Source organism: Coregonus clupeaformis, chromosome 33 (assembly GCF_020615455.1).
Source record: "Coregonus clupeaformis isolate EN_2021a chromosome 33, ASM2061545v1, whole genome shotgun sequence".
Lineage (NCBI taxonomy): Eukaryota > Metazoa > Chordata > Actinopteri > Salmoniformes > Salmonidae > Coregonus > Coregonus clupeaformis.
The window spans coordinates 14,736,354-14,808,442 of NC_059224.1; the positions used below are offsets into that span (position 1 = coordinate 14,736,354).

The 72,089-nt window shown below is 41.2% G+C and overlaps 1 protein-coding gene across 5 annotated transcripts; it reads right to left on the minus strand.

Annotated features, from left to right (window-relative positions):
• Window positions 1-7,219: 7,219 nt before the first annotated feature.
• Window positions 7,220-38,107, minus strand: LOC121548861 (adhesion G protein-coupled receptor F5). Of its 5 annotated transcripts, none has more exons than XM_045210144.1 (25): window positions 37,996-38,107; window positions 37,324-37,427; window positions 36,550-36,598; window positions 36,152-36,232; window positions 34,745-34,897; window positions 34,403-34,570; window positions 34,259-34,294; window positions 34,008-34,166; window positions 33,694-33,849; window positions 33,540-33,575; window positions 17,894-18,046; window positions 17,552-17,719; window positions 17,398-17,433; window positions 16,781-16,846; window positions 16,595-16,648; window positions 16,419-16,513; window positions 11,195-11,256; window positions 10,682-10,794; window positions 10,132-10,313; window positions 9,799-9,969; window positions 8,267-9,622; window positions 8,028-8,069; window positions 7,874-7,924; window positions 7,653-7,713; window positions 7,220-7,536 (listed from the first exon to the last, which is right to left on the minus strand). In XM_045210144.1, the coding sequence occupies exons 2-25, from the start codon at window positions 37,423-37,425 to the stop codon at window positions 7,466-7,468; spliced, it is 3,621 nt and encodes a 1,206-aa protein (XP_045066079.1). In that variant the 5' UTR covers window positions 37,426-37,427; window positions 37,996-38,107; the 3' UTR covers window positions 7,220-7,465. The 5 variants fall into 5 exon arrangements, with proteins under 5 accessions (XP_045066079.1, XP_045066080.1, XP_045066078.1 ...); XM_045210145.1 differs by having other exon boundaries at window positions 16,793-16,846; window positions 17,894-18,052; XM_045210143.1 differs by having other exon boundaries at window positions 17,894-18,052.
• Between the last annotated feature and the right edge of the window lie 33,982 nt (window positions 38,108-72,089).

The window sequence follows — 72,089 nt, forward strand, 5'->3', positions numbered from 1 at the left end:
CTCATCTGCCCCAATGTCATTTCCAGTGCCCTCTGAAGAGGCAGCCCCCTCCCCAGGCTCAGGTTGTGCTAGAGTCTCCTCGTTAGACTGTTCCTGTGAGCTCACATCAGAGTCCTCACTCCCATTCCCTACCGTTTTCCTCCCTCTGTAGGGCGCCAATAGATCCCGGTGGACCACCACCTTCCTGCTCCATGGGGGAACCTCCACACAGTACGTCACCTCCCCCAATCTCTCTATCACGAGGCACGGCCCCACCCAGGCACTGTCCAGCTTTGGGCACCGCCCCTTCTTGTGCGTGGGGTTGTGAAGCCACACGCATTCTCCCGCTCCAAAGTGCCTCCCCCTAGCGCGCAAGTCATAGTGGCGCTTTTGGCGCACACCTGCGTTCTCGAGTTGCTCTCTTGCGAAGGTGTGAGCCGCTTCTAACCGGTTCTGCAGACGACGAACATATTTTGGGCCGGGCAAAACCACGTGGTCATTATCAGGTGGGTGGCCAAATGTCAGTTCGGCTGGTGTGCGCAACTCACGACCTAACATTAGTAGCGCTGGGGAGCACGCAATCGATTCTTGAACAGCCGACCTACATGCCATAAGAATAAACGGTAAGTGGGTGTCCCAATCTCTCTGGTGTTTTGAGGTGATGATGGCCAGCTGCTGCGCTAATGTTCTGTTAAATCTTTCCACCAGCCCATCACTCTGGGAGTAGTGAGCGTCTTCTCCGCGCCTAACCATCTACACAACTCTGAGAACACCCGTGACTCTGAAGTTTCTCCCCTGGTCGCTGTGAATAGACTGTGACACCACAAACCGACTGATTATTCCCCCTATCATGCATCAGCTACTGTCTCTGCCTCCTGGTCTGGGAGAGCGTAAGCCTCTGGCCACTTGGTGAAGTAGTCCATAGCAGTTAGAATCCACCTGTTACCGCTGTCTGTGGTTGGAAACAGCCCCACTATGTCTACCGCCAGTCTCTCCATGGGCTCTTCTACTGGGAATTGTTGTGGGAGGGCGTGTGACTGACACGGAGGTCCTTTTTTAGCAGCACACTCGTCGCACTGCCTACAAAAGTCCTCCACATCCCTCCTGTGCCTGGCACAATAGAAGCCTTTACGCACGTGCTTTGACGTTTTGGAGACTCCAAAATGCCCTGCGCCTACTCCCCTGTGAAGCTGCTGTAACACGCTCCCCCACAGCCTTTTAGGAACCACTTCCTGCCACGTCATTTCTCCAGCAGCTGGCTTTTCCTACCCCCTCTGGAACAGTCCTTTGGTGACTGGTGATAGAGGGGCTACTTCCCCCCACGGCGGTCGTCTTCTCTCTTCCACCCACCGCAGCACAGGACGCAGCTCTGCGTCCTCGTCCTGGCGATGCCTCCACTCCCCGACGTCCACAGCCTCGAGCTCCCGGCACTCTGTCACCCCCAGCTGACTCACTGTGGCGGTGACTCCCTCCTCCGTGCACAGTTCTCTCTCTCGCTCCACGGGACAAGGCATCTGCATTGCTGTGGCGAAGGCCGGCTCTGTGCTCCACCTGGAAGTCGTAGGGTTGCAGCTCCTCCAGCCAGCGGGTGATCTGACCCTCTGGCTCCTTGAAAGAGAGAAGCCACTGCAGGGCAGAGTGAGATACGAGCCACGCTAAAGCCAACCACGGTCTATACTGAAACAGCTAACTCGCCTAATCTCGATCCGTCCCATAGTTCGAAAGCACTTCTGACACCAATGTATTGACCCGGGCTGGGTCATAAAGGAAAAAGAGACGGACACCAGATGTGCAGGGCAGAACAAAGGTTTATTCCTAAAATGGGCTATTGTTCAGGCCACAGCCCACGCCGCTAAATTCCGAACGTACACAAATACACAATGTAAATTTAAGTGGCAGACTCATAGGAGCAGATCAATACACAGAATCAAAAGAGAGAGAGAGATGAGACAGTAGACCCTATTTATGCATTTCAAAACCCAGCGGGATTACCCATCATACCCCCCCAACCTTTTTGTCTGTCCTGGCATATTTAACCCCTGCTAGCACCCATGAGAACAGTAACACAACCACGAACATAGAACAAAATACCGGGTTGTTACATTACATTTACATACGTTTTCAGACCCTTTACTCAGTACTTTGTTGAAGCACCTTTTGGCAGCGATTACAGCCTCGAGTCGTCTTGGGTATGACGCTACAAGCTTGGCACACCTGTATCTGGGGAGTTTCTCCCATTCTTATCTGCAGATCCTCTCAAGCTCTGTCACGTTGGATGGGGAGCGTCGCTGCACAGCTATTTTCAGGTCTCTCCAGAGATGTTCGATCGGGTTCAAGTCCGGGCTCTGTCTGGGTCACTCAAGGACATTGAGACTTGTCCCGAAACCACTCCTGCATTGTCTTAGCTGTGTGCTTAGGGTCATTGTCCTGTTGGAAGGTGAACCTTGGCCCCAGTCTGAGGTCCTGAGCACTCTGGAGCAGGTTTTCATCAAAGATCTCTCTGTACTTTGCTCTGTTCATCTTTCCCTCGATCCTGACTAGTCTCTCAGTCCCTGTCGCTGAAAAACATCCCCACAGCATGATGCTGCCACCCCCGTGCTTCACCGTAGGGATGGTGCCAGGTTTCTTCCAGACTCGGCTTTCAGGCCAAAGAGTTGAATCTGGGTTTCATCAGACCAGAGAATCTTGTTTCTCATGGTCTGAGAGTCTTTAGGTGCCTTTTGGCAAACTCCACGTGGGCTGTCATGTGCCTTTTACTGAGGAGTGGCTTCCGTCTGGCCACTCTACCATAAAGGCCTGATTGGTGGAGTGCTGCAGAGATGGTTGTCCTTCTGGAAGGTTCTCCCATCTCCACAGAGGAACTTTAGAGCTCTGTCAGAGTGACCATCGGGTTCTTGGTCACCTCCCTGACCAAGGCTCTTCTCCCCCGATTGCTCAGTTTGGCCGGGCGGCCAGCTCTAGGAAGAGTATTGGTGGTTCCAAACTTCTTCCATTTAAGAATGATGGAGGTCACTGTGTTCTCGGGGACCTTCAATGCTGCAGAAATTGGTTGGTACCCTTCCCCAGATCTGTACCTCAACACAATCCTGTCTCTGAGCTCTACAGACAATTCCTTTGACCTCATGGCTTGGTTTTTGCTCTGACATGCACTGTCAACTGTGGGACCTTATAAGACAGGTGTGTGCCTTTCCAAATCCTGTCCAATCAATTGAATTTACCACAGGTGGACTCCAATCAAGTTGTAGAAACATCTCAAGGATGATCAATAGAAACAGGATGCACCTGAGCTCAATTTCGATTCTCATAGCAAAGGGTCTTAATACACATGTAAATAAAGTATTTCAGTTTTTTATTTTCAATAAATTAGCGCAAAAAAATGAAAAACTGTTTTTGCTTTGTCATTATGGGGTATTGTGTGTAGATTAATGAGGGAAATGATTTATTCCATTTAAAAATAAGGCTGTAATGTAACAAAATATTTTAACAAGTCCTATTTTTTAAGACAAAAATTAATATAATCCCAAACTCCAGTGGATTACGTGCTATCCACATGTTTTTACAATAGTAAAGTTACGTGATGGCAATTCGATGTATTTACATGGAAATTACTTGTCCACTAGGGGCAATGCGAGTGCCTGTTATAGTAGCCTCAGGGCTCAGGTGTGGTGGATAGGGTTGAGGCCCACCCTACCGTACATCCTTGCCCATCCAAATAAAATATTTATATTTATTTGACCGAGACGTGCGCCGACAGAGAGACTCATCAAAACAGATACATGGGCTACACATACTGAGACAGAGGAGCGAAACAGTGCCCCTCTGTCTCAGTATGTGTAGCCCATGTATCTGATGCTGTCTGGTCAAAAAGAGAATGGCATGTCATGCTCTTTTTGGCCAAACAGCATGAGATACATGGGCTACATATAGTAAGACAGAGGGGCGCCATGGGCTACGGCTTCAAACATCGCGGGTTCAGTCTTAGTGCTAGACACGTGTTTTTTCTTTCATTCAAATGTTTCTGTTTTAACCCTAACCCAAACCCTAACCTTAACCACTCGGAATGAATGCCTAAACTTAGCCATTGAGGTTGGTTTTAGTTTCACAAGTGAACGACAGCACTGTCGTGCAGTTTGACTAACGGCTGACAGGACTTGTTGACATGTCGTGTGGTTTGACATGGGGATTGGTATTTGGCTGTATAAAAGTTTGAAATGAGGTGTTGTAATTCTAGAGAAATTCTGGAGGTTACGTTATGAAACATATATATTTTTACACATGCATAAAAAACATTGTAAGTATGTAAGCCTGGGAAAAGTAAGCCTTGTCCAAGCCAGAATGGCCCATAGGGCAGGAGCCTATCTCCTGTTTCTGTAGCGTGAGGCAGCTTGATGTACTGTATGTACAGTTGAAGTCGGAAGTTTACATACACCTTAGCCAAATACATTTCAACTGTTTTTCACAATTCCTGACATTTAATCCTAGTAAAAATTCCCTGTCTTAGGTCAGTCAGAATGTGAAATGTCAGAACCATAGTAGAGAGAATGATTTATTTAAGCTTTTATTTCTTTCATCACATTCCCAGTGGGTCAGAAGTTTACATACACTCAATTAGTATTTGGTAGATTGCCTTTTTTTTTCTTTTTTTTTACATTTTTTAACTTGGGTCAAATGTTTCGGGTAGACTTCCACAAGCTTCCCACAATAAGTTGGGTGAATTTTGGCCCATTCCTCCTGACAGAGCTGGTGTAACTGAGTCAGGTTTGTAGGCCTCCTTGCTCGCTCATGCTTTTTCAGTTCTGCCCACACATTTTCTATAGGATTGATGTCAGGGCTTTAGGATGGCCACTCCAATACCTTGACTTTGTTGTCCTTAAGCCATTTTGCCACAACTTTGGAAGTATGCTTGGGGTCATTGTCCATTTGGAAGACCCATTTGCGACCAAGCTTTAACTTCCTGACTGTCTTGAGATTTTGCTTCAATATATCCATATAATTTTCCTTCTTCATGATGCCACCTATTTTGTGAAGTGCACCAGTCCCTCCTGCAGCAAAGCACCCCCACAGCATGATGCTGCCACCCCCGTGCTTCACGGTTGGGATGGTGTTCTTCGACTTGTAAGCAACCATCTTTTTCCTCCAAACATAATGATGGTCATTATGGCCAAACAGATCTATTTTTGTTTCATCAGACCAGAGGACATTTCTCCAAAAAGTACGATCTTTATCCCCATGTGCAGTTGCAAACTGTAGTCTGGCTTTTTTTTATGGCGGTTTTGGAGCAGTGGCTTCTTCCTTGCTGAGCGGCCTTTCAGGTTATGACGATATAGGACTTATTTTACTGTGGATATAGATACTTTTGTACCTGTTTCCTCCAGGATCTTCATAAGGTCCTTTGCTGTTGTTCTGGGATTGATTTGCACTTTCCGCACAAAAGTACATTCATCTCTAGGAGACAGAACGCATCTCCTTCCTGAGCGGTATGAAGGCTGCGTGGTCCCATGATGGTTATACTTGCGTACTTTTGTTTGTACAGATGAACGTGGTACCTTCAGGCGTTTGAATATTGCTCCCAAGGATGAACCAGACTTGTGGAGGTCTACAAAAAATTTTCGGAGGTCTTGGCTGATTTCTTTTGATTTTCCCATGATGTCAAGCAAAGAGGCACTGAGTTTGAAGGTAGGCCTTGAAATACATCCACAGGTACACCTCCAATTGACTCAAATTATGTCAATTAGCCTATCAGAAGCTTCTAAAGCCATGACATCATTTTCTGGAATTTTCCAAGCTGTTTAAAGGCACAGTCAACTTGGTGTATGTAAACTTCTGACCCACTGGAATTGTGATACAGTGAATTATAAGTGAAATATCTGTCTGTAAACAATTGTTGGAAAAAGTACTTGTGTCATGCACAAAGTAGATGTCCTAACCGACTTGCCAAAACTATAGTTTGTTAACAAGAAATGTGTGGAGTGGTTGAAAAACGAGTTTTACTGACTCCAACGTAAGTGTAAGTAAAGTTCCGACTTCAACTGTACATCCTCTGGACACCCCCTAGACTAAACACGCTACAGTATCATTGCTTGCCAGAACAACACAACAAAATGATCTAATTAACTAATTAATGTAACTCTTTTAATAATGATCTTTTAACTAATAAATCGTAAATGTGTCATTTCTTGAATGTAAACAAAGTAGCCTAAGTGCTCTGTGTGAAATAAGTATTCTCTTCTCAACTGTAGTGATTTGATAATGAAACGAAACCAAGAAAGACCCATTACTTTGCATGCTCTTTTGTTAACATTGTGTAGTCCTTCAAACAATGACTTATATCATCATTGTGTCAACTGCCTTATCCCTACAGACACTTGGACAATTGGGATGTCAATATATAATTGTATATGATTAAGATAATGCAAGATCATGCAAAAACATATTAAATAATATGCTGAACGACTGCTGTTTTCCCCATTTTATTTAAACAAAAAAGCAAAGCATGCATACAACATGTAAACTGATAATAGACAATACATACAGTATATTCATTACATAAACTCATAACTGCAAGAGATTAGTATGATTGGAGAGGCCAGGCAGTCTGAAAGCCCAAATCAAAATGAAGAGAGAAAATGAGATACATCGTGGATTAAGTGAGGTTATACAGCTGATCTACAATGGATTTGACACAATAATTGTGATAAAACATATATTTTTGTGATACAATGGAGTTTGTCTGCACAAATGTTTTTACTGTTTTGCCCACTTTTTAGTCTCCCTCAGAATATGCATACACACATAATTACTTAAGCCATGATATCAAAAACAATTATTTAGCATCCAAAGTGCAATGTCTTAGACTCCACAGTATATGACCTTTTATATATAGATCAAAGTCAATATAAATAGTGACAAAATGTAAATTATTCAAAGAGACATTGTAATGTGTTATTTCAGAAACAATCTCCATTCTTCATGTTAGCTGATTAATCCATTTACACAGTAATACTCTTATTTAAACACCCCCCACCCCCCAAAAAAAGTATAATGTTATTTAATATAATACTTAACAATCCCGATTAAAAAGTTCAAACACCATATAGTTCAGTATGAATCCCTTTGTGCGGCAGGTAGCTTAGTGGTTAAGAGCGTTGTGCCAGTAACCGAAAGGTCGCTGGTTCTAATCCCCGAGCAGACTAGGTGAAAAATCTGTCGATGTGCCCTTGAGCAAGGCACTTAACCCTAATTGCTCCTGTAAGTCGCTCTGGATAAGAGCGTCTGCTAAATGACTAAAAATGTAAAATGTAAAAATGTTTGTGTTAGACATAACCACTAATGACGTCACTGAGAGCTGGGGTCAGATCTTGGTGCAGTCACTTTCAGGTCACACTCAAGGTGTTAGCTACTGTAACCTAGTGCATCAATTGATGATATGTGACAACGCCTTTTGATTGTCAGATTATTTCATAATAATCACATTTGTGGCATTGAGTTAAGTGTTGATGAAAGTCTCTGATGCACCAGTAGTGCTGTATGTTGGAGCTGCTGAAATGTTGAAAATATCTGGAACAGTAGGAACAATAGTTCAAACAATGGCACTACATACTGCAGTATAAGGGCAACTTAATGTGAAGTTGTGCCCAATTGCCTAAGAGTATTACTTTATACTATATACTTACTTCTCCTCCGTATCCGGAAAAAGCCCAAACCACTTGTCGATGATGTTGTAGCATTTGTGGTCTGAAACGAGAATAAAACATAAAACATTAAATACTATCTTAAAGGTAGTAAACTTCTTAACGTGTTCAACACAGTGATAAATACAATAAAATGATCAAATGAGGAAGCATAGACAATAGTGTAATAAACTTGTTGTGGCCAGCAACACATAAGCCCTTACCCTTGTGCGGTTGGAGGACACTTGTGACATTCCTGTCAGAGCTTCCCGGATCTGAAAACGCAGGCAGGGAATTCATCAAAAATATGAATTGTCAGTACACAGCACATTCCAATACATAATTTGAGGGGTATCAGTAAGTGTGTCAGGAACATACCTTTTTGTCCAAAAGTGTTCCAAATACCAAGATGAACAAACCCTTTGAAGGATAACATGGTGAAGGATGGAATTACTACACCAAAGTACAGTATATTTAATTGTAAACATTAATCCAAATCTTAATTTAGTATAACATGCCATTGGGAATTTGATGCAGTTTTTAAAAGAATCGTTCAAGTCTATTGTATTTCACTGAGGAACAGTTCATTACTAGTGTTATTTAACTGAGGTAAATACCTGTAATGAATTGAAGATTGCAAACACAATATGGATTCCTAGGTTTTCTGGGTTAGTCATGGTTCCTACTCCTAGTCCCCAGGTAGTACCAAAGAAGGGAGTCAGAATGGCCAGACACCTGGCGATGACCACCACAGCATTTCTCTCATCTGGTTGGGTAACATCCCCCACACCTCTCGTCAGCATTTTGTACAGAACCACAATCAGGATCAAAAGGTTGATGACCACTATGGTCAGGGCAGGGATCACAAAAGCCAGGAGGGCCATTGACTCTGTCCAGTTGAGCCAGCAAACCCCATCATTATCTCTGATGTATTCTTTCACTGGCGCTGTAACTGCGATAGTTATGACAGCAATGATGATGGGTGCTCCATATCCCAAAAAAAAACTGAAGGCCAACATTGCTGGTTTAGACATGTGAGAGAAAACCATTACAGTCCGGTAGAGCAGCAAAAGGCCTGAGACCAGCATCCAGAAAAACAGAGCCAGGTAGAAAAAGTGGATGAAAAACGTTGCTGCGGAACACGCAGGTACATTTTTTTGGTCATATTCTGAAATTGCTGCACCAATAATGAACCAGATGTCAGCAATCAGAAGGGACAAGGCGATGTTAACTATAGAGACATGACGCATGTAAGACGTGTTGTTTCCAGTCACAGCATTCCATACCAATATCTCAATGATGAGACACACGACCAAGCAACCCATTGATATGCCAACTCCAATGTAAGTGATAAAATCCAAAGCGGCTCGAAACGCATCCGGAATGAAAGGCGACATCAAAATGGAGTAGGAGGTCAGATGATTACAGTGACAGGTGACAGTGCGATCCTCATCAGACTGCAGTTCACATCCATTATCATCCCATCCTCCAAGTCCGCCAAAAAGGCTGAAGTTCCAGAAAACACACTGAGGATTGCCCAGTGTCTCGTTCAGTACGGCAAAACTGAAAGTCACATTCTTGATTGTGCCATTCACCTTCACCAGAACTACTTTTCCGTTGATGGAGTTGACACTGTCGTTCAGACTGCTACTGTTTCTTGCGGGTAAAACATTATTCAAGGAGTCAAATGTTATTATGGTGATTGAATTGAAGGAAGCTTCAGATGCCGGTATGTCTATCAGAACAGACGAGTTTAAATTGAATGAGTTGTTGACTGAGTTGTTGACTGAGGTTTTGTTTAAAATAATGCTTGGCGTTTCTATGTCAAAAAAGTCATTGGTAAGAAAATTGGAAATTGTTTCAAAGGTGCCCAGAAAGACTGAGTTTTCGTTTTTGGTGAGGTTGGTGTTTAGAACATCCCAGGAGGCTTTAGCTCCATTTGAAGTAAGTACACCTGCCGTTTCCAGAAAATTCTAGAGATCAAGATAGAAATCAGAATTTGTATATGATTATTGAAAACCTAATAAAAAATGATGCTGTATGTGCTCTAATTCAACTTTTAAGGGTGTAATAATAAATTAGTATTAGAATATCTTTAAATGGCACATTTTGAAAATGAGTTAAAGTGATGCTGTTGATGTCAACATACCGTCATCAATGGTTTGTTAATTGGGGTACTTCGGGACACATTTGCAACATTTTTTAGAATATCAACAATAATAGAAATAGTTGCAGGTGATGCAACTATTCTATCTAGGAGGTTAAAAGTGCTGTTGCGGAGTCTTTCCAAAAAGCCTGGAAGATCAGTCCCCACTAAAGTCTGTGTGGATTTAAAGTGATGAAAGAAAGATATAATACAAATGTATTTAAGAATTGTTGCTATACACAGTACTGCAACAAAGCAATAGCATCATTACTAAACAATTTTTATATCCAGTATATTTTATATAGAGTGAAACATGTTTTTATGTTAATATATTACCTGAGATAAAAGAAATAGGTTTTCAATTTCTTTTAAGACACAGTTGTTCTCCCGAACTGAAAAAGTTCCATTTTCTTGACAAATAGCAGTCTTGTAACCCACTTCATCCGATTTGCAGTTAGCTACAACTATTTCATTAACTTGTCCATTGCCAAAGATCGTATTATTCAAGCAGGTAAACCCTGGAGAGAAATGGCATAGGATTTGTGAAATCATGACGTGAAAATACTACTCCACAACTTAAATATATAAATACACAATATATTTTATACAATATTTCTAATTGTAATTTTATAGATAGATACATGTTATGAATAATGTGATTACATGAAGTCGAATATAACTGAAATTATTGTGACAATATTTTTAAAGCACACAAGCAATGCAAGCAAGTGCACATTAATCTAAAATGAATTGACATGTCCTGCTGCCACAGTTTAAACTGATCTAAATTATTTTTTGAATTTATTTCAGGACAAGTAATAACTAACTTGGTATGTTCAGAATGATCCACCAAATCCACCAAATACTAACCTAATCAAGTACTTACGTATTTTATATTTTCCTCCAATTGTTGAGACAATATCATCTTTTGCTTTTGCAATTTCCTCATTATCGACAATTGTTGTCATAACAGTAAAATCTGAAATTACACTTCCACTCCTATTCATGTGGAGAGAAAAAAATCAGAAAACATTGCATATCCACAAATGAATAGCATGCATGTGTACATTAGTAAAAGTAGCCAATATATACACTGTATAACGTCAATCCCAAATCCTTTTCATTTTGAGGGGAAAATCTTGTCTCTGGGGCATATACTGAAAATGTATTTATTATATTGGACATTTTGGGCCACAGTTTAAAGTGTTAGCATTTCAACTCTGCTAAGCAACCTTCAATTCATTACATTTGTGCAACTAAATCACCTGGGATTGAAATTATACATTATACTGAACGTTGAGAAATTGGCTAAATTTAAGGTGACATTTAGTATTCGAATATTCAAATTATCAGCACATGAAATGAAGGCTTGAGGTAATAACACCGGGGCAAAACTTACTTAAACCTATTTAACTTTGCTGATATGAAGCCTCGCATGTTTCTCTTATATACGTCTCTGATCTGTGTGAGACAGTGAAATTATTATTGATCAAGAGTGATTTAAAAAAAGACTTGAAAAGGACATGAACTGAAACCAGAAACATGTGTTGGTGAATGGATTAGACAAATTAAATGATGGCAACACTTCCAGCCTTTCTTCAAGGAATAGACGTAACATACAGATGTAGGATCTTAATTGGAGCCAGTTTGCTACAGCAGGAAAATAATCCGACAAGGAATGTGGATTATAATTCATGGACATTTTTGTAGGGGTTGATACATTTTTTGTGAGGCAAAATCAAGTCTGAAATTTCAAAGTGGGAATTAAAACTTCAGAAGCCTTTTTAAACCTCAAATACACTACAAGTTTTGGAAAGTTGTCCTGCAACGGGGTGATCAAATTAAGATCCTACATCAGTAGTACATGTAAATCTGTGACACTCAAATTAGTATGATATGTTACGTTTGGTATGGTTACATAATGCCGGGCGTACACAACATGACTTTCAAAATCCTAACATCACAGCGCCTCTCACAATAAACGACAGTCTTTCCTGTAGTTTTTTTTGTCTTGTCAAGGTAGTGGTGCGCACACTAAATGATGTGGCACATATAGGGGGTCACACAATACACGATTCTTCACTTGGTTGTGAGGATTCTCCATATCACACTGTCTCGCGAAAACAATGGTGTGATGATGTGATTAGATTGTTAACGTTGCTAGAACGAGCTGTGGCTCAAAGTGGCCTCATAAACGTTTTCAGTCAGAAATTCACGCTTGCCATACAGAGTTGAAATATCTAGCCAATCCATTTTGAATTGAATAACATTGCTTGTGAACTAAAGAGCTGTAATGATTTGACACTTTGGCTTTGGTAAAGGCAATTTACAAACGCATACTAGTAGTAGTCATCGCTCCTGTTCGAGAGTCTACACATTCCAGGTGATGCGATACAACGTCATCATCTTTGACCTCTTCTCTGGTGAGCTCTCATTGGTTACTGCTGATCACCGTTCCTAAAACGTGTCTTTGTACATCTCACACTACAAGAGCGTTGCAGATTTTGTGGCGATAAAATCAAACATGTTTGAAAATATTGGGACGTCTGGGATGGCTCAAAGATGGGATCGGTAGTCCTCAGATTGATTCTCTGACCGGCTCACATTAAACGAGCGTAGGTGACAGCCGAATTTTGTCTCAGATCTCAAAGACTTCCCACTGGGCACAAACGTCAATTCAACCTCTATTCCACGTTTGTTCAACGTAATTTCACTGAAATTACATGGAAACAACGTTGATTCAACCAGTGTGTGCACCATGGGTCTGGGACAGCTAAATCGGGGCCAAAATCGTGTGTAGTGTACACCCAGCTTAAAAGAAAGGTTTACCCATTTTGAATGCTATATTGTTTTTGTGCTGCTCTGAGTGTTGTTCTATCGATTCCCTGGGTTATTTCATGTTTTCATGTGTATCTGAGTTATTGGCATTCAAGCAGGTAGAAATCCGGCCGGTATGATGTAGCAACGTCATAAAATTGCTCTCACTACACTGGCAGTTAATAGGAATAAGACATTTAGATCGCGAAAATGTCTATCATACAGACGAAGTCATAATTCGAGGGGATGTCTTCTCTCGAATGAGCCATTGATCATAATTTTGCGATACTCCTACCTCGAGAAATGTGTAATTTAACAGAGCGTCTAGCACATTTTTCCTATTTGTCTGCCTCTAGTCCAGGGTGTATTGCATGGTGCCGTTGCCAGAGATATTATAGAAAGGAGATAGGAATCGAATGAATGAAGGCACGGAATCGAATGAATGAAGGCACGTACAGTTGAAGTCGGAAGTTTACATACACCTTAGCCAAATACATTTCAACTCAGTTTTTCACCATTCCTGACATTTAATCCTAGTAAATATTGCCTGTCTTAGGTCAGTTAGGATCACCACTTTATTATAAGAATGTGAAATGTCAGAATAATAGTAGAGAGAATGATTTATTTCAGCTTTTATTTCTTTCATCACATTCCCAGTGGGTCAGAAGTTTACATACACTCAATTAGTATTTGGTATCATTGCCTTTAAATTGTTTAACTTGGGTCAAACGTTTCGGGTAGCCTTTCACAAGCTTCCCACAATAAGTTGGGTGAATTTTGGCCCATTCCCCCTGACAGAGCTGGTGTAACTGAGTCAGGATTGTAGGCTTCCTTGCTCGCACACGCTTTTTCAGTTCTGCCAACAAATGTTCTATAGGATTGAGGTCAGGGCTTTGTGATGGCCACTCCAATACCTTGACTTTGTTGTCCTTAAGCCATTTTGCCACAACTTTGGAAGTATGCTTGGGGTCATTGTCCATTTGGAAGACCCATTTGCGACCAAGCTTTAACTTCCTGACTGATGTCTTGAGATGTTGTTTCAATATATCCACATAATTTTCCTTCCTCATGATGCCATCTATTTTGTGAAGTGCACCAGTCCCTCCTGCAGCAAAGCACCCCCACAGCGTGATGCTGCCAATCCCGTGCTTCACAGTTGGGATGGTGTTCTTCGGCTTGCAAGCAACCCCCTTTTTCCTCCAAACATAACGATGGTCATTATGACCAGACAATTCTATTTTTGTTTCATCAGACCAGAGGACCTTTCTCCAAAAAGTACGATCTTTGTCCCCATGTGCAGTTGCAAACCGTAGTCTGGCTTTTTTATGGCGATTTTGGAGCAGTGGCTTCTTCCTTGCTGAGCGGCCTTTTGGGTTATGTCGATATAGGACTTGTTTTACTGTCGATATAGATACTTTTGTACCTGTTTCCTCCAGCATCTTCACAAGGTCCTTTGCTGTTGTTCTGGGATTTATTTGCAGTTTTTGCACCAAAGTACGTTCATCTCTAGGAGACAGAATGTGTCTCCTTCTTGAGCGTTATGATGGCTGCGTGGTCCCATGGTGTTTATACTTGCGTATTATTGTTTGTACAGATGAACGTGGTACCTTCAGGCATTTGAATATTGCTCCCAAGGATGAACCAGACTTGTGGAGGTCTACAATTATTTTTCTGAGGTCTTGGCTGATTTCTTTTGATTTTCCCATGATGTCAAGCAAAGAGGCATTGAGTTTGAAGGTAGGCCTTGAAATACATCCACAGGTACACCTCCAATTGACTCAAATTATGTCAATTAGCCTATCAGAAGCTTCTAAAGCCATGACATCATTTTCTGGAATTTTCCAAGCTGTTTAAAGGCACAGTCAACTTAGTGTATGTAAACTTCTGACCCACTGGAATTGTGATACAGTGAATTATAAGTGAAATAATCTGTCTGTAAACAATTGTTGGAAAAATTACTTGTGTCATGCACAAAGTAGATATCCTAACCGACTTGCCAAAACTATAGTTTGTTAAAAATAAATGTGTGGAGTGGTTGAAAAACAAGTTTTAATGACTCCAACCTAAGTGTATGTAAACTTCCGACTTCAACTGTATAACGCCCCACCCAGCAGACTTTCAACCAATCACGTTCACGTTGTCATGCTGCGTGACGCGGTTGCTAAGCTAATCATCACGCAATTCCTTCTCAAAGTCAGTGTATATGTCGAGAAACAAGCCTATTTTCCTAGAAAGTGCGTAATGTCACGATTCCAAAGCTATACGATATTACAGATAGCAAGTTAATTAACTCATATCTCGAAAAAGATTTGTAATGTAATTTTTGTTAATGAAATTTGTGCTAATGTTTTTTTTTTTTGCTAGCGCCCAATAGACGCCCATTCACTCTTTGGAGAGCGCTCCTTGTCCCAGAATTGCCCAGAATGCACCGCGCCCATTGACGTAGCATGGGAAACGTTTCCCATCTCCTCAAAAGTATATCTGCTGTTGCTAATGTTAGACTCCACTCTGTGAGGCACATCGATCTGCAGGTTAAACATGTTGAGATTGTAGACTCCTAAATTGATAGTGCAGTTTGTTTAGGTGATTTTACAGCTAACTATCTACATTACATGCTGATCTCCTGAGTGGCGCAGTGGTCTAAGGTAATGCATCGCAGTGCTAACTGTGCCACTAGAGATCCTGGTTCGAATCCAGGCTCTGTCGCAGCCGGCCGCGACCGGGAGACTCATGGGCGGCGCACAATTGGCCCGTGCCCAGGGTAGGGGAGGGAATGGCCGGCAGGGATGTAGCTCAGTTGATAGAGCATGGCGTTTGCAACGCCAGGGTTGTGGGTTCGATTCCCATGGGGGGCCAGTATAAAAAAAATAATAATAATAAAGAAAATGTATTCACTAACTGTAAGTCGCTCTGGATAAGAGCGTCTGCTAAATGATGTAAATGTATATTGTCTTTGGTATTATTGTGTGTAGCTACATTTGCTAGCTAGCCAGCCAGCCCATAGCGAGAGCATTGCATTGTGGATTTTGTAGTCGACTTGAGATGCAACAGATTTCCACAATGATTTTCCATGTTGCTACCAACCTTATTATAATGCCAAAATATAACATTTGTTCACAAAAGATATTGTTCTCATATATTAGTGTTATTTAACACTGTAAATTAAAGGAATGAGTGGTTTTGCATGGATTTTTCCTTTAAGACAGAGGAGTTGGGTTAAATGAGGAAGACGCATTTCAGTTGAATGCATTCAGTTGTACAACTGACTAGGTATCCCCCTTTCCCTTTTCCTTTCCCTTTAAAGGAGGGAAGTTGGTTGGGTCGTATTCTAATCACATCATCGACAACTTTAGCATTTTAGCTAATTAGCAAGTGTGCAACTACTTGCTACTTTGCAACTACTTAGCATGTTAGATAACCCTTCCCCTAACCTGAACCCTAACCTTAACCCTAACCTTAACCCCTAACCCCTATCCTCGCTAAAATTAGCCAACTAGCCACCTAGCTAATGTTAGCCACAACAAATTGGAATTCATAACATATCATACATATTGCAAATTTGTAACATACTGCACAAATTGCAATTCGTCGCATATCATACAAATTGTCATTTGTCACATATCATGCGAAATGAATGATGGACATCCATAAATTAATTCATACCATACGAAATGTAACCTATCGTACTAAATGGAGTGAGACCGATTTACGTTTACAATGTTACGTCTACCCCTGAGTCCAGGTTGACACTTTACATTACAGCACATGTACATTTTGATAAGGATGAGGGAATATAGTATACTCACAGTTTGATCAACATCTTTGAACATTGCATTATTTTCATCATTAAAGGTAGAGTTAAAGGTAATATCCATAGTAAATTGTAGGTTCAGTGTGTTTACTAAAACAAAAAGATAACAAAATATAAGAATGCGAAAGTTAAAAATGTAATTACACATTTTGTATAATTGAGGTCTCATACCGGAGGGTGTCGTTGGAGTTGTTGAACTTGCTGTTGACTGTTTTGTTGTTGGTACTAAGGCACAGTGGAACAGAAAAACAATACATTTAACAAATTAGTGTAACTGGAATATTGTTGATGTCCAACTTCTTTCAACAATGTAACAAGGAAATAGGTCAAATTAAATGAAATTATAGATTTGTATACTTGATGTCGTACTGGAGGGAGTTGTTGGAGTTGTTGAACTTGCTGTGGTCTGTTTTGTTGTTGACACTAAGGTGTAAAAGTATTTACTTTACTGACATTGCTGTGTATCATTGAATTATTACATTTTGATTAACAGAGTAGTTATGTACAGTATCTACATGGCATAAGGAACTGACTTGTTATGGCAGGAGATGGAGTGCTCAAGTTATTTGTTATGGACGTTTAAATATCTTTAAAAAACCAACAGAGAATCTCTTTTTGAAGATATAAATTACTTTCCATACACTAGCCATAATTTGTCCCTCCTGTAATAATCTGACAAGATAACCCAAACAAAATCACATCTGAACAGGTCATTGGATCATTGTACACTGTTACATGTATTTGAAATGCATAGATTCTTGTGTAAAACCAGTACTTGTTTCCTCTTCTGCTGGAAAATAGATAATTATGATGGCTGGTTCTCTAACCTGTTTTACAGCTATTTGTCTTAAAGGTGTAGGCCTCAAGTAAATATACAACTATGGATAACACTATGGCAAGTTGCTCTCAGTAAGACTCTAATTAGTACAGTAAAACTGTTGTTAATTAAATAGTAATTAATAATTGTCTCATACCTGGTATTGGAGATTGTGTTGGACAAGCTGTCAGATCTATGTGGTAAAGGAGATAGGGATAAGATTTGAGTTTAAATATTGATGAATTAATACATAAACATTGGTTATCCTATTGATTAAACTAGCAGAGTGGAAGTGGTAAGGAAACACTGACCTGGGATTGGCTGACAAAACGGTCCATTAGAAGGAACAGCATTGACACATCCACATATTTTGCCATCAATGATGTCATCACAGGACCCATAGGAGGAACACTGGTCACATGACCAACCATACTGGTCCTCACACCTGCACTGGAATCCAATGCTGTTTTGGTAGCATGCTGTGAATGGAGGGGAAGTGGATGGAACATTATAATATGGAGATACAACGTTTTCTTCTGATGCCAACAACGTCCATGTTTGTTTTTTACATACACCATATACTAACACATGAGCCCTGTAGGTTTTGAACCTTTTTATAAAATGATAAAAAATTAACAATTAATAACTCTTACCAGTAGTAATGTTAATCTCTGTTATATTTAACACACTGGAGATCAGGATGGGGTAGGTTAGATATTTCACACTGGCCTTTAAGACATCTATGAGTTCAGCTGGAATATTAGTGATGTCCAACTCAACTTCACCAATTTTCTCAGAGAGGATTGCTGTCACTGTGAAAACAATTCAATTCAAGAGATCTTTATGGTCACCGAAGGGCAATTATTGTGCACCATAAATTTAAATGTACATACATAAAAACATGCATACAGCAAATATCCTTCACACAGCAACTATCCAATGGCAAAGAGCTTATTCAAGAAAGATCAAGGGTAATATATTATAAAAAATAAAGCAAATTGGATGGAATATGGGGGAAAATGCACCAAATTCTTTTTTAATCTTCAACATAGGAATGCTGCCAAAAATAATTTATTGAAACTGGTTACAAATGACGGAGTCACCCATGTTTCACCAAATGATATTTTGAAGGAGGAAACAAAGTACTTTAAGCATGTGTTTTCGTTTCAGTCGCCTCCATCTCCTCTAACTGAAGCAAATTGTAGAGAATTTTTTTTATTGATAATGTAAAATTAACATCCATACAGAAAGACTCATGTGAAGGTGAAATTACAGAGGAGGAACTTCTGGATGCAATTAAAGACTTTAAATCCGGGAAAACTCCAGGGTTGGATGGCATACCAGTCGAGGTATACCAAAACTTTTTGGATATACTCAGAGGACCGTTATTAGCATGTTTTAAGTACTGGAAACAATAGAACACTATGAAAAATCTGGGAAACCAGGCCTACTATTCATAGCAGACTTCGAAAGGCATTTGATAAAGTATGACTGTGGTTTATATATAAATGCTTGGAGCATTTCAATTTTGGACAATCTCTTATAAATTGGGTTAAAATCATGTATACTAACCATAGGTGTAAAATAGTGAATAATGGCTATTTCTCAGAAAGTTTTAAACTGTCAAGAGGAGTGAAACAAGGTTGTCCACTATCGGCATATCTATGTATTATTGCCATCGAGATATTAGCTATTAAAATCAGATCCAACAATAATATCAAGGGATTAGAAATCCAGGGTTTAAAAACAAAGGTGTCATTGTACGCTGATGATTCATGTTTTCTTTTAAATCCACAACTTGAATCCCTCCACAGCCTCATAGAGGATCTAGATACATTTTCTAACCTCTCTGGATTACAACCAAATTATGATAAATGTACTATATTATGTATTGGATCACAAAAAAATACAATTTTTACATTACCATGTAGTTTACCAATAAAATGGTCTGATGGTGATGTGGATATACTCGGAATACATATCCCAAATGAAATAAATGATCTCACTCCAAAAAAATGTAATATAAAGTTAGCAAAAATAGATATGATCTTGATACCATGGAAAGGTAAATACCTGTAAATGTGTGGAAAAATCACACTGATTAACTCTTTATTATTATCCCAGTTTACCTACAGTGTGGGAAAAAAGTATTTTATCCCCTGCTGATTTTGTACGTTTGCCCACTGACAAAGAAATGATCAGTCTATAATTTTAATGGTAGGTTTATTTGAACAGTGAGAGACAGAATAACAACAGAATAATCCAGAAAAATGCATGTCAGAAATGTTATAAATTGATTTGCATTTTAATGAGGGAAAGAAGTTATTTGACCTCCTCTCAATCAGAAAGATTTCTGGCTCCCAGGTGTCAATAATACAGATAACGAGCTGAGATTAGGAGCACACTCTTAAACGGAGTGCTCCTAATCTCAGTTTGTTACCTGTATAAAAGACACCTGTCCACAGAAGCAATCAATCAATCAGATTCCAAACTCTCCACCATGGCCAAGACCAAAGAGCTCTCCAAGTATGTCAGGGACAAGATTGTAGACCTAAACAAGGCATGAATGGGCTACAAGACCATCCCTAAGCAGCTTGGTGAGAAGGTGACAACAGTTGGTGTGATTATTTGAAAATGGAAGAAACACAAAATAACTGTCAATCTCCCTCGGCCTGAGGCTCCATGCAAGATCTCACCTCGTGGAGTTGTAATGATCATGAGAATGGTGAGGAATCAGCCCAGAACTACACGGGAGGATCTTGTCAATGATCTCTAGGCAACTGGGACCATAGTCACCAAGAAAACAATTGGTAACACACTACGCCGTGAAGGACTGAAATCCTGCAACGCACGTAAGGTCCCCCTGCTCAAGAAAGCACATGTACAGGCCCGTCTGAAGTTTGCCAATGAACATCTGAATGATTCAGAGGAGAACTGGGTGAAAGTGTTGTGGTAAGATGAGACCAAAATCGAGCTCTTTGGCATCAACTCAACTCGCCGTGTTTGGAGGAGGAGGAATGCTGCCTATGACCCCAAGAACACCATCCCCACCGTCAAACATGGAGGTGGAAACATTATGCTTTGGGGGTGTTTTTCTGCTAAGGAGAAAGGACAACTTCACCGAATCAAAGGGACGATGGACGGGGCCATGTACCGTCAAATCTTGGGTGAGAACCTCCTTCCCTCAGCCAGGGCATTGAAAATGGGTCGTGGATGGGTATTCCAGCATGACAATGACCCAAAACACACGGCCAAGGCAACAAAGGAGTGGCTCAAGAAGAAGCACATTAAGGTCCTGGAGTGGCCTAGCCAGTCTCCAGACCTTAATCCCATAGAAAATCTGTGGAGGGAGCTGAAGGTTCGATTTGCCAAACGTCAGCCTCGAAACCGTAATGACTTGGAGAAGATCTGCAAAGAGGAGTGGAACAAAATCCCTCCTGAGATGTGTGCAAACCTGGTGGCCAACTACAAGAAACGTCTGACCTCTGTGATTGCCAACAAGGGTTTTGCCACCAAGTAATGTTTTGCAGAGGGGTCAAATACTTATTTCCCTCATTAAAATGCAAATCAATTTATAACATTTTTGACATGCGTTTTTTGTTTTGTTTTTTTGTTATTCTGTCTCTCACTGTTCAAATAAACCTATCATTAAAATTATAGACTGATCATGTCTTTGTCGGTGGACAAACGTACAAAATCAGCAGGGAATCAAATACTTTTTTCCCTCACTGTATTTGCTTATGGTCTTGCCTACGCCTAGCGAACAGTTTTTAAAATTAATTTTCCTCCAAACATAACGATGGTCATTATGGCCAAACAGTTCTATTTTTGTTTCATCAGACCAGAGGACATTTCTCCAAAAAGTACGATCTTTGTCCCCATGTACAGTTGCAAACCGTAGTCTGGCTTTTTTATGGCAGTTTTGGAGCAGTAGCTTCTTCCTTGCTGAGCGGCCTTTCAAGTTATGTCGATATAGGACTCGTTTTACTGTAGATATAGATAGTTTTGTACCTGTTTCCTCCAGCATCTTCACAAGGTCCTTTGCTGTTGTTCTGGGATTGATTTGCACTTTTCGCACCCAAGTACATTCATCTCCTTCCTGAGCGGTATGACGGCTGCATGGTCCCATGGTGTTTATACTTGCGTACTATTGTTTGTACAGATGAACGTGGTACCTTCAGGCGTTTGAAAATTGCTCCCAAGGATGTACCAGACTTGTGGAGGTCTACAATTATTTTCTGAGTTCTTGCCTGATTTCTTTTGATTTTCCCATGATGTCAAGCAAAGAGGCATTGAGTTTGAAGGTAGGCCTTGATATACATCCACAGGTACACCTCCAATTGACTCAAATGATGTCAATTAGCCTATCAGAAGCTTCTAAAGCCATGACATCATTTTCTGGAATTTTCCAAGCTGTTTAAAGGCACAGTCAACTTAGTGTATGTAAACCTCTGACACACTGGAATTGTGATACAGTGAATTAGAAGTGAAATAATCTATCTCTAAACAATTGTTTGAAAAATTACTTGTCATGCACGAAGTAGATGTCCTAACCGACTTGCGAAAATTATAGTTTGTTAACAAGAAATGTGTGGAGTGGTTGAAAAACAAGTTTTAATGACTCCGACGTAAGTGTATGTAAACTTCCGACTTCAACTGTATATGTGTATGTGTGTGTATGTGTGTGTATATGTGTATGTGTATGTGTGTGTATATATAACTATCGGTTTGGCAAGTTGGTTAGGATATCTACTTTTTTGTTGTTGTTTTTTTCTCTCGCATATATACATATATATACACATACATACACATATACATAAATACATATCCTTTAAAAAATATATATATCTCCCGTTATTACTTTCCAACCCCACCATCCCCTCCCTAATTGGAGTAAACTAGTGAACAACAATGCTTAGGCCTCTACTTCATGCTTATACATACTATATACATTTTATAGACACAGTCACTAATTATATTTTGATTGTTTTTACTCCTGAACTTCCTCCGATCATTTTCATGATGTCCATCTGGTATGTTTCTATATGCCATATCTTTCTAACTGTGCTCTTTCACAAAAGCATGTCTGACACTAGTTATCTTGTTGTTATTAGTTGTTGTTATTAGTCCCATCCTTCAGCTCCATTTAACACCTCCCATCGATCTCTTAACACCATCCATATTGAATTTATATTTGCCATATATTTTTCAACTGTACTGTGATGTTTTACAAAAGTTCTGAACCTTTCTATTCTCATTGTTTCTACAGTTTGTGAATTGAAAATGAACATCTTTGCTAAAAGTATTTATAATACTATTGATCGATTGACATAACTTTTCAGATCACCCAGTAGTGCTATCTGCAGGGTCAGCTTCATGCAAATATTGCAATCCTTCAGCCATTCCTGGACCTGTGTCCAGAAACAAGCTACAAATGGACAGTACCAAAACAAATGATCTAATGATTCTGTCTCTTCATAGCCAAATCTGCAGAGCTGGGAAGATTGTATACCCCATACAAATAACATTCTATTGGTAGCAAGAATTTTATATAATAATTTAAATTGAAAAATTATAAGTTTTGAATCCGGCGTCGTTTTGCGTGTCAGTTCATAAACACTATGCCATGGAATCGGTACGTCAAAAATCTCTTCCCAACTATTTTGCAATCTATATGGGACGGCTGTCAATCTTTTGGTCCTTAAATGAAACTGGTAAACTTTTTTATTTATCACAATTTTCTTTAACCAATTATGTTCTTTAATGCAAGGCCGACAGACAAGTTCCTTACTTTTTCCTCCTTCCACTTTCCTCTTCCATTTTTGCGGTAATGCTGCAATTATTTGGTTGTAATTTTGGGTAGAGCAAACATTTCCATATGTTTTTGTTAGCTGCATGTGCGACATAACTCCACCATTCCTACCGATAATATCATTTACGAAGATTATACCTTTTTTAAACTTTTTCTAAAAAAAGAACTTTTTTTATCAATTAGTATATTTGAGTTTAACCACAATATTTGTTGCAATATTTGTTCTGTCATTTCTGGAGGATTAAATTGAAATTGCAGAAAACTTTCTATGGCTTGTTTTAGAAATAGTGATATTTGGGCGATGATTTCCTTCTCAAAAACCTGAAAGTGTGGGGTTGTAATCTGAATAAAGGGAAAAAGTCCCTTCTTGAACATTGGGTGAGACAATCTTACTAGTTTGCTAGAGAACCAGGTCGGATTTAAGTATAATTTTTGTATGACTGAAGCTTTTAGTGATACGTCTAATGCTTTAATATTTAATCATTTCTGTCCTCCTAATTCATATTCTTTATGTAAAAAGGCCCATTTAATTTTGTCTGGCTTGCCGTTCCAAATAAAATTGAATATTATTTTCTCATATAATTTCAAAACTGTTCGCTAGGCGTAGGCAAGACCATAAGCAAATAGGTAAATTGGGATAATACTAAAGAGTTAATCAGTGTGATTTTTTCCACAAATTTACAGGTATTTACCTTTCCATGGTAGCAAGATCTTATCTATTTTTGCTAACTTTATATTACATTTTTTTGGAGTGAGATCATTTATTTCATTTGGGATATGTATTCCAGTATATCCACATCACCATCAGACCATTTTATTGGTAAACTACATGGTAATGTAAAAATTGTATTTTTTAGTGATCCAATACGTAATATAGTACATTTATCATAATTTGGTTGTAATCCAGAGAGGTTAGAAAATGTATCTAGATCATCTATGAGGCTGTGGAGGGATTCAAGTTGTGGATTTAAAAGAAAACATGAATCATCAGCGTACAATGACACCTTTGTTTTTAAGCCCTGGATTGCTAATCCCTTGATATCATTGTTGGATCTGATTTTAATAGCTAACATCTCGATGGCAATAATACATAGATATGCCGATAGTGGACAACCTTGTTTCACTCCTCTTGACAGTTTAAAACTTTCTGAGAAATAGACATTATTTACTATTTTACACCTAGGGTTATTATACATGATTTTAACCCAATTTATAAGAGATTGTCCAAAAATTGAAATGCTCCAGGCATTGATATATAAACCCCAGTCGTACTTTATCAAATGCCTTTTCGAAGTCTGCTATGAATAGTAGGCCTGGCTTCCCATATTTTTCATAGTGTTCTATTGTTTCCAGTACTTGCCTTATATTATCTCCAATGTATCGCCCATGTAAAAAACCTGTCTGATTAGAATGAATAAGGTCTGACAATACCTTTTTAATTATATGCGCTATACATTTTGCTAGAATTTTTGCATCACAACACTGATGTGTAATGGGCCAATTTTTTAAATGGACTGGATCTTTATATTTTCCACTTGTATCCTGTTTCAGTAATAATGAAACCAGGCCTCTTTCTTGAGTGTCTGATAATCTACCATTTACATAGGAGTGGTTAAAACATGCTAATAACGGTCCTTATCAATAGAAAAAAATCTCTACAATTTGCTTCAGTTAGAGGAGATGGAGGCGACTGAATGAAAACATATGCTTAAAGTACTTTGTTTCCTCCTTCAAAATATCATTTGGTGAATCATGGGTGACTCCGTCATTTGCAACCAGTTTCAATAAATTATTTTTGGTAGCATTCCTATGTTGAAGATTAAAAAATATTTTGGTGAATTTTTCCCCATATTCCATCCAGTTTGCTTTATTTTTATAATATATTACACTTGATCTTTCTTGAATAAGTTTCTCAATTTCTTTTTGTTTTTCCTCTAATTTATTCTGAGCCTCTGTTACAGTTTTTATTGCTATCTATATGTTCTGTTAGACCTTTTATTTCCTTTGTTAGTGTGGACTCTTTTGACCTAAATTGCTTTTGTTTTCGAGATGAGCACTGAATTGCATGGCCTCTAAAGGCACATTTAAAGGTGTCCCATACAATAAGGGGATTTGCTGTAGCTATGTTATATCGGAAAAAAACTGTTATAAATTCCTCTGTCCTAGTTAAAAACAAGTTATCATCCAATAGGCTTTGATAAAATTTCCAATATCCTCGCCCACGTGGAAATTCAGTAAGAGTAATGTATATGCCAATTATATGATGGTCCGACCGCATTCTGTCCCCTATCAACACTTTTTAAACTTTTGGTGCTAACGAGAATGACATAAGAAAGTAGTCAAGACGACTGGCTTGATTGAGTCTCCGCCATGTATACCTCACTAGATCAGGATATTTAAGCCTCCATATATCTACTAGTTCTAATGTATCCATGACATTCACGATTTCCTTAAGAGCATGAGGGTGATTGTTTGTAGTGTGATTTCCTTTACGGTCCATTGAGCTATTTAAAACGCTATTATAATCTCCCACCATAATAATAGAGTATTGAATTGCTTGCAAGGTCGATAATTTATTTTATATATTTTCAAAGAAGTGTGGATCATCATTATTTGGTCTGTAAAGGTTAATGAGCCATATTTTTTTATGGTCCAATAACATATTTAAAATAATCCATCTACCTTGCGTATCTTTTTTGGACAATTTGCACATTCGGATCGAAATTACTGTTAATTAATATCATCACCCCTTTTGAGTTTCTTAGCCCATGGGAGAAGTATATTCCCCCCCCCCTTCCTATTTCTATGCAACTTCATCTAGAATTGTTGAATGGGTTTATAATAGATATTATATTCCTTCTCTTTGAGCCATGTAAATATTGTTATTCTTTTGTTATTATCTGCTAAGCCATTACAACTATAACTGGCTATACTTATTTCACCACATACCATAATGAAATACAAGTTTCAAATCTATTTTTCATTATATATGTTTGTAAATTAACCAATAGAAAATACCATAGTGATTGAGTGTCCATATAGCTATACCATGATATTTGCAATTTTACTAAATAACCCTCCAATTGTTCTCCACTAATTCCCCCGCTAAAACCCCTCCCCATCCCAAGTTGGGCCGTCATCCCAGCATTTGAGTCAATTGGAGGTGTACCTGTGTATGTATTTTAAGGCCTACCTTCAAACTCAGTGCCTATTTGCTTGACATCATAGGAAAATCAAAAGAAATCAGCCAAGACCTCCGAATTTTTTTTTGAAGACCTCCACAAGTCTGGTTCATCCTTGGGAGCAATTTCCAAACGCCTGAAGGTACCACGTTCATCTGTACAAACAATAGTACGCAAGTATAAACACCATGGGACCACGCAGCCGTCATTCCACTCAGGAAGGAGATACGTTCTGTCTCCTAGAGATGAATGTACTTTGGTGCGAAAAGTGCAAATCAATCCCAGAACAACAGCAAAGGACCTTGTAAAGATGCTGTAGGAAACAGGTACAAAAGTATCTATATCCACAGTAAAACGAGTCCTATATCGACATAACCTCAAAGGCCGCTCAGCAAGGAAGAAGCAATTGCTCCAAAACCGCCATAAAAAAGCCAGACTACGGTTTGCAACTGCACATGCGGACAAAGATCATGCTTTTCGGAGAAATGTCCTCTGGTCTGATGAAACAAAAATAGAACTGTTTGGACATGATGACCATCATTGTGTTTGGAGGAAAAATGGGGTGGCTTGCAAGCCGAAGAACACCATCCCAACAGTGAAGAACGGGGTGGCAGCATCATGCTGTGGGGATGCTTTGCTGCAGGAGGGACTGGTGCACTTCACAAAATAGATGGCAATATGAGGAAAGAAAATTATGTGGATATATTGAAGCAACATCTCAAGACATCAGTCAGGAAGTTAAAGCTTGGTCGCAGATGGATCTTCCAAATGGACAATGACCCCAAGCCTACTTCCAAAGTTGTGGCAAAATGGCTTAAGGACAACAAAGTCAATGTATTGGAGTGGCCATCACAAAGCCCTGACCTCAATCCTATAGAAGATTTGTGGGCAGAACTGAAAAAGCATGTGCGAGCAAGGAGGCCTACAAACCTGACTCAGTTACACGAGCTCTGTCAGCAGGAATGGGCCAAAATTCACCCAACTTATTGTGGGAAGCTTGTGAAAGGCTACCCGAAACGTTTGACCCAAGTTAAACAATTTAAAGGCAATGATACCAAATACTAATTGAGTGTATGTAAACTTCTGACCCACTGGGAATGTGATGAAAGAAAGAAAAGCTGAAATAAATCATTCTCTCTGGTATTATCCTGACATTTCACATTCTTAAATTAAAGTGGTGATCCTAACTGACCTAAAACAGGGAATTTTTACTAGTATTAAATGTCAGGAATTGTGAAAAACTGAGTTTAAATGTATTTGGCTAAGGTGTATGAAAACTTCCAACTTCAACTGTATATATATAATATAATATATATATATTGTGATGTCACGAGAGGCTGTGTCCTGGAGGGACGTTACATCCCCCTGAGGTGGCTGCAAACCCAGACAGCTATGGCTCCATCTGCTGGTATGGTCGGGAACTCCCACCCCCTCTATGGCCAATCTTCCCACGCACCTGAAACAAATCAGGAGCTGATGAGCTGAAGGTTTGGGAAGGGAAGAGACACACTGAGGGAGTGTGTGGGGGGTGAAGAGACACAGTCTCCAACCTGGGCTCTCTGGAGGACAAGAGTGCTGCACGTCCACTTCCATGAGGAATATAAGGATTTGGAGATACTTACCTTTGGGAAATACTCACCTTTGGATATATGCACCTGTGGAAATACGTGAGAGACATTTGGAAGGACTTTTTTGCTGGGTTGGCCACTAGCTGCAACGTGGACTACAGTAAGGCTGGGGAAAAGTTATCTGAGCGAGTGAGAATTATGATTTTGGATGTGGAAGAGACATCCCTGAACTGTTAACCCTTAAAGAGCCACAAGAGAACAGCATTTTGTTATATTTTCGTTAATTTCCCAAGACCTATAATAAAATCCTTGTTTTGTTTGAACCTTGTCTCCTTGCACTACTTGAGCAATCCCGCTGAAAGCTGTGTAGCCTCTCGTGACGTCACAGATGGTGGAGAATACGGGCACGCTCAAGCGTTAATAGTGCATGTCAGAGGAGGATACCGAAGGTTTGATCACCCAGTTTTCCAAGTTGGCCGTAGGCTCCCCGCCCGACTGAAATGGAGGACATATTGAAAGCCCTTGTTGCTGGCCAGCAAGCCCAGATGCAAGCAACGTGGCTCTCTTGGAGGAGCAAAAGAAAGCCAACCTTCTGAAGGCAGAGGAATTGCAGTTGCAGAGACAGAGGGTTGTCCAAAATACCCGCCCAATAAAGGCAAGTGACTTTATATCTAAGATGGGAGCTACCGATGACATTGAGGCATACCTGCATGCATTTGAGGCCACGGCCACTAGGGAAGCCTGGCCCAAGCAACAGTGGGTTGGTCTGTTAGCCCCCCTTTCTAACCGGGGAATCGCTGAATGCTGTCCGGGACCTGGGCCCTGACCAGGTTACTGACTATGATGCCCTGAAGTCTGAGATCCTCAGCAGATATGGACTCACAAGGTTTGGTATGGCCCAGCGCTTTCACAGCTGGACCTTCCAACCAGACCAACCTCCTCGGGCGCAGATGCATGAACTTGTCCGAATCGCAAGGAAATGGCTGGATCCGCAGAGGAATACAGCAGCGGCGGTGGTGGAGGCCGTTGTGGTGGATCGTTACCTACGCGCCCCTGCCTTATGAGGCAAAACGGTTCATCAGTCAACAGGCCTTGACCACGGCTGATCTGACCGTGGAAGCTGTGGAAAAGTACCAGGCCACAGCGGAGATGCTGAATGCTTCCCGAAAAGACCCCAGGAGTGCGGCCCCACCACAAATGGGAAGAACCCGTCCAAAGGACCCCAAGGTCTCGAACCCAGCCACGTCAGGACTTATCCCGGCTCCAGGGGGGAGCCAGAAACCAGGCGGGTCAAGAAGAGTACACCAGGAGGGGGAAACTCGACAGTGTTACCGGTGTGGGGGAGATGGGACATATCTCCTGGCAGTGTGGGAAACCAGCCGATGAACCTATGCCCACTGCGGAGTCCTCCAGCTCAGCACCCACACACCGTTTTGCCTCGCTCTTGGGAGTCGTAGATGGCGGCCCAGATCGACCCCCACCTTCCCGGTAACTGTGAATCACCATGATGTGGAGGCCTTACTGGATTCTGGTAGCCGGGCCACCCTGGTGCGTAAGGATTTGGTGGGCCCAACGTGTCTGACCCCGGGGAAAGTCCTCCCAGTTTCCTGTGTCCATGGGGACACCCGAGAATACCCCATTACTGAACTTACAATGACCAGCACACGGGGAACCATACACACGGCGGCGGGGGTGGTTGATTCCCTCCCCGTCCCTGTCCTAATTGGACGAGACTGCCCAGCCTTTTACCCACTCTGGAGAGAGATCTCAGGAGAGGATAACCCGAGTACCTCGGAAACGGAGAGGCAAGACTCATCCTGGGAAGGCTCCGGTGCAATCCTCCGAATTACTCACTCCCGCCCGGGCTCTGATAGGGATGGCAGGTGCCCAGACCGACACAGAGACGGAGCTACAGAATCTGGACAAAGAACTGTCTGGTCTGAAGGGGACCGCTGAGAGGTATCGTTTGTTAAAGCAACAGTTAGACATGAAGACAGAAGAGTTAGATATCCTCCAGGCTAAACTCCAACAGAGCTCCTTCCCTAAGCAACAGGAGGAGCTGGAGATGCTGCGCAGGACCATCGAGGAGTGTGAGGAGACCCTGCGCAGTAGTAAGGAGGTCCAGAAGAAGGCAGAGGAGAAGTACAAGGTGTTGGAGAACAAGATGAAGAATGCGGAGGCAGAGAGAGAGAAGGAACTGAAAGCTGCTCAACAGAAGCTAAACTCTGCTAAAACCAAGGCTGATGCGTTCAGTAAGAAACTCAAGGAGAGACCCCAGAGACCGGCACTGTACAACACAGCACCAACTCACCGGATGGAGTGGAAACAGCCGAGGGCTGGCAAGCACCACGGCAATGCGGACGCCCTCTCCCGGCGTGATGCCTTCTTCGCTGCCTTTACCCGACGAGGACGTCGGTCCCGAGGAGGGGATGTGTGATGTCACGAGAGGCTGTGTCCTGGAGGGACGTTACATCCCCCTGAGGTGGCTGCAAACCCAGACAGCTATGGCTCCATCTGCTGGTATGGTCGGGAACTCCACCCCCTCTATGGCCAATCTTCCCACGCACCTGAAACAAATCAGGAGCTGATGAGCTGAAGGTTTGGGAAGGGAAGAGACACACTGAGGGAGTGTGTGGGGGGTGAAGAGACACAGTCTCCAACCTGGGCTCTCTGGAGGACAAGAGTGCTGCACGTCCACTTCCATGAGGAATATAAGGATTTGGAGATACTTACCTTTGGGAAATACTCACCTTTGGATATATGCACCTGTGGAAATACGTGAGAGACATTTGGAAGGACTTTTTGCTGGGTTGGCCACTAGCTGCAACGTGGACTACAGTAAGGCTGGGGAAAAGTTATCTGAGCGAGTGAGAATTATGATTTTGGATGTGGAAGAGACATCCCTGAACTGTTAACCCTTAAAGAGCCACAAGAGAACAGAATTTTGTTATATTTTCGTTAATTTCCCAAGACCTATAATAAAATCCTTGTTTTGTTTGAACCTTGTCTCCTTGCACTACTTGAGCAATCCCGCTGAAAGCTGTGTAGCCTCTCGTGACGTCACAATATATATATGCATGTATATATATATAAATATATATATGCATGTATATATGTATGCATATATGTGTGTGTATGTATATGTGTGTATGTATATATATAATGTATATATGTATATATATATGTATATATATACACATACACACATATACATACACAAACATATACATAATTTTAATGGTAGGTTTATTTGAACAGTGAGAGACAGAATAACAACAACAAAATTCAGAAAAACGCATGTCAAAAATGTTATAAATTGATTTGCATTTTAATGAGGGAAATTAGTATTTGACCCCTCTGCAAAACATGACTTGTTGGCAATCACAGAGGTCAGACGTTTCTTGTAGTTGGCCACCAGGTTTGCACACATCTCAGGAGGGATTTTGTTCCACTCCTCTTTACAGATCTTCTCCAAGTCATTAAGGTTTCGAGGCTGACGTTTGGCAACTCCAACCCTCAGCTCCCTCCACAGATTTTCTATGGGATTAAGGTCTGGAGACTGGCTAGGCCACTCCAGGACCTTAATGTCACTCCTTTGTTGCCTTGGTCGTGTGTTTTGGGTCATTGTCATGCTGGAATACCCTTCCACGACCCATTTTCAATGCCCTGGCTGAGGGAAGGAGGTTCTCACCCGAGATTTGACGGTACATGGCCCCGTCCATCGTCCCTTTGATGCGGTGAAGTTGTCCTGTCTCCTTAGCAGAAAACCCCCCCCAAAGCATAATGTTTCCACCTCCATGTTTGACAGTGGGGATGGTGTTCTTGGGGTCATAGGCAGCATTCCTCCTCCTCCAAACACGGCGAGTTGAGTTGATGCCAAAGAGCTCGATTTTGGTCTCATTTGACCACAACACTTTCACCCAGTTCTCCTCTGAATCATTCAGATGTTCATTGGCAAACTTCAGACGGGCCTGTATAGGTGCTTTCTTGAGCAGGGGGACCTTGCGGGCGCTGCAGGATTTCAGTCCTTCACGGCATAGTGTGTTACCAATTGTTTTCTTGGTGACTATGGTCCCAGCTGCCTTGAAATCATTGACAAGATCCTCCCGTGTAGTTCTGGGCTGATTCCTCACCGTTCTCATGATCATTGCAACTCCACAAGGTGAGATCTTGCATGGAGCCCCAGGCCGAGGGAGATTGACAGTTATTTTGGTGTTTCTTCCATTTGCGAATGATCGCACCAACTGTTGTCACCTTCTCACCAAGCTGCTTGGCGATGGTCTTGTAGCCCATTCCAGCCTTTTGTAGGTCTACAATCTTGTCCCTGACATCCCTGGAGAGCTCTTTGGTCTTGGCCATGGTGGAGAGTTTGGAATCTGATTGCTTCTGTGGACAGGTGTCTTTTATACAGGTAACAAGCTGAGATTAGGAGCACTCCCTTTAAGAGTGTGCTCCTAATCTCATCTCAGTTACCTGTATAAAAGACACCTGGGAGCCAGAAATCTTTCTGATTGAGAGGGGTCAAATACTTATTTCCCTCATTAAAATGCAAATCAATTTATAACATTTTTGACATGCGTTTTTCTGGATTTTTGTTTTGTTATTCTGTCTCTCACTGTCCAAAATAAACCTACCATTAAAATTATAGACTGATCATTTCTTTGTCAGTGGGCAAACATACAAAATCAGCAGGGGATCAAATACTTTTTTCCCTCACTATATATATGTATATATACATACACACATATACATACATACACCAAAACATATGGGGGATTGGAAGTGATGCAGAGATTTACATTGATGGAAGTTACATTATATCAGAAATATTAAAGTTGATCTACCCCCTAAAAAAAAGAAAAAAAGAAAAGATAACCCAAACAAAATCACATCTGAACAGGTCATTGGATTTTCGACACTGTTACATGTATTTGAAATACATAGATTATTGTGTAAAACCAGTACTTGTTTCCTCTTCTCCTGGAAAAGGTGTGGTAGCAGAGAAATGTGAGATAATTATGATGGCTGGTTCTCTAACCTGTTTTACAGCTATTTGTAACTTTCCATACACTAGCCATAATTTGTCTCTCTGTCACGCCCTGGCTCTAGGGACTCTTATATGTTGAGCCAGGGTGTGGATTGTCTATGTTGTATTTTCTATGTTTTGTTCTAGTTCGTGTAGATCTATGTTGGCCAGGGTGGTTCCCAATCAGAGAAAGCTGATTCTCGTTGTCTCTGATTGGGAACCATACTTAGGCAGCCTGTTTTGGCACAGTTAATTGTGGGATCTTGATCCGTAAGGTTTGTGTTTAACCCTAGGACTTCACGTATCGTTTATTGTTTTGTTCGTGTGTGTACTCATTAAAAGAATGTACGCTTATCACGCTGCGCCTTGGTCCGGTTCTTACGACGATCGTGACACCCTCCTGTAATAATCTGACAAGATACCCCAAACAAAATCACATCTGAAAAGGTCATTGGATTTCCGACACTGTTACATGTATTTGAAATGCAGAGATTATTGTGTAAAACCAGTACTTGTTTCCTCTTCTGCTGGAAAAGAGATAATTATGATGGCTGGTTCTCTAACCTGTTTTACAGTTATTTGTCTTAAAGGTGTAGGCCTCAAGTAAATATACAACTATGGATAACACTATGGCAAGTTGCTCTCAGTAAGACTGTAATTAGTACAGTAAAACTGTTGTTAATTAAATAGTAATTAATAATAGTCTCATACCTGGTATTGGAGATGGTGTTGGACAAGCTGTCAGATCTATGTGGTAAAGGAGATAGGGATAAGATTTGAGTTTAAATATTGATGAATTAATACATAAACATTGGTTATCCTATTGATTAAACTAGCAGAGTGGAAGTGGTAAGGAAACACTGACCTGGGATTGGCTGACAAAACGGTCCATCAGGAGGAATGGCTTTGATACATCCACAGGAGTCATCAGCAATGCTGTCACAGGACCCATAAGAGAGACACTGGTCACATGACCAACCATACTGGTCCTCACATCTGCATGTGCTGTTTGGGTAGCATGCTGTGAATGAAAGGAGAGTGGATTGAACATCATCATATCAATGGTTTCTGTGAGACCAACTATTTCAAAATAACTGAACCTGCTTCAGTTCTTGAATATCTTTTACAATGCACAATGAATTAAAACTCAAATTGGCAACAGCAACAGTAATCTCTTACCAGTAGTGAAGTTCACATCCGTTACATTTAACACATTGGAGATCAGAATGGGGTAGGTCAGGCCATTCACACTGGCCTTAAGTACATCTACCAATGTAACTGATATATTTGTCATGTCCAACTCAATTTCAATAATTCTCCCAGAAATGTTTGATGGCACTATGGAAAATTAAAATTAAAAGAAATCATGACAAGCATGTCTATTATTTTCAGTACATTTAATCTATTGCTTGAGTCACTTCTTGGAATACCTGCTGGAGTAGTTGGACTTGGACAAGCAGTAAGATCTGTTGGGATTAGATAAAAGGCGTGTCACCAAAAAGAACTATGCAGCTACAACTACAACAACAGGTACAATGTCAAACACCAAGTGGAAGTGAGAATCAAACAGTTACTTGTGATTGGCTGACAGAACTGTCCATTTGAAGGAACAGCATTGACACATCCACATATTTTGCCATCAATGATGTCATCACAGGACCCATAGGAGGAACACTGGTCACATGACCAACCATACTGGTCCTCACATCTGCACTGGAATCCAATGCTGTTTTGGTAGCATGCTGTGAATGGAGGGGAAGTGGATGGAACATTATAATATGGAGATACAACGTTTTCTTCTGATGCCAACAACGTCCATGTTTGTTTTTTACATACACCATTTACTAACATATGAGCCCTGTAGGTTTTGAACCTTTTTATAAAATGATAAAAAATGAACAATTAATAACTCTTACCAGTAGTAATGTTAATCTCTGTTATATTTAACACACTGGAGATCAGGATGGGGTAGGTTAGATATTTCACACTGGCCTTTAAGACATCTATGAGTTCAGCTGGAATATTAGTGATGTCCAACTCAACTTCACCAATTTTCTCAGAGAGGATTGCTGTCACTGTGAAAACAATTCAATTCAAGAGATCTTTATGGTCACCGAAGGGCAATTATTGTGCACCATAAATTTAAATGTACATACATAAAAACATGCACACAGCAAATATCCTTCACACAGCAACTATCCAATGGCAAAAGAGCTTATTCAAGAAAGATCAAGGGTAATATATTATAAAAAATAAATCAAATTGGATGGAACTTGGGGAAAATGCACCAAATTCTTTTTAATCTTCAACATAGGAATGCTACCAAAAATAATTTGTTGAAACTGGTTACAAATGACGGAGTCACCCATGATTCACCAAATTATATTTTGAAGGAGGAAACAAAGTACTTTAAGCATATGTTTTCGTTTTAGTCGCCTCCATCTCCTCTAACTGAAGCAAATTGTAGAGATTTTTTTTCTATTGATAATGTAAAATTAATATCCATACAGAAAGACTCATGTGAAGGTGAAATTACAGAGGAGGAACTTCTGGAAGCAATTAAAGACTTTAAATCCGGGAAAACTCCAGGGTTGGATGGCATACCAGTTGAGGTATACCAAAAAAAATTTGATATACTCAGAGGACCGTTATTAGCATGTTTTAAGTACTGGAAACAATAGAACACTATGAAAAATCTGGGAAAACAGGCCTACTATTCATAGCAGACTTCGAAAGGCATTTGATAAAGTACGACTGTGGTTTATATATAAATGCCTGGAGCATTTCAATTTTGGACAATCTCTTATAAATTGGGTTAAAATCATGTATAGTAACCCTAGTGTCACGATCGTTGAACGGAGTGCACCAAGGTGCAGCGTGATGAGCGAACATACTTTATTATCAATAGTGATAACAAGAACAAAACAACAAACGATAACGAAACGTGAAGTCCTTGGCTACAAAATAAACCAACACGGAACAAACCAAAAGGAACAACATCCCACAACTACTGTGGGAAAACAGCCTGTTTAAATGTGGTTCCCAATCAGAGACAACCAGCAACAGCTGACACTCGTTGCCTCTGATTGAGAACCACACTGGCCAACATAGAAATAGAACAACTAGACTAATTAACATAGAACACAAAATGTTGGAGGGGGGGGAAGTGGATGGAACATTATAATATGGAGATACAACGTTTTCTTCTGATGCCAACAACGTCCATGTTTGTTTTTTACATACACCATTTACTAACATATGAGCCCTGTAGGTTTTGAACCTTTTTATAAAATGATAAAAAATGAACAATTAATAACTCTTACCAGTAGTAATGTTAATCTCTGTTATAGTTAACACACTGGAGATCGGGCTGATCAGGATTTTCTCAGAGAGGTTTGCTGTCACTGTGAAAACAATTCAATTCAAGAGATCTTTATGGTCACAGAAGGGCAATTCTTGTGCACCATAAATTTAAATGTACATACATAAAAACATGCACACAGCAAATATCCTTCACACAGCAACTATCCAATGGCAAAGAGCAGTGAGATAAATAAGGCAGATAGTTGTTAAGCAAATTATTATATTCGTTTCGGATTTGTGTGAACATAAAAAAAAATACAACATTTTTGCCATTTTCTAGGGTGCCTAAAAGCACATTGGGGGCAGAAATGTAGGTGTGAGCAGATTAAGTGAAAACAAAACAAAACAGCTGATTTACCCTCTCGCTTTTCTCTAGAAGGAACTTGTGATCCATCAGTGGGTGATTCCTGGAAAAGATAGATTTAATCAGAAGAACATTGATTTGTGTCATTGATTTGATACACATAAAGTTATGTAGCTCAAACACTATTGCAGTGGTGGAAAAAGTACTCAATTGTCATACTTGAGTAAAAGTAAAGATACCTTAATAGAAAATGACTAAAGTAAAAGTGAAAGTCACCTAGTAATGTACAACTTGAGTAAAAGTCTAAAAGTATTTGTTTTTAAATGTACTTAAGTATCAAAAGTAAATGGAATTGATAAAATGTACTTAAGTACCAATAGTAAAAGTATAAACCATTTCAACTTCCTTATATTAAGCAAACCAGACGGCACAATTTTCTTGTTTTTTATTTACAAAAGAAGCATTTGTGTTTAGTGAGTCCGCCAGATCAGAGGCAGTAGGGATGACCAGGGATGTTCTCTTGATAAGTGTGTGAATTGGACAATTTTCCTGTCAAAATGTAACGAGTACTTTTGGGTGTCAGGGAAAATGTATGGAGTAAAAATTACATTATTTTCTTTAGGAATGTAGTGAAGTAAAACTAAAAGTCGCCATAAATATAAATAGTAAAGTAAAGTACAGATACCCCAAAAAACTACTTAAGTAGTACTTTAAAGTATTTTTACTTAAGTACTTTACACCACTGCACTATTGTAGTTATCTGATATTGCTTAATATCGCCCTGTGAACAGTTTTTGAATTATAAGTCCATATGTACTGGCCTCTTACCTCTGATGTTACATTTGGAGTTTCCAAGCAATCTTGTTTTTCCAGACTACAGCAAAATACCAAGAGGATACTTAAGTACCATACTGTCTTTGGTGAGGCCATATCTGCATGAATATAGCATAAGATAAACAAAATAAAACATCATCCTGTTAATATTACACATTTGAGATTTTTCCCCCCAAAGGAATACCAGACGGTGTGCAGATTTTGAGATAGCATTGTTGCAACAACAAAATAAAAATAAAACACAACTAAATATGCACCAATTATGGTGAAAGCCGAGGTATTTGTGGGCTTTTTTCTTGATTATGTAACTTAATTAATATTCAGTAATATATTAACCTAACCTTTCTGTACTTTTCTGTACATACATATGTAATTTAATCTGAAATTCATGCTCAAAATGATGCAGATAGCAAGCACTCCTGGATCTGTATACTACATATATACATATAAGAGATGAGAAAGAATACTTATTATAATAATCAAGCACCATATGTTGTCTAAAAATTCTTAATTTACTCTTCTGTATTCACATTGTTAAACCTTTAACAAATATTACATTTATATTTATACCTGAACCCTGTGAAAGGTCATACTTAAAAATGAACTCAATCAGATCAATATACATAATTTCAATATAAAATGTGAAAAGTACAGTTATAATCTTACCCCTCCGACTCTCTAAATTGACTTCTCAAGGAAGGGCAAAAAGATTTCTGTGTGTCTCTTGCCAATTTGCCACTGTACTCTGATTCAGAGGGGTTGAGTTAAATGTGGAAGACACATTTCAGTTGAATGCATTCAGTTGTACCACTGACTCGGTATCCCCCTTTCCCTTTCACTATCACCACTTTGAAAAAACATTTGATTAAATATATTAAGAGCACTCACTGCGTAAGACACCTGCTTGACAGGTTTGGGTTTCTCTTCCTTGTTGTTGAGCATTGTTGAGTTGAGTCCAAATCTTGATTAGAATCCAAAAATGTGATCTAATTACTCCAGTGCTAGCCTCTATGCTGGCTTCGTGTTAAGGCTAGGGCTGATTCCTACTTATCTCTCCATACCTACACGTGCGCTATGGTCACAAGACGCAGGCCTTATTCTTCCTAGAATTTCTAAGCAAACAGATGGAGGCAGGGCTTTCTCCTATAGAGCAACATTTTCATTGAATGGTCTGCCGATCCACGTGAGAGATGCAGACTTGGTCTCAACCTTTAAGTCTTTACTGAAGACTAATCTCTTTAGTAGGTCCTATGATTGAGCATAGTCTGGCTCAGGGGTGCCAAAGTGAACAACAAGGCACTGGAGTGACGAACCACCCTTGCTGTTTCTGCCTGGCGGCTCCCCTCTCTTCACTGGGATTCTCTGCCTCTGATCATATTACGGAGGCTGAGTCACTGGCTTGCTAGTGCTCTCTCATACCGTCCTTAGGAGGGGTGCATCACATTGTGCCAGGCTTTTTCGCTATACTCGACTTGAGTGGGTTGAGTCACTGACGTGATCTTCCTGTCCACCCTGTCTCAGTCTCCAGTATCTCTGCTGCAATAGTCAATGTGTCATGGGGCTAGGATCAGTCTATCCTATCTGGTGTAATTATCCTGTCTTACTGGTGTCCTCTGTGATCTTAAGCATGCTCCATATAATTCTCACATCTCTCGCTCGCTCGCTCTCTCTCTCTTCCCTCCTGGAGGATCTGAGCCCTAGGATGCCTCAGGACTATCTGGCCTGACGACTCCTGGCTTTCCCTGTTCCCAGTCCACCTTGTCGTGCTGAGGATCCATTTTCTGCTGTTCTGCCTGCGGCTATGGAACCCTGACTTGTCCCGGACCTGCTGTTTCGACCCTCTCTCTCCCTCTTCCTCTCCCTCTCCACCACAACTGCTGTCTCAACCTCTGAATGCTCGGCTATGAAAATCCCACTGACATTTACTCCTGAGGTGCTGACATGTTGCACCCTCTATAACCACTGTGATTATTATTTGACCATGGTCATCTATGAACCTTTGAACATCTTGAAGAACGATCTGGCCTTAATGGCCATGTACTCTCCACCCGGCACAGCCAGAAGAGGACTGGAAAGTTATTCTATAACTTAAATATGTCATTGGCAAGTATAGTCTATCGTATTCAGATTTAGCATGATTCTTATAAAAGCATGCTTGAATTATTACTTGGTGAGCTGTTAGACCTTGATTTCCATAGTTTCATAGTCTCTGAGCTAGCTAAATGAGCTATCACCAAAATAATGTTAGTTAGCTAGCTAAATTAGAAATGTAATTAAATGAAATTAGCTAGCTATCCTCATCACGTTGTAGCTACAATGTAATTTCACTGTTCCCACTCTAGTTTGTTCCTACTCAATGATGACTTCTCACATCACTCAAGGTATGTTCAACAATTCCATTCAATGTTTGTCTCAAAAGGATAAGTAAAACACTTCAACAGGTGAAATATTTAATTAGATTAGCTAGCTACTTGTCATAACTTATAAATGCCTTATGAGCTTAGTTCAACTGTCATACCCCACCATAACCCCAAATATAAGCTTGTTTTGCTCCAATGTTTGTAAACAAAGTAAATGTGAACAGAAATGGCATCAGACCGAGGCTCTGCATCTGTCCTCGTGCTACTAGACCTTAGTGCTGCCTTTGACACCATCGATCACCACATTCTTTTGGAGAGACTGGAAACCCAAATTGGTCTACACGGACAAGTTCTGGCCTGGTTTAGATCTTACCTGTCGGAAAGATATCAGTTTGTCTCTGTGAATGGTCTGTCCTCCGACAAATCAACTGTACATTTCGGTGTTCCTCAAGGTTCCGTTTTAGGACCACTATTGTTTTCACTATATATTTTACCTCTTGGGGATGTTATTCGAAAACATAATGTTAACTTTCACTGCTATGCGGATGACACACAGCTGTACATTTCAATGAAACATGGTGAAGCCCCAAAATTGCCCTCGCTAGAAGCCTGTGTTTCAGACATAAGGAAGTGGATGGCTGAAAACTTTCTACTTTTAAACTCGGACAAAACAGAGATGCTTGTTCTAGGTCCCAAGAAACAAAGAGATCTTCTGTTAAATCTGACAATTCATCTTGATGGTTGTAAAGTCGTCTCAAATAAAACTGTGAAGGACCTCGAGCGTTACTCTTGACCCTGATCTCTCTTTTGACGAACATATCAAGACTGTTTCAAGGACAGCTTTTTTCCATCTACGTAACATTGCAAAAATCAGAAATTTTCTGTCCAAAAATGATGCAGAAAAATTAATCCATGCATTTGTTACTTCTAGGTTAGACTACTGCAATGCTCTACTTTCCGGCTACCCGGATAAAGCACTAAATAAACTTCAGTTAGTGCTAAATACGGCTGCTAGAATCCTGACTAGAACCAAGAAATTTGATCATATTACTCCAGTGCTAGCTTCCCTACACTGGCTTCCTGTTAAGGCAAGGGCTGATTTCAAGGTTTTACTGTTAACCTATAAAGCGTTACATGGGCTTGCTCCTACCTATCTTTCCGAGTTGGTCCTGCCGTACATACCAATACGTACGCTACGGTCACAAGACGCAGGCCTCCTAATTGTCCCTAGAATTTCTAAGCAAACAGCGGGAGGCAGGGCTTTCTCCTATAGATCTCAATTTTTATGGAACAGTCTGCCTACCCATGTGAGAGACGCAGACTCGGTCTCAACCTTTAAGTCTTTACTGAAGACTTATCTCTTCAGTAGGTCATATGATTGAGTGTAGTCTGGCCCAGGAGTGTGAAGGTGAACGGAAAGGCTCTGGAGCAACGAACAGCCCTTGCTGTCTCTGCCAGGCCGGTTCCCCTCTCTCCACTGGGGTTCTCTGCCTCTAACCCTGTTACAGGGGCTGAGTCACTGGCTTGCTGGTGCTCTTTCATGCCGTCCCTAGGAGGGGTGCGTCACTTGAGTGGGTTGAGTTACTGACGTGATCTTCCTGTCTGGGTTGGCGCCCCCCTTGGTTTGTGCTGTGGTGGAGACCTCTGTGGGCTATACTCGGCCTTGTCTCAGGATTGTAAGTTGGTGGTTGAGGATATCCCTCTAGTGGTGCGGGGGCTGTGCTTTGGCAGAGTGGGTGGGGTTATATCCTTCCTGTTTGGCCCTGTCCGGGGTTTCTTCGGATGGGGCCACAGTGTCTCCCGGGACCGCTCCTGTCTCAGCCTCCAGTATTTATGCTGCAGTAGTTTATGTGTCGGGGGGCTGGGGTTAGTTGGTTATACCTGGAGTACTTCTCCTGTCTTATCCAGTGTCCTGTGTGAATTTAAGTATGCTCTCTCTAATTCTCTCGTTCTCTCTTTCTCTCTGAGAACCTGAGCCCTAGGACCATACGTCAGGACTACCGGGCATGATGACACCTTGCTGTCCCCAGTCCGCCTGGCCTTGCTGCTATTCCAGTTTCAACTGTTCTGCCTGCGGTTACGAAACCCCTACCTGTCCCAGACCTGCTGTTTTCAACTCTTAATGATCGGCTATGAAAAGCCAACTGAGAGACCTGAGCCCTAGGACCATACGTCGGGACTACCGGCCGTGGTGACTCCTTGCTGTCCCCAGTCCGCCTGGCCTTGCTGCTATTCCAGTTTCAACTGTTCTGCCTGCGGTTATGGAACCCCTACCTGTCCCAGACCTGCTGTTTTCAACTCTTAATGATCGGCTATGAAAAGCCAACTGAGATTTATTCCTGATTATTATTTGACCATGCTTGTCACTTATGAACATTTTTGAACATCTTGGCATGGTTCTGTTATAATCTCCACCGGCACAGCCAGAAGAGGACTGGCCACCCCTCATAGCCTGGTTCCTCTCTAGGTTTCTTCCTAGGTTTTGGCCTTTCTAGGGAGTTTTTCCTAGCCACCGTGCTTCTACACCTGCATTACTAGCTGTTTGGGGTTTTAGGCTGGGTTTCTGTACAGCACTTCGAGATATTAGCTGATGTAAGAAGGGCTATATAAAATAAAATTGATTGATTGATTGATTGAACAAACACTGTATAGCCTCCAGCTATATCATGGATGGTCAGTCCTTACATCCATAGCTCTGTCTATAAATTTGAGAGTGTAACATTTCTACAGCCCCGTCCCATAGCTTTTTACCGAAACAGGGACATGGAAGACGCTTTGTTTCTACTGCTGATTGCCACTTTAAGTAATTTTTATTTGCTTCATATTGAAACCTAGTGGTCCTCTGTAGCTCAGCTGGTAGAGCACGGCGCTTGTAACGCCAAGGTAGTGGGTTCGATCCCCGGGACCACCCATACACAAAAAAATGTATGCACGCATGACTGTAAGTCGCTTTGGATAAAAGTGTCTGCTAAATGGCATATTATTATTTATTATTTAACCTGCAGTAGGCTATCTATGTGAGTGCAGTATAATGAAAAGGCTGGCTCCTACTACCCTGACCAAGGGCTTTTGGTCTTGCTGGCAAAAGCTAATCCCCTGTCAGTTAGACCAAAAGGACTGAAGACTCTTGTTCAAAGACTAGGAAACACTTACATACACCCATGTTACAATTTAATATTTCATATATCATTGTTGTTGTAGGAAGACACCTCATAACGGCTAACATCAGGGGCACCCTTGTGTCTTATCATGAACGGGGTATAAAAAGGAGGTCCTCAGCCCTGGTGACGGAGGCTGCTGCAGCTACAGGACTACCTGTGTCTGTAGTTAAGGTATAAAATGGAGGGAAGGGGTGAAATGGAGGGAAGGGGTGGGTGGGGGGTGAGAGGGAGGTGGAATTAGGGACATGTGACTACAGGGTTGGTGGATTTTGAGGGGTTAGTGGCAAGAGGGGATTGGGGGAAGAAATTGATTTAGGGGAGAGTGGGGAAAGAAATAGTCTGCTTTCCGATACCCTACATCCAGAAGTGTTCACACTTTCATTTCACTTCATGCATTTAAAAGCGTTGGATTGGTGCAAGCATAATGGGGAGATATTCCACCACAGCACCAGACCACTGGACAACCCCAGGCCAAGTGTTTGCTTTCCTAACCCACACTATTATTTCAATATTGTGAAAAAAAAGAAACAATTCACCACCTATAACACTGCAGATGAGGCAGAATCAGGCAACAGTGTAAAATCATGTTTATTTAGAGTACTGTAAACGGCATTTAATCAACACAGAAGTTATACAGTGTTATGTTTGAATGTATTTAGTTGAATTGCATCTAATGCCAATGCTTTACTTTCAAATTACAGTACTGGTTTGGTAACTATGGGTGTTCACTTAACGTCTCCTGCAACACCCAGTGCCACAAAGCTGCTGGTTATAAGTGCATGCAGTGTGTCTGCCTATAACTTGTTTTGCGTTGAGGTGCTGAAGGGGAAAGGTATGTAGTCCTACATTCTGATGTGACATTTTGAGAATTGCTCTATAACTTTCACCTCCCATTCCATAATGCGTCTTTCCACAGTAATCATTTTTTAGTCCGAAAAATATGATATATTACTCATTTCAAATAAGACGGTTTCCTGCCGGATTTTTTTTAAAGGGGGTTTTAAAGTAACAGTATTATTTAAAAAATGATATTAACTGGCCAACGACATCCTTTTTTGTCCGATACATTAATAATAATCATAATAATAATTCATTTTAATTTGGCGGATGCCTTTTTAGGACACTCAAGAACATCTTACATTAAAAGTAGGCCTACATAAAATGAACTGCGATACATAGGTCAAAAAATCAAGTGCATCAATCAACAGCAATATAAAATCTAAACAATATAAAATCAAAGGACTAGACAAAACAGGACAGATAAAAAGAGGGAGGGAGGGGTTGGGAAGAGGATACAAACCCAGTTTAGGGTAAGGGTTTGGTTTAAGGTGGTAGGGTTGGTTTAGGGAAAGGGTTTGGTTTAAGGTGGTAGGGTTGGTTTAGGGAAAGGGTTTGGTTTAAGGTGGTGGGGTAAGGGCTTAAGGTGGTAGGGTTGGTTTAGGGGAAGGGGTTGGTTTAAGGTGGTAGGGTTGGTTTAGAGGAAGGGTTTGGTTTAAGGTGGTAGGGTGGGGTAAGGGTTTAAGGTGGTAGGGTTGGTTTAGGGTAAGGGTTTGGTTTAAGGTGGTAGGGTTGGGAATAGGAACTAAAGGCCCGGGCACCCATGGTGGAGAGATGGAATGGGGGGTGATAAGGAGACCAGCAGAGGAGGAGTGGAGGGAGCTGGAGGGTGCATAGGCTGGGAGAAGATCAGAGAGGTAGGTGGGTGCCAGGTTGTGGAGGGCTTTGTAGGTGAGGAGGAGTGTTTTTAAATTAATACAGGATTGCACAGGGAGCCAGTGTATATCGATGAGGATTGGTTTGATGTGTTCAGTTGATCTGGTGCGGGTGAGGATTCTGGCAGCAGAGTTCTGGACCAGTTGGAGTCTGTTGGTGTGTTTGGTGGGGATACCTGTGAGGAGAGTGTTGCAGTAGTCCAGTCTGGAAGTGGCAATGGCATGGATGAGGGTTTTGGTGCTGGAGTGTGACAAGGAGGGGCGGAGCCTGTAGATATTGTAGGTAGAAGAATCCTGTCCGGGTGCTGGTTTTTATGTGGGGTTTGAAAGAGAGGGAACTGTCCAGGGAGACACCGAGGCTTTTGACTTGTGTTTACAGAGGGACCGGGAAACCATCTACGGTGATGCTTGGAGAGAGTGGATTTGGAGCCGATGAGCATGACCTCTGTCTTGTTGCTGTTGAGTTTGAGGAGGTTCATGCTCATTCAGCTCTGGATGCCATGAAGGCAGCTGATGAGGGAGGTGAGAGGGAGTGGAGTGGTGGGTTTGGTGGAGAGGTAGTTTTGTGTTTTTTTGGTGGAGAGGTAGTTTTGTGGTCCTCTGTAGCTCAGCTGGTAGAGCACGGCGCTTGTAACGCCAGGGTAGTGGGTTCGATCCCCGGGACCACCAATACACAAAAATGTATGCACACATGACTGTAAGTCGCTTTGGATAAAAGCGTCTGCTAAATGGCATATTATTTATTATTATTATTATAGGTAGAGTTGGGTGTCATCAGCATAGCAGTGGAAGTGAACTTTGATGTCGCATGATCTTGCCCAGGGGTAGGAGGTACAGTGGGGAGAACAAGTATTTGATACACTGCCGATTTTGCAGGTTTTCCTACTTACAAAGCATGTAGAGGTCTGTAATTTTTTATCATAGGTACACTTCAATTGTGAGAGACGGAATCTAAAACAAAAATCCAGAAAATCACATGTGATTTTTTTGTAATTAATTTGCATTTTATTGCATGACATAAGTATTTGATACATCAGAAAAGCAGAACTTTGGTACAATATTTGGTACAGAAACCTTTGTTTGCAATTACAGAGATCATACGTTTCCTGTAGGTCTTGACCAGGTTTGCACACACTGCAGCAGGGATTTTGGCCCACTCCTCCATACAGACCTTCTCCAGATCCTTCAGGTTTTGGGGCTGTCGCTGGGCAATATGGACTTTCAGCTCCCTCCAACGATTTTCTATTGGGTTCAGGTCTGGAGACTGGCTAGGCCACTCCAGGACCTTGAGATGCTGCTTACGGAGCCACTCCTTAGTTGCCCTGGCTGTGTGTTTTGGGTCGTTGTCATACTGGAAGACCCAGCCACGACCCATCTTCAATGCTCTTACTGAGGGAAGAGGTTGTTGGCCAAGATCTCACGATACATGGCCCCATCCATCCTCCCCTCAATACGGTGCAGTTGTCCTGTCCCCTTTGCAGAAAAGCATCCCCAAAGAATGATATTTCCACCTCCATGCTTCACGGTTGGGATGGTGTTCTTGGGGTTGTACTCATCCTTCTTCTTCCTCCAAACACGGCGAGTGGAGTTTAGACCAAAAAGCTCTATTTTTGTCTCATCAGACCACAAGACCTTCTCCCATTCCTCCTCTGGATCATCCAAAGGGTCATTGGCAAACTTCAGACGAGCCTGGAGATGCGCTGGCTTGAGCAGGGGGACCTTGCGTGCGCTGCAGGATTTTAATCCATGACGGCGTAGTGTGTTACTAATGGTTTTCTTTGAGACTGTGGTCCCAGCTCTCTTCAGGTCATTGACCAGGTCCTGCCGTGTAGTTCTGGGCTGATCCCTCACCTTCCTCATGATCATTGATGCCCCACGAGGTGAGATTTTGCATGGAGCCCCAGACCGAGGGTGATTGACCGTCATCTTGAACTTCTTCCTTTTTCTAATAATTGCGCCAACAGTTGTTGCCTTCTCACCAAGCTGCTTGCCTATTGTCCTGTAGCCCATCCCAGCCTTGTCCAGGTCTACAATTTTATCCCTGATGTCCTTCCACATCTCTCTGGTCTTGGCCATTGTGGAGAGGTTGGAGTCTGTTTGATTGAGTGTGTGGACAGGTGTCTTTTATACAGGTAACGAGTTCAAACAGGTGCAGTTAATACAGGTAATGAGTGGAGAACAGGAGGGCTTCTTAAAGAAAAACTAACAGGTCTGTGAGAGCCGGAATTCTTACTGGTTGGTAGGTGATCAAATACTTATGTCATGCAATAAAATGCAAATGAATTACTTAAAAATCATACAATGTTATTTTCTGGATTTTTGTTTTAGATTCCGTCTCTCACAGTTGAAGTGTACCTATGATACAAATTACAGACCTCTACATGCTTTGTAAGTAGGAAAACCTGCAAAATCGGCAGTGTATCAAATACTTGTTCTCCCCGCTGTATATGGATTCTTCTGACAATAAGCATTCATGGTTGAGGAAGGTTTTTGCACATTAATGAGTGATTTACAGGAATGATGGTTTGAATCCATGAAGTTAAATGTATTCCGAAATCTGTTACTTAAAACTATGTGGTTCACTACAAATCACTTATCAATCCATAATCATTCAGCAACTGTTAGATGGATGCCTATGTAAGTAGTATTTTGTTTTTTTAAAGTTTTATTTAGCAGACGCTCTTATCCAGAGCGACTTACAGTTAGTGAGTGCATACATTATTTTATTTATTTTTCATACTGGCCCCCCGTGGGAATTGAACCCACAACCCTGGCATTGCAAACGCCATGCTCTACCAACTGAGCTACATCCCTGCCGGCCATTCCCTCCCCTACCCTGGGCCAATTGTGCGCTGCCCCATGGGTCTCCCGGTCACGGCCAGCTACAACAGAGCCTGGATTCTAACCAGGATCTCTAGTGGCACAGCTAGCACTGCATCGCCTTAGACCACTGCGCCACTCGGGAGATGTATCTAGTCGCACTACATCAAGCTGCCCTCAAACCTATATAACTAGTACACAGTAATAAATGCAGTATCAACATTGTTCTGAAATGTTGGCTGGAGTTGTACTGTTATCTAACAACCAATACCGCTATACTGTAATTATATAGCAGTTACATAGCATTTCTTATCTAAGTCCAAAGTGATAACATGTTTCCTAATTTGTTTCGAAGTGAACCGTAAGAAAGCATTTTTATCCAGCCCAGTACTATCACACATTAATTAACTGGCCAAAGAATCACAAAGCCTTTCATACAGCCTAATGCTATCCATTGTATCTGATGTGCCTGAGATAGATTTAAAATATACAGAATATTTATTTTCTGAAGCACCAATATCTTTCAGCACCAGTATTAGAGAGTCACATCTCTATAATCACCATTGGAGCACTCTGCAATAATATCACACAATCTTCAGTGCTAACACTCATACAACGATCCTAGCACCAATATATACTGTACTTATTAGCTTTCACTTTAAAATAGAAACAGCAATACATACAAAGTGCATAGGTTTAGTGAGACAAGCCCAGGGAGTGTTGTTCCTGGCTGGAGGTCATACATTTGCCATACTTAGGATTCAACTACCAGGCTGCCATAACTGGAAATTTGGTCTAAGGCACCTTCACTTCTCTTGTCCTCTCAAGGCACGCCAACCTTTACAAATAATGGGACTCTGCTGGCCACTGGGATACACTGGTAATTTATAGGGAAAACCCTACCCATGCGTGACGTGTCACAGTTAGGTGACGCATGTCACACCAATAAAACAGTTGACTTGGGTATTCCGTAATGTTTAATTCGAGAACAATTTGAAAGTGAATTGTTTTATTACGCATGTACTCTTCATTACATAAAGCAATTTGTTTTCCAACACATTTACGTAGAAAGAGGTTAAGCTACTCATGACTAAGTCTCATGACTAAGTCGCTTAAAAGTGTCTGCTTAATGGCGTATATTATCATATATTATTAGATAATATTATATGTGGACTATAATACACTACATTACAAAAAGTATATGGACACTGTAGGTCATGTCGGCCCAGTCCATTGAGTACTTTGTAGGTGAGCCTGGGCAGTTTGAAGGTGATCCTGTAAACCAATAGCTCACGACACTTGTCACCATGACAATATCCTCTGTTATAGTTGACATCATTATACCATATTGTCATATCAGGTGACCTGACAACCCTTTAGGTGAGATGGAGGGGAGGAGATTCCAGAAGATGACTGAGGAGCTCAGGGAGTCAAGGGATAAAGGACAGATGACTGAAGACATTAGGGCAAGAAGAGTTGATGACCACATAAAGTCATTTAAAGCCCAGGTCAGAGTAACAGACGTTAGGATGGCAGTCTAACACTATATTTTAGCCCACAATGTTTAGGGACTCATTTATAAGTGTTTCATATGTAGTTTATTGGACCCTTATTAGGTATTACTTAAATTTGATTTCAGCCACCGTCCAGTGGTTTGAACCAGCGACCTTGCAGCTATTGGCTCTTACTTAAAAGCTGCAAATTTGTGCCTGATAAGTGTGGGCTTAAATAAAGTGTTACTGTTTTAGAACCTCACATAGGGTAAGGTAAGAAGGATGAAAGAAGAGAATAGTGAAATAAAGGTTCAGAGATCAGTTAGACAGAATGATACAGAAATTAGTCATTTGTTTTCAGTATAAAACGTGTACAATTTACTATTTCTTATTAAATAAATGTAATGTTTGGTTCCTCCTTATGTAGTTTAATAGATTTTCTACTAAGTTGTCTGATTTGGAGGGTCTGGGGGTGGAGGCTGTTGTCTTAATCTTGAAGAAACATGGAGAACAAAAGGAGGTGCAGTATCTTGCCACTAGTGGAGCGCAACAGTTTGTCATGTGAACAGGAGTTGTCAGAGAATTTGGTCTTTCCATTGCAGGTAAAATATCTCGTTCAGGTGGTAAAGATGTCTTCAATTCTAAATGTAGTATGTTTATGTTTATGTTTATGTTTAATCTTATTTACAATGACGGCCTACTTGTAAAGCCCCCCCGGCCAAACCCTCCCCTAAAGTGATTTCCTTTCTCACAATAGCAAACAGCAGATACATTTAGTCACATAAATATATTACAGATACATTTAGTTACATCAATAGATTACCTATACATTTAGTCACTTCAATAGATTACAGAGAAATGTAGTCAATTCAATAGATTACAGATACATTATCATATCAACAAATTGCAGATATATTTAGTCACATTACAGACAAAATGATTACAGACAAAATGTAATGTTGTTTAGTGTTACCTGTAATGTAGTATGTAACATTTGATGTTTGATATATACAGTGTGTATGTACAGTGCATTCGGAAAGTATTCAGACCCCTTGACCTTTTCCACATTTTGTTACGTTACAGCCTTATTGTAAAATGGATTACATGTATTTTTTCCCCCTCATCAATCTACACACAATACCCCATAATGACAAAGCGAAAACAGGTTTTTTTCTTCCAGCAGGACAACGACCCTAAGCACACAGCCAAGACAACGCAGGAGTGGCTTCGGGACAAGTCTCTGAATGTCCTTGAGTGGCCCAGCCAGAGCCCGGACTTGAACCTGATAGAACATCTCTGGAGAGACCTGAAATTAGCAGTGCAGCGACGCTCCCCATCCAACCTGACAGAGCTTGAGAGGATCTGCAGAGAAGAATGGGAGAAACTCCCCAAATGCAGGTGGGCCAAGCTTGTAGCGTAGTACTGTAAAGGGTCTGAATACTTACGTAAATGTGATATTTCAACAACAAAAAATCTAAAAACCTGTTTTTGCTTTGTCATTATGGGGTATTGTGTGTAGAGGGGAAAAAAACTATTTAATCAATTTTAGAATAAGGCTGTAACGTAACAAAATGTGGAAAAAGTAAAGGGGTCTGAATACTTTCCGAATGCACTGTATGTTATTCATGCCAAGCTCTCTGTGTCTTCCCTGTTAGATGAATGTGGTGGAAAAGGTTGGTTCCCCTACCGCTCTTTTGAGGAGGGGACCATCGGCATTAGATGTCTGGGGCATGAGTTAAGCATCAAGCAACCGTCATTTTTGGAAACAATCAGCTGGAAGACATACTGGCAAAGGCATGGGACTTATAATGAATGGCAGTAATGTCCTGTAACTTATAGTTTTGCCTTATTATTCAATATTCGCCTTTGATATTCATATTTCAGATATTTCTTGATAGCCTATTAGTGTAACTTAACAATAGTACTTTTGCACATTGCTCCGTACCCCCCAGATGTGGCGAGGGCTAGCCGGGCCCCAGTGGACCTCCAGTCCCCCCAAGAAGTGGCGAGGGCCAGCCGGGCCCCAGTGGACCTCCAGTCCCCTCCAGATATGGTGAGGGCCAGCCAGGCCCCAGTTGACCTCCCGTTCCCCACCGACGTTGCGAGGGCCAGCCGGGCCCCAGTTGACCTCCAGTGGCCACCAGACGTGGCGAGGAACAGTCTGGTCTCAGTGGACCTCCGGGGCCCACCAGACCCCTAGTTCAATCTACAGCTGATCGGCCGGTGGGTCTACATTCTCCCCAATTATTTGATGGCCATTTTGAAAAGGCTGTCCAAAATATGTTTGTGCAACCACATTGCAACTAGTGAAGACCCTGAACCAACAACAAAAACTGGGTTGTTGACACCAAAATGTTCAGTTGAGGCAAATCATATTTCAGCTACATTACTGTAGGTGAGGTGTTGAGGGGGCTGGGCTACAAAGTTGTAGTGCCTACCTGTCTGTGAATGCAGGGGAAGGCTATGGGCAATATAACTGCTATGATGTATAATTAGCAATTTCACATTCATTGTTTCAGACCTTTGTGGTTTCTTCTGAACGCATTCCTAGCTGTAATGTCTCTAACCTAGGAATTGATATGTTCCTTTTTAGCTACTTTGTCCTTTATGACATCTTTCAGCAGTTATATTTCTTTATTGGCCATTCAAGTTGACTGAGAACACAAACTGTATTACAGCAACAAACTGGGGTCCATTTGCACATTTGCCCAGGCCATGCTGGTGTCAGATGTGAGTCCAAAAATTGTGGTTGTTTGCTTTGTTTTTAATGGTGAGGATTGAGTCACAAAAATATGTTGAAATATGTTGAAATGTCTAGTATATTGAAATTAAATGCTTCCATCTCATGAAGTCATCTACCTGCTGTTTACGTGAGATAGAAATATAACATTTACATTTTAGTCATTTAGCAGACGCTCTTATCCAGAGCGACTTACAGTTAGTGAATACCTTTTTTTATTTTATACTGGCCCCCCGTGGGAATCGAACCCACAACCCTGGCATTGCAAACGCCATGCTCTATCAACTGAGCTACATTCCCTCCCCTACCCTGGACGACTTGTGCGCCGCCCATGAGTCTCCCGGTCACGGCCGGCTGCGACAGAGCCTGGATTCGAACCAGGATCTCTAGTGGCACAGTTAGCACTGCGATGCAGTGCCTTAGACCACTGCACCACTCAGGAGTATGTGAATATGAATGAAAGTACAATTAATTGCTTTGTGTATGTGTTATGCATGTGATAGTATTCAACTGCATGACAGTACATGTTAGTATTTTAGTCAATTTCATAACTATACATTAAATATGCAGTTGGTTATAATGAGTTCTAATACATACATTTGTGTTACAGATATCAACAGACACCCTAGTGACATTGGACATCTCCCATCTTTATGAACATTTAAACAAAACAATAAACTTCCTATTAGTATTTTGGTGGTTAATACAGGGCAGACAGACAAGTTCTCTACTTTCTCCCCTTGTCACTTGCCTCCTAACTGTTTTTAGTAATGCTGCAATCAGTTGGTTGCATGTATGTATACATCGTATTCATAATATTGTTAATAAAGATAATAAAAAATTTAAACAATCTGCCCATTCTTTGTTTTTGTTTGCATATAAGTATTCATATTGCTCATACCATCTGAGCCATATGTTTAAAATTGTCAGCCCTGTCTTCCATGGTCCAGATAGAATGACATTTACTGTAAAAGTTTCTTATAGTCATCTTAGCTGAATCAATTCTGGAAGCAGTAGGCATAGCACACATGCATACTACCTTTACTCCGGTCACTGTCCTTATTGTCATTACTTAAAGGGCTGTGAAAACAATGAAATTGTCACAATATATTTAGAGATGCAAAAACCAGATACGAATCATGTGTTCATCTACAGAGATGGATGTAGCATCTTCTGGGCCTTTCCCAATCCATCGCCAAATGCCTTTAAACTGAATGTTTGTCACATGATGATTTAGGATGTTAACTTATGGGCTGTAGATGATGATCTACAATATCTCACATCTAACCAGATGTGCGTCAGGGTTCCAATGCCTCCATGTAGGTAAGTAAGAAGAAGCCTTGCAGGAGCCTTGGCTTGTACGAGCCAGAAACGCTCATTGGAGCAGCAGGTAAAATGCCTCTCACTAAGTAGTAGAAGCAGATCATCAGTCTACTTTCCTTCCTGTCCTAGACTATGGACTACATCATGCACATAAGCAAAAGTGTGTGAATTATTTTGTTGCAATAAAAAGTGTTGGTGCAGCATGTTGTATGTAGAATCCATTTCTGCCAATTGCAACATTGTACAATAACACCTTTCTAAAATGTGACTTGCAAAATCTAACACTAGTAAGGCCTATCCAACAGTTTCACTCCTATTGAGTGGAATGTTACCCAACATATACATTTAAGCAGTGCATTGTAGGTACACTACACCACAATTTCAAACGGGGGCATTGTCATGCTGAAACAGGAAAGGGCCTTCCCCAAACTGTTGCCAAAAAGTTGGAAGCACAGAATTGTCTAGAATGTCATTGTATGCTGTAGCGTTAAGATATCCCTTCACTGGAACTAAGGGGCCTAGCCCGAACCATGAAAAACAGCCCCAGACCATTATTCCTCCTCCACCAAACTTTAGAGTTGGCACTATGCATTGGGGCAGGCAGCATTCTCCTGGCATACGCCAAACCCAGATTCGTCCGTCGGACTGCGAGATGGTGAAATGTGATTCATCACTCCAGAGAACGCGTTTCCACTGCTCCAGAGTCCAATGATGGCGAGCTTTACCCCACTCCAGCTGATGCTTGGCATTGCACATGGTGACCTTAGGCTTGTGTGCGGCTGCTTGGACATGGAAACCCATTTCATGAAGCTCCCGACGAAGAGTCCTTGTGCTGACGTTGCATCCAGGCTGTTTGGAACTCAGTAGTGAGTGTTGCAACTGAGGACAGACAATCTTTACGCGCTTCAGCACTCGGCGCTCTCGTTCTGTGAGCTTATGTGGCCTACCACTTCGCGGCTGAGGCGTTGTTGCTCCTAGACGTTTCCACTTCACAATAACAGCACTTACAGTTGACCAGAGCAGCTCTAGCAGGGCAGAAATTTGACGAACTGACTTGTTGGAAAGGTGGCATCCTATGACGGTGCCACGTTGAAAGTCACTGAGCTGTTCAGTAAGACCATTCTACTGCCATTGTTGCCTATGGAGATTGCATGGCTATGTGCTCTATTTTATACACCTGTCAGCAACGGGTGTTGCTTTAATAGCCAAATTCACTAATTTGAAGGGGTGTCCACATACTTTTGTATATGTAGTGTATTTTCAATGTAAAGTCAATTAAAATTAATAGAAAATAGACAAAGTACAAAAAAAATACAGAAGTAAATGCCGTTTGTTGTATTAATGCAAGTCATATGGGGTGGAAGTTTGACGGATAAAAAAAGTCAAGTCAATTAAAATGAATAGAAAATAGACAACGTTTAAAAATCTACTGTAATGGCCATGGATTGGAGAGACGAGGTCCCTGGCCTGAACCAATAAGAGTTGGTTGAATTAATGCAAGTTATATAGGGTGGAAGCTATTGAAGTTTGAAGAAAGTCAATCAAAATTCATAGAAAATAGACAAAGTAAAAAAGTAAAAACAACATTAATTGCCGTGGATTGGAGAGACAAGGTCTCTGAACCAATAACAGTTGGTTGCATTCGTGCAAGTGATATGGGGTTGAAGCTACATCATAAGCTACATCATATTATTATGGTTATAAATAAAAGGCAGTTGCTCCATGATGAAATGGTACAAGAGTACACTCCACTGGACAAAAAGCTTACAGCACCTGTTTTCCCAGGCGGTCTCCCATCCAAGTACTAACCAGGCCTGACCAGCGGGGGCCGGTCGTGTATAGCCATAGCACGATTTTGGTGACCTTATTTGAACTTTTCTGCTGCTTTTTAAACATGGTTCCATCCCACCCAGGGACACTACATGAGTATTTACAATACTTGTTACACTGTACGCAAAACATGAATCATATGAGTTATGTTTATAAAAATTAACATAAGAGAGTTTATTCCCTCAGAAATTGGTACACTGTACTTAAAACAAAAATTACATTATAACTTGTGATAGAGTTTTTAAAAGTTTAATCAGTTTATTGAATTTTTTTGTGTTCAATTCCTTATTATAATGTTTTTTTCCCTCAGAGCAAATACTTTTACAGGAGAGGAGGGGCCCCACTGTGATACACTGAGTCATTAATATCCTGTGAGATGCAAAGTAAGTAAATAAAAGCAAAATCTGAAGATAAACACGTTAGTCCCCTGTAGCTCAGTTGGTAGACCATGGCGCTTGCAATGCCAGGGTTGTGGGTTTGTTTCCCACGGGGGGCCAGTATGAAAATGTATGCACTCACTAACTGTAAGTCGCTCTGGATAAGAGTGTCTGCTAAATTACTTAAATGTAAATAAAATGGAATGTTCCACTTTCAATATTCCAACTCGGCAGTTGCATACTTCTTGATCAACACCTATTTATTCATTTATTCATGTCACAAACCTGGATAGTTGTTTTAGGTCTGTTTAGTGTAAACAGTTTGATATGTAAATGCCTGCTTTATATTTTCTTAAAATGGCACTCGTCTCTTTTTTATGCCGTTTAACACCGGATTTACTTAACAAAAGGCACATCTCAATAGGTGGTCCAGGTATGTTTTTTTTCTTTCACCCTTTAGTGTGTGCAATGGTGGAAAAGGTTCCCAATTGTCATACTGGAGTAAAATTAAAGATACCTTAATAGAAAATGACTGAAGTAAAAGTGAAAGTCATCCAGTAAAATACTACTTGAGTATAAGTCTAAAAGTATTTGGTTTTGAATATACTGATGATATGAGTATAAGTATCAAAAGAAAATGTAATTGCTCAAATATACCTAAGTTGTAAAATTATATATAACGTCAAATTCGTTATATTAAGCAAACCAGACGGCACAATTGTCTTGTTTATTTATTTATTGATAGCCAGGGGCACACTCCAACACTCAGACATAATTTACAAACGAAGCATTTAGTGAGTCCACCAGATCAGAGGCAGTAGGGATGACCATGGTTGTTCTCTTGATAAGTGCATGAATTGGACCATTTCCCTATCCTGATAAGCATTCGAAATGTAGCGAGTACTTTTGGGTGTCAGGGAAAATGTATGAAGTAAAAAGTACATTATTTTCTTTAGGAATGTAGTGAAGTAAAAGTAAAAGTTTTCAAAAATATAAATAGTAAAGTAAAGTACAGACACCACAAAAAACTACTTAAGTAGTACTTTAAAGTATTTTTACTTAAGTACTTTACACCACTGAGCGTGTGTACTTTACTGTATTTATACTTGGGATATCGCTTTTCAAAAGTAAATGTTCAGAGAATCTGGTTTCTCATGGTCTGAGAGTCCTTTAGGTGCCTTTTGGCAAACTCCAAGAGGGCTGTCATGTGCCTTTTACTGAGAGGTGGCTTCTGTCTGGCCACTCTACCATAAAGGCCTGATTGGTGGAGTGCTGCATAGATGGTTGTCCTTCTGGAAGGTTCTCCCATCTCCACAGAGGAACTCTGGAGCTCTTTCAGAGTGACCATCGGGTTCTTGGTCACCTCCCTGACCAAGGCTCTTCTCTCCCGATTGCTCAGTTCGGCGGGGCGGCCAGCTCTAGGAAAAGTGTTGGTGGTCCCAAAGAATGATGGAAGCCACTGTGTTTTTGGGGACCTTCAATGTTGCATACATTTTTTTGTATCCTTCCCTAGATCCTCGGCATACTCCTGTCTCAGAGCTCTACGGGCAATTCCTTTGACCTCATGGCTTGGTTTTTGCTCTGACATGCACTGTCAACAGTGGGACCTTATATAGACAGGTTTTGTCTGGCTTTGTAAGTAGGAAAACCGGCAAAATCGGCAGTGTATCAAATACTTGTTCTCCCCACTGTAGGTCCAACCGACTGGCTGTCCAGATAGCTAGCTCCTGCCTGCCGGCCGGACCTACCTATCTGATTTTTTTTTGTATCTAAATAGTTTAGGACACAAATTAGCTTTGTGATTTACATGAACGCAACAGAAACCCGCATAAACCCTTTCCCTTCATGCTGGGGCTGTCAAGTCATTCATTCAGATTCAAGTGATAGAATTTGCATTCAAATGGAGGCCATCCGTTTCCTGCAAGAATGTGATGGCCCATTCAGATCCTGGTTCTACAGGAATATTTCCCTCCGTTAGCAATAGGGGTCACATTAAGATGCCACATCTCTATGTGCATGAGTTGCAGTGTTATGTTGGCATCGTTCACATTTGGGGTCAATTTGGGAGTAGAATTTAGCCAGCTTGGCATTTATGTAGCGACTTCTACAGTATGTGTCACTTTAAAGTGTGGAACACCATGTCTGGAACATATAGAAATAGAAGGAACAAAAAAATATTAGTTGAAATTTTGATTCCTAAATCCTGTTCCCAAGTTGATCTCAATGATTTTATCATGGAGTGCCAACAGTTAATAATTGTGAATAAACAGCTGATAGACATCATTTTACAGTTTGGTTGGTTTTGAAAATATCATCTAAATCTAAAATGGTGTGAGATGGTACCTGTGGGAAATCATGAATTTTTGGGGTCCAATCTCAGGCATTTGGAATATTAATTGTATTTGAAAGATATTAAAATGATTTACAGAGGTCATGGGTTATTTCACACCATTCTGTCTCCATATATCAAATGCTTTGTCTGCAAGGGATGGGGAGTAACTAACTGAAGGTAGCGAATGGAGCTGGTAGGGGAGAGCAATAGAGCATGCGATAGCTCTTAACGATGTGGCCATATAAGATTTGGGTTCTATGATTGCCCACTCTGGAGTTAGAGTCATGAGGCTGAATCCAAAACATGATATTACGAATGTTTGCGGCCCATAATATTGCTGAAAGTGAGGGAGTTCATTTAGTTTTTGCAGTATGGGTTTACAGATCGCAGCTTTTTAACATTCCATATAAACTCATACTATATCCCTATAGGCTATATAAAAAAAATCATATTATTATTTATCTTATTTTATTTTATCTGCATGTAATTTCTTTAGTTTATTTAGTCTTTAAAAAAATGTTTTGTATGTTATATATTTACAATGTCATTTATTTGATTTCTTTCCTATGTTACTTATTTGATTACATTTGTCGCCATTGCACTGTGTGAGAAGCCTGCAAAGAAAATAAAAGCAATGCAGATGCATAATGGACATTCTCTATTTTCCCCCTGACCCATCTGTCTATCTCCTCATTTGAATTCCATGCTGTCACAGTCACTAGCCCATTTAAGCTTAATATCCTTGTCATCTATCGCCCTCCAGGTTCCCTTGGAGAGTTCATCAATGAGCTTGTATCTAAATAGTTCTGCCTCCTCAACCCTCCTCTCCTCCCTTTCTGTATCCTTTGACTCTCTATGTCCCCTATCCTCCCGGCCGGCTCGGTCCTCCCCTCCAGCTCCGTGGCTTGATGACTCATTGCGAGCTCACAGAACAGGGCTCCGGGCAGCCGAGCGGAAATGGAGGAAAACTAGACTCCCTGCGGACATGGCATCTTTTCACTCCCTCTTCTCTACATTTTCTTAATCTGTTTCTGCTTCTAAGGCCACTTTCTACCACTCTAAATTCCAAGCATCTGCCTCTAACCCTAGGAAGCTCTTTGCCACCTTCTCCTCCCTGCTGAATCCTCCTCCCCCTCCCCTCCCCTCCTCCCTCTCTGTGGATGACTTCGTCAACCATTTTGAAAAGAAGGTTGACGACATCCGATCCTCGTTTGTTAAGTCAAATGACACTGCTGGTCCTGCTCACACTGCCCTACCCTATGCTTTGACTTCTTTCTCCCCTCTCTCTCCAGATAAAATCTTGCGACTTGTGACGGCCGGCCGCCCAACAACCTGCCCGCTTGACCCTATCCCCTCCTCTCTTCTCCAGACCATCTCCGGTGACCTTCTCCCTTACCTCACCTCGCTGATCAACTCATCCTTGACCGCTGGCTATGTCCCTTCCGTCTTCAAGAGAGCGAGAGTTGCACCCCCTTCTCAAAAAACCAACACTCGATCCCTCTGATGTCAACAACTACAGACCAGTATCCCTTCTTTCTTTTCTCTCCAAAACTATTGAGCGTGCCGTCTTTAGCCAACTCTCTTGCTATCTCTCTCAGAATGACCTTCTTGATCCAAACCAGTCAGGTTTCAAGACTGGTCATTCAACTGAGACTGCTCTTCTCTGTGTCACGAAGGCTCTCCGCACTGCTAAAGCTAACTCTCTCTCCTCTGCTCTTGTCCTTCTAGACCTGTCTGCTGCCTTTGATACTGTGAACCATCAGATCCTCCTCTCCACCCTCTCCGAGCTGGGCATCTCCGGCGCGGCTCACTCTTGGATTGCGTCCTACCTGACCGGTCGCTCCTACCAAGTGGCGTGGCGAGAAGCTGTCTCCGCACCACGTGCTCTCACCACTGGTGTCCCCCAGGGCTCAGTTCTAGGCCCTCTCCTATTCTCGCTATACACCAAGTCACTTGGCTCTGTCATATCCTCACATGGCCTCTCCTATCATTGCTACGCAGACGACACACAACTAATCTTCTCCTTTCCCCCCTTCTGATAACCAGGTGGCGAATCGCATCTCTGCATGTCTGGCAGACATATCAGTGTGGATGACGGATCACCACCTCAAGCTGAACCTTGGCAAGACGGAGCTGCTCTTCCTCCCGGGGAAGGACTGCCCGTTCCATGATCTCGCCATCACGGTTGACAACTCCGTTGTGTCCTCCTCCCAGAGTGCGAAGAGCCTTGGCGTGACCCTGGACAACACCCTGTTGTTCTCCGCTAACATCAAGGCGGTGACCCGATCCTGTAGGTTCATGCTCTACAACATTCGGAGAGTACGACCCTGTCTTACACAGGAAGCGGCACAGGTCCTAATCCAGGCACTTGTCATCTCCCCGTCTGGATTACTGCAACTCGCTGTTGGCTGGGCTCCCAGCCTGTGCCATTAAACCCCTACAACTCATCCAGAATGCCGCAGCCCGTCTGGTGTTCAACCTTCCCAAGTTCTCTCACGTCACCCCGCTCCTCCGCACACTACACTGGCTTCCAGTTGAAGCTCGCATCTGCTACAAGACCATGGTGCTTGCCTACGGAGCTGTGAGGGGAACGGCACCTCCGTACCTTCAGGCTCTGATCAGTCCCTACACCCAAACGAGGGCATTGCGTTCATCCACCTCTGGCCTGCTGGCTCCCCTACCTCTGCTGAAGCACAGTTCCCGCTCAGTCCAGTCAAAACTGTTCGCTGCTCTGGCACCCCAATGGTGGAACAAGCTCCCTCACGACGCCAGGACAGCAGAGTCACTCACCACCTTCCGGAGACATTTGAAACCCCACCTCTTTAAGGAACACCCGGGATAGGATAAAGTAATCCTTCTAACCCCCCCCTCACCCCCTCCCCCCCACTGGCTATAAGGTGAATGCACCAATTTGTAAGTCGCTCTGGATAAGAGCGTCTGCTAAATGACGTAAATGTAAATGCATAAGCACAGTGGCTTTGAAAAATTCCCTAGAAAGGCAGGAACCTAGGAAGAAACCTAGGGAGGAACCAGCCTCTGAGGGGTGGCCAGTCCTCTTCTGGCTGTTCCAGGTGGTCAAAACAGCAGGTCTGGGACAAAGTAACACGTCTGGTGAAACAGGTCAGGGTTCCATAGCCGCAGGCAGAACAGCAGAACTGGATCGGCAGCACGACTGGGTGGACTGGGGACAGGGACAGCCAGGAGTCGTCAGGCCAGGTAGTCCTGAGGCGTGGTCCTAGGGCTCCTAGAGAGAAAGAAAGAGGACAGTTACCTAATAAATCAGACTGTGATTCCAATTATTGGTATACAGTCTGAAACAAAGCACTTGGAAAGTTTCCTTACAAGCCAGAATTTTTAATCAAATGACATTTGAACTTACTCTATCGGTTGTCTGTGCGGTTGGTCCTTCAGCTGGACGAAATGTTTGACAAAATATCAACAGGAAAGTATTATTTAGCTGACTTTTTAGAGCGCCGGCACTGCCGTTTAAATTTCGATCACCTGATATAGAATATTAGACTACCGGCTGAAGGAGAAGAGGATCTGGTAAAATAAGGGTATGTTGCTAATATTATCTAGGTAGCAAGCTAGCTAGCTAGCTTCTTTGCAGAAAACTAGCCTATTAATAGCACATTGTAAATATCTGACTGCTACTAGGATATTATTCTGTACAAGACACAAGACCAAATGCATAAATAAGCCAACAAATATTACCTAAATAAAATATGGAACAGTAATTGAAAATGTTCAATATAGCTTGTTTTTAATCAAGGTTGCTATATAGCTAGCTGACAGCAAAGGTGTTGGCTAGAGATGACATGCAGGAGCTTGCAGGGATTTGTAGTCTTGCATGATGTCTACTTTGTAGCTCTTTAGCATTTTTGAATCTGAGAGTACATAGAGCCGAATATATTGATACATTTGACCAGTGGCGGCTCCTGAAAAAATTCTCAGGAGGGGCATTTTTTCTGATGATTTAGGTGACCTACACACATTTTAAAAAAGATATGTCCAGCAACAACATGAAGACAGGGGCAGCATATAAGTCAATACCAGAAGCATTTATTGACTGATCTGGGGAGATGGATTCCAGTTTCTGTGACAGATTATAAATAATCTCTGATGCCTTTGTTATATTAGCTTTTGGTTGAATGTACTGTCGTAGTAAATATATAATGTTATAGCTTGGTCTGACTAAAATCTTGTGCATGACCCATTTTGTGTTGGGCGTTTGTTTTCAATCAATGCTGTTCCTATCCTATAACAATGGATAAAAGAGTCCTATCTTGTCAGCCTTGCCAGCAGGTGGCCAAGGACAACACCCACGCCATAGGTCTCTCAGTTCTTCCAACTCACGAGTTCTTGCTCTGAGGACACACACACACACACACACACACACATCATCACTGATAACACACACACACACACACACACATCACTGTTAAACACACACACACACACACACAAAAATCCCCTCTCTTTAGGCTGAACATTTGAAGACAGAGAACCCGACTCAGAGCCAATGCAACAGTGGAGTGGACCTCGCCCAACTCATCAGGACCAATCAGAAGATCAGAACTACTAGATTCAACCTACATCATTTATTGTATAAAATGTCTGCACACAATGTTTTCGGGGCTCTCTTCTCCCTAAGAGTTTGACGAACGAGTCCGTGCACGCGATTCCAGATATCTTTACCTCTGAATAAACTGCCTTTATTATACCATATCCACCCTGTCCAAAGTCTCTACTTGGTCTCAGTTCTCCAGTAAACTTGTGATTATCAACAGTACACAACGGTAACAAACAATTGGGGGAACTCACGGATGACACAAGTTCAACAGAAAGCAGTTCAATGTCGGGGTACAGAGTCGCTCTCTTACCAGGATCGCGGTCCGCTCTGACCAGGGTGAAGCCGGCCGGCTCCACTTCTCTGTCCGGGACTCTGTCATCCAGCCAAGTCTCCCAGCTGTATTGGGATTCCGCTGCCAGCAGCGTTTTCATTATTTAGTCCGTTCGTAGCGGGTATGTACACGATCAACAAGATCAGTCCAAAACCAACCACTGGAAATCCATGGTTGGCAGAATGTTTGTAAACTAAGTCTACAAATTAAAAACATAAAATAACGCCACACTGCAGGTCGCAACAGAGACGCTGCTAGCCGCTATTGTCTTAGTTACGTTCATGGTTACGTCACGTATGACGAAAGCACGTAAGTGCAAGCCCACAGACACCCATAGAGAATGTATTGAGAGCTTTGAAATTTGAAAAAAATAGATTTTACATGACAGGCTATGAGAGACTTCTGGGCGATTTTCAACCTGACTGAAATCGCCCCAAAAACGGGCGGGGCCATTTGAAGCACGACTTTAGCCTGATTTGACATTTAGTGGCAGTCAGATCAGATTACAACACTGATAACTACTGTTGCCGTGATATAATTGATTAGAAAAAAAATCCCTTCCTTTTCCCGTTTGGCAGTGCGTCGCCCATATCGCCCTATTGAACAAGCCGTCCCTGCATTTGACCTTGTCCAAGAGAGATTTACACAGTTATCAAAACTTCACACCAGGGGAAGTCTACACAAAACACAGACCTTATTAGAAGTGTTTCGAAAATCCTCTGTGAGAAAAATGAATGGTGAAAAAACTATTGGAACCATTTCCATGTTTGACTGCTAGGTTTTATTGGGTATTATGTGTCCAGTGAGAATAATAACAAGTGTTCCCTTATCTGAAGTGGGATGCCGCAAATGGTAACAGAATCTATAGAGATGATGTCCAAGACAGTACTATGTAGTGGTTATGACTGAACATTCAAATAATGTGTTACTGAATCTTCATTGCCTCTTGTACTGTTATATTGTGTACATTCTGAAGCACAGAGACACCTACAGGATCAAATAGAGAAGAGAAATGTTGTCCTCTCTAATCCTCTAGGCCCAGTTCTTCAAAAGTTATCTGATCAGATTTTGGCAATCGAATAGTTAGAATTGGGTTTTTCAAAACTGAAAAATAAGATTTGGATCCTCCGGATAGGGATAAGGATTTGGTAATCCAATCGGACCTTTAATCAGAATTGAATGTTGTTTTTGCATTTTTCAAAACTCAACGATGGTAATTAGAATTGTTTTGATGCGGAAAATCTGGATTATCTTGATCCCACTAAAAGGGGGCATTCAGGGTAGATTTAGAAAGGAGAAAGGCTCCAAGAAATGTTAATGTAAGGAAGTTTAAAAACATTCTTACATCTAAAAACCAAAGGTTCATTATGTTAAATTTACCACAGTATAGGTATGTGGTTATTATATTGAGTGTCATATACATGGATCTACTTACTTATAAGTGATGTGCAGGCTCTATTATTTTTAATCAAGGTACCTTTATTCAAGTATTTTACTCATCTTTGTTTCCTTATGACAATGTATAAGTAGTACCATAACCTGTCCAGTAGATGGCAAGGTTAAGGCCTGTTCAAAGCACTGAAAATCGGGATTCTGTGTTCTTGATATTGTGGTATTTGGATCAGAATGATCCTATCCGATTATTTAAAAACAAAAATTGGCTCAAAAACAGCCAGATCGATCTGATCCTGGATAGCAAAAAGGATGATTACAGAATCTGAATCATTCTGATCCAGATCAAAAGTTTTGAAAAAATGGGACCTAGTGACTGGGTGGAGATGAAAGAAGCTCCACCCCAGCCCGTCTCCCTTACCTATTATCACACCAACAGACAACAGCAGACAGGCTTTTATGGAGACAATGCAGCTATTAACAGCCGTTCCAGTAAAATGCCATCCCATTCTATCTGCTCACATCACAGGAAAAACCGTGCGGCTACAGCATCAGTATTTCCCAATGGACACAAACTGGTTTAATCAACGTTGTTTCAACGTAATTTGTTAACATATTGTGACGTGGAATCTACATGGAAAATACAGTGGATTTGATAAAAAAATGGTCATCAACGTAAACTGTTTTTTTGGGGGGTGAAAGCTCAACCACAGGATTGTCATCATGGTAACCAATTTTCAACATAGACAAGCCTTGTATAAAATATGTTGGCGCAGTGGTCTATCGCAGTGCTAGCTGTGTCACTAGAGATCCTGGTTCGAATCCAGGCTCTGTCGTAGCCGGCCGCGACTGGGAGACCCATGGGGTGGCGCACAACTGGCCCAGGGTAGGGGAGGGAATGGCCGGCGGGGATGTAGCTCAGTTGGTAGAGCATGGTGTTTGCAACGCCAGGGTTGTGGGTTTGATTCCCACGGGGGGTATGACAAATAATGTATGCACTAACTGTAAGTTGCTCTGGATAAGAGCATCTGCTAAATGACTAAAATATAAAATGTACCTTTGAAACAATGTCAGATCATCAACTTTATATTCACTTTTTTTTTTTAAAGTATTTGCAGCACCTCCTACTGGAGAGTTGATCTACTGTATCTACAGCTATCTCTATGGTCTCCCATCCAGGGTTTTAACCATGCCCAGCTTTGATATTTGTCACTGACTGCTATCAATGTGCTATTGTGAGGATGATTATTGAGAGATCTCTTAATAACTAAATAGATTCACTGTTGCTATCGAAGTCATTCCAAAGTGTAAGTTTAACAGAGCAAATTAAATGTAACCATACTTTATAACTCATATATCATCAATGATACTACTTATTTAGGCCTATATATATATATATATATATATATATATATATATATATATATATATATATATATTTGTATATATATATATATACACAGCCCTGGAAAAAAAATAAGAGACCACTGCACATTTTTCTTAAATCAGCATGTATGACAGCCATTCCATTCCAGTGTCTGTTGAATTCCAACACAGGCACACCTCATTCTACTGAATTAGGTACTGATTAGGTGATCACCTGAACCAAATCTTATTTAATGGGGAAAAGTATAAAAACCACTGCTGTGGTCATCACTATCCACTTGCAATAGGACCAGCTGGATGGCAAAAACAGTGCTAATAGTACCTCAAAAGTAATATTAATCAAAAAATAACTATTGACCATGCCAAAAGAGTTGAAAAGGAAAGTTATGAGTGAGGAAAAGAAAGGTTCAATTCTGTCTTTACTGGCAGAGGGATACAGTGAGCATCAGGTTGCTTCCATCCTTAAAATTTAAAAGACGGCGGTTCATAAGAACAAGGTCAAGCAGCAGACATTGGGGACAACAAAGCTACAGACGAAAACAACCCTCTACTGACGAAAACAACGAGGGCGAAAACAACCCTCTACTGACCGGGATGACCGCAAACTCATTCGAATGTCACTCAACAACCGTAGGATGACATCAAGTGACCTACAAAAAGAATGGCAAACGGCAGCTGGGGTGATGTGCACGGTGAGAACGGTTCAAAACAGGCTCCTAGGGGCAGGGCTGAAGTCGTGCAAAGCTAGAAAAAAGTCCTTCATCAATGAGAAGCAAAGAAGAGCCAGGCTGAGGTTTGCAAAAGACCATAAAGATTGGACCGTAGAGGACTGGAGTAAGGTCATCTTCTCTGATGAGTCCAATTTTCAGCTTTGCCCAATACCTGATCGTCTAATGGTTAGACGGAGACCTGGAGAGGCCTACAAGCCACAGTGTCTCGCACCCACTGTGAAATTTGGTGGAGGATCAGTGATGATCTGGGGGTGCTTCTGCAAGGCTGGAATCGTGCAGATTTGTCTTTGTGAAGGACGCATGAATCAAGCCACGTACAAGGTTGTCCTGGAAGAAAACTTGCTTCCTTTTGCTCTGACATTGTTCCCCAACTCTGAGGATTGGTTTTCCAGCAGGACAATGTGCCATGCCACACAGCCAGGTCAATGAAGGTGTGGATGGACCACCAGATCAAGACCCTGTCATGGCCAGCCCAATCTCCAGACCTGAACCCCATTGAAAACTTCTGGAATGTGATAAAGAGGAAGATGGATGGTCACAAGCCATCAAACAAAGCCAAGCTGCTTGAATTATTGCGCCAGGAGTGGCATAAAATCACCCAACATCAATGTGAAAGACTGGTGGAGAGCATGCCAAGACGTATGAAAGCTGTGATTAAAAATCAGGATTATTCCACCAAATATTGATTTCTGAACTCTTCCTAAGTTAAAACATTACTATTGTGTTGTTTAAAAATGAACATTAACTTATTTTCTTTGCATTATTCGAGGTCTGACAACACTGCGTCTTTTTTGTTATTTTGACCAGTTGTCATTTTCTGCAAATAAATGCTCTAAATGACAATATTTTTTTTGGGAATTTGGGAGAAATGTTGTCAGTAGTTTATAGAATAAAACAAAAATGTTATTTTTACCCAAACACATTCCTATAAATAGTAAAACCAGAGAAACTGATCATTTTACAGTGGTCTCTTAATTTTTTCTGCAGCTGTATATATATATATATATTTAACTTGGGTCAAACATTTCGGGTAGCCTTCCACAAGCTTCCCACAATAGGTTGGGTGAATTATGGCCCATTCCTCCTGACAGAGCTGGTGTAACTGAGTCATGTTTGTAGGCCTCCTTGCTCGCACACGCTTTTTCAGTTCTGCCCACAAATGTTCTATAGGATTGAGGTCAGGGCTTCGTGATGGCCACTCCAATAACTTGACTTTGTTGTCCTTAAGCCATTTTGCCACAACTTTGGAAGTACTGTATGCTTGGGGTCATTGTCCATTTGGAAGACCCATTTGCGACCAAGCTTTAACTTCCTGACTGATGTCTTGAGATGTTGCTTCAATATATCTACATAATTTTCCTTCCTCATGATGCCATCTATTTTGTGAAGTGCACCAGTCCCTCCTGCAGCAAAGCACCCCCACAGCATGATGCTGCCACCCCCGTGCTTCACGGTTGGGATGGTGTTCTTCGGCTTGCAAGTTCCCCCTTTTTCCTCCAAACATAACGATGGTCATTATGGCCAAACAGTTTTATTTTTGTTTAATCAGACCAGAGGACATTTCTCCAAAAAGTACGATCTTTGTCCCCATGTGCAGTTGCAAACCGTAGTCTGGCTTTTTTATGGCGGTTTTGGAGCAGTGGCTTCTTCCTTGCTGAGCGGCCTTTCAGGTTATGTCGATATAGGACTCGTTTTACTGTGGATATAGCTACTGTTGTACCTGTTTCCTCCAGCATCTTCACAAGGTCCTTTGCTGTTGTTCTGGGATTGATTTGCACTTTTCGCACCAAATTACGTTAATCTCTAGGAGACAGAACACTTCTCCTTCTTGACCAGTATGACAGCTGCGTGGTCCCATGGTGTTTATACTTGTGTACTATTGTTTGTACAGATGAACGTGATTCCTTCAGGCATTTGGAAATTGCTCCCAAGGATGAACCAGACTTGTGGAGGTCTATAATTTTTATTCTGAGGTCTTGGCTGATTTCTTTTGATTTTTCCATGATGTCAAGCAAAGAGGCACCGAGTTTGAAGGTAGGCCTTGAAATACATCCACAAGTACACCTCCAATTGACTCAAACATTTTCAATTAGCCTATCAGAAGCTTCTAAAGCCATGACATCATTTTCTGGAATTTTCCAAGCTGTTTAAAGGCACAGTCAACTTAGTGTATGTAAACTTCTGACCCACTGGAATTGTGATACAGTGAATTATAAGTGAAATAATCTGTCTGTAAACAATTGTTGGAAAAATGATGTCCTAACCGACTTGCCAAAACTATAGTTTGTTAACAAGAAATTTGTGGAGTGGTTGAAAAACAAGTTTTAATGACTCCAACCTAAGTGTATGTAAACTTCCGACTTCAACTGTATATATATATATATATATATATATATATATATATATATATATATATATATATATATAGTAGCATTCTGCGAAGTCATCAACAACTATTGTTTCAATTCAACCCAGGGTTCAACTAAAAATAGACAATACATATCGTCTCTATCTCAACCAAAAATATAAGTCAAAGAATAGGACTTAATCAAGTCAAACTTGATTTAAAGTGTATTTAAACTTTGATTTGATTTAGTCCTATTCTTTAACTTAGATTTTTAGTTGAGATGGAGATGTGAATCCAACGTATCAATTATTAATTCGCAAACAAACTGGATAATGAATTGTGTTTGGTTGTCAACTATTAATGCATAGGTCATTTGGTTGTGCTATTAGATGAACCACATTGATAACACATTGTTGTATAAATACAAAATATCTAACATTGTATTCCCATTTGAACTTTGTTGTGCTTTTAATTGGTTGAAAGGTCAGTGAAACACATTTAGATGACAACTAAACCAAAGATCAGACATTGTTTTTCATTGGAATTTGGTTGTGCTTTTAAGATGGTTGAAAGCATAGTGCTAACACATTGATAATTCAATAAACCTTTTGCTGTATTTTTGAGAGAGTGAATAATGGTTGAAATCTCATTGATCAATGTCTCAATATGAGCATTTTCCTCCCAGAGATGTTTCCATCACATTTTCAACTCGACTGATGGTTTTGTCACAAAACATACAGTATATACACTGAACAAAAATATAAACACAACACAAATGTTGAATATGCACAAAAAGCTTATTCTCTCAAATTTTGTGCACAAATTTGTTTACATTCCTGTTAATGAGCATTTCTCCTTTGCCAAGATTATCCATCCACCTGACAGGTGTGGCATATCAAGAAGCTGATTAAACAGCACGATCATTACATAGGTGCACCTTCTGCTTGGGACAATAAATGGCCACAATTTTGTCACACAACACAATGCCACAGATGTCTCAGGTTTTGAGGGAGAGTGCAATTGGCATGCTGACTGCAGGAATGTCCACCAGAGCTGTTGCCAGATAATTGAATGTTAATTTCTCTACCATAAGCTGTTTTAGAGAATTTGGCAATAAGTCCAACTGGCCTCATAACCGGAGACCACGTGTATGGCATCGTGTGGGTCAGCGGTTTGCTGATGTCAATGTTGTGAACCGAGTGCCCCATGGTGGCGGTGGGGTTATGGTAAGGGAAGGCATAAGCTACGGACAACGAATACAATTGCATTTTATCGATGGCAATTTGAATGCACAGAAATACCGTGACGAGAACCTGAGGCCCATTGTGAAGCCCATTTTCTTTAGGTATCTGTGACCAACAGATGCATATCTATATTCCCAGTCATGCGAAATCCATATATTAGGGTCAATCGACTGATTTCCTCATATGTCACTGTAACTCAGTAACGATACAGTGCATTCGGAAAGTATTCAGACCCCTTCACTTTTTCCACATTTTGTTACGTTACAGCCTTATTCTAAAATTGATTAAATACTTTTTTCCCCTCATCAATCTACACACAATACCCCATAATGACAAAGGGAAAACAGGTATTTATAAATGTTTGCACATTTATAAAAGAAAACGTATTTACATAAGTATTCCGACCCTTTGCTATGAGACTCGAAATTGAGCTCAGGTGCATCCTGTTTCCATTGATCATCCTTGAGATGTTTCTACAACTTGGTTGGAGTCCACCTGTGGTAAATTCAATTGATTGGACATGATTTGGAAAGGCACACACCAGTCTATATAAGGTCCCACAGTTGACAGCGCATGTCAGAGCAAAATCCAAGCAATGAGGTCGAAGGAATTGTCCGTAGAGCTTCGAGACAGGATTGTGTCGAGGCACAGATCTGGGGAAGGGTACCAAAAAATGTCTGCAGCATTGACGGTCCCCAAGAACACAGTGGCCTCCATCATTCTTAAATGGAAGAAGTTTGGAACCACCAAGACTCTTCCTAGATCTGTCCGCCCAGCCAAACTGAGCAATCGAAGGGCCTTGGTCAGAGAGGTGACCAAGAACCCGATGGTCACTCTTAAAGAGCTCCAGAGTTCCTCTGTGGAGATGGGAGAACCTTCTAGAAGGACAACCATCTATGCAGCATTCCACCAATCAGGCCTTTTTGGTAGATTGGCCAGACGGAAGCCACTCCTCAGTAAAAGGTACATGACAGCCCGCTTGGAGTTTGCCAAAAGGCACCTAAAGACTCTCAGACCATGAGAAACAAGATTCTCTGGTCTGATGAAACCAAGATCGAACTCTTTGGCCTGAATCCTAAGTGTCACGTCTGGAGGAAACCTGGCACCATCCCTACGTTGAAGCATGGTGGTGGCAGCATTATGCTGTGGGGGTGTTTTTCAGCAGCAGGGAGAATAGTCAGGATCGAGGCAAAGATTAACGGAGCAAAGTGCAGAGAAAACCTGCTCCAGAGTGCTCAGGACCTCAAACTGGGGGCGAAGGTTCGCCTTCCAACAGGACAACGACCCTAAGCACACAGCCTAGACAACGCAGGAATGGCTTCGGGACAAGTCTCTGAATGTCCTTGAGTGGCCCAGCCAGAGCCCGGACTTGAACCCGATCAAACATCTCTGGAGAGACCTGAAAATAGCTGTGCAGCGACGCTCCCCATTCAACTTGACAGAGCTTGAGAGGATCTGCAGAGAAGAATGGGAGAAACTCCACAAATACAGGTGTGCCAACCTTGTAGCATCATACCCAAGAAGACTTGAGGCTGTAATCGCTGCCAAATGTCCTTCAACAAAGTACTGAGTACTTATGTAAATGTAATATTGCAGTTTTTTATTTTTAATACATTTGCACACATTTCTAAAAACCTGTTTTTGCTTTGTCTTTATGGGGTATTGTGTGTAGACTGATGAGGATAAAAAAAAACTATTTAATCAATTTTAGAATAAGGCTGTAACTTAACAAAATGTGGAAAAAGTCAAGGGGTCTGAATACATTTCGAATGCACTGTACAGTGCGGGTATAGCCAACATGATGAGATTATTATGGAAAAAAGTGAGTGAGATAATATTTATTTGTCAAACTGCAGCCAAGCATCAATCATCATGTCACCATAATAAGCCCCTCAATATTCATTTGAAAGGAGCATAAAGCTCATCACCTTGCACTTTCACCACCCTGTGAAGTTCATCATAACTTATTTCATCTGTAGCCTAATAAACTGCATGCTTTCCGAGTCTTAGTGGGAGGACCACACAACATACTGTATCAATGCATGTTTAGTAGGCTACAATTTTGCTTCAATATAATGCTTATTTTATCAATATTTGCGCATAAAAGCATTTACACCATAATTTCTCGCATAATACATTTTACTGACACAAACGTATCCCACCTTGTCTAGCGTATTTTGTTTTGTCGACATTTGGAAAGTTTACAGACACATTTGCTGTTTCCATCAGGCCTGTCATGACATTTTTTATCTGACGTACTTTACTCACATAAAAAGGTTGGATGGAAAGCGGTTTACTGTAACAAATTCTTGCTGAAAGAGAGATACACTAAATATGTCATTCAAGTATGACATACACGCCACATTATGACAAACGTTCTCACTTTAATTGGTTGATTTAAGATGTTACATAATAGTAAATGTACTGGTTACATGTGTTAAGTTTTAAAACAGCCACCAGAATACATGTACAGTATACCTCAACTTCAACGTTTCAGACTAGTTCTATATGCTTACAGTCGCACTCTTACATTAGACCCAACAGAAATGTGGACAGCTGAAACAGCACTTTTCAATTCAGTCCAACAAAGTCCAACAGCTGCATCTAC

Bases quoted from the DNA above. Each gene is read 5' to 3' on its own strand.
- LOC121548861 (XM_045210143.1), bottom strand. From the start codon at position 37,425: ATGGCCTCACCAAAGACAGTATGGTACTTAAGTATCCTCTTGGTATTT. The intron at 36,599-37,323 runs GTAAGAGGCCAG...TATCTTTTCCAG, and splicing joins CTCCAAATGTAACATCAGAG to GAATCACCCACTGATGGATC. The intron at 33,850-34,007 runs GTAAGAGATTAC...TTTCATTCACAG, and splicing joins GGATGTGAACTTCACTACTG to CATGCTACCCAAACAGCACA.